This window comes from Pseudonaja textilis, chromosome 14 (genome assembly GCF_049901715.1).
Source record: "Pseudonaja textilis isolate UNSWEBS1 chromosome 14, rPseTex1.2, whole genome shotgun sequence".
In the NCBI taxonomy this organism is placed as follows: Eukaryota; Metazoa; Chordata; class Lepidosauria; order Squamata; family Elapidae; genus Pseudonaja; species Pseudonaja textilis.
Window position 1 is genome coordinate 3,605,993 of NC_142003.1, and position 66,508 is coordinate 3,672,500.

The 66,508-nt window shown below is 46.9% G+C and overlaps 2 protein-coding genes across 3 annotated transcripts; both read right to left on the bottom strand.

The window, feature by feature from the left end:
• Positions 1–25,829: 25,829 nt before the first annotated feature.
• Positions 25,830–50,241, bottom strand: FBXL18 (F-box and leucine rich repeat protein 18). Of its 2 annotated transcripts, XM_087941998.1 has the most exons (6): positions 50,130–50,146; positions 49,411–49,470; positions 48,048–48,251; positions 45,325–46,880; positions 43,529–43,747; positions 25,830–29,442 (listed from the first exon to the last, which is right to left on the bottom strand). In XM_087941998.1, exons 3-6 carry the CDS (start codon positions 48,207–48,209, stop codon positions 29,286–29,288), a joined length of 2,094 nt encoding a protein of 697 aa, XP_087798124.1. In that variant the 5' UTR covers positions 48,210–48,251; positions 49,411–49,470; positions 50,130–50,146; the 3' UTR covers positions 25,830–29,285. The 2 variants fall into 2 exon arrangements, with proteins under 2 accessions (XP_087798124.1, XP_026560127.1); XM_026704342.2 differs by lacking the exon at positions 49,411–49,470 and having other exon boundaries at positions 50,130–50,241.
• Positions 50,242–52,544: 2,303 nt separating this feature from the next.
• Positions 52,545–59,344, bottom strand: ACTB (actin beta). The gene is made up of 6 exons (XM_026704340.2): positions 59,143–59,344; positions 57,028–57,157; positions 55,496–55,735; positions 54,469–54,907; positions 54,156–54,337; positions 52,545–53,584 (listed from the first exon to the last, which is right to left on the bottom strand). The coding sequence occupies exons 2-6, from the start codon at positions 57,148–57,150 to the stop codon at positions 53,441–53,443; spliced, it is 1,128 nt and encodes a 375-aa protein (XP_026560125.1). The 5' UTR covers positions 57,151–57,157; positions 59,143–59,344; the 3' UTR covers positions 52,545–53,440.
• Between the last annotated feature and the right edge of the window lie 7,164 nt (positions 59,345–66,508).

Here is a 66,508-nt window from a genome sequence, read left to right on the forward strand (position 1 = left end):
GAAGAAGAAGAAGAAGAAGAAGAAGAAGAAGAAGAAGAAGAAGAAGAAGAAGAAGAAATAATAATTTAACAGCATCGTCTTCTCCTCACTCGGTGCCTTTTCACAACAAGATGATGATGAGTATTGTGAGAGATTCAAAGTATTTAAATGATTTCACGGTGCTAAATTGGGAGTGGAAGGAGGGAGAGAAAGAGAGAGGGGAGGGGAAGGAAGTCTGTTGTATTAAAGCAAGGAAAGATGAAATTGCCTGAAATTGTACCCAGCTACTTCTCCAAAGATAAGGTCTAGGCCCTGACAAGGACTCTGATAATTAAAGCTGCTCAACAGCTCCTTTCCCGTAGCAGAAACCTTCACCTTCTCAAGCAAACAGCAGCTGATCTTCCTGTCATAACAGGGCCTGTTATTGACATCTGCAGGAGTGTAAAATTGATAGTCAGGTCAGCAGGCACTGCAGTAGAATTTGGGGCCAAAGCAACGGAGAGAGGGAAGAGATCGACACAGAGGTTTCTAACTTGCCTCTTGAGCATCTCCGGGGTTGAACGGGCTCTCGAAGAGATTGCCTTATTTGGCGGTCGCAAGTACACTCAGCCAATAAAGGAGGACCTTGGTCGGATTCAAGAAGAGACACAAGGCTTGTTTTGGCTTTGATATTTGGGGTCCTCTCCAGCTTGGTTGCTCACTGGGTGGGTCAGATCAGATTGAAGTTCCCATCATTGTCAACCAGTGAGGATAGAATCGCGTGTGGATCCTTGGCGCGCTCGAAGCTGGGTGGTTTCCTTGCAGACGTTTCATTATCCAACTAGGTAATACTATCAGCGCTACCATAGAAGAGAGTGGTTTCCAGAGAGGAGGAGGAGGAAGAGGAGGAGGAGGAGGTCCTTAAGGTCCTTGGTTGCTCTTGGAGCTGGGTGGTTTTCTTGCAGATGTTTCGTTATCCAACTAGGTAACACTATCAGTGCTAGAAGGGAGTAGGGTTTGCAAAGAGGAGGAGGAGGAGGAGGAGGAGGAGGAGGAGGAGGAGGAGGAGGAGGAGGAGGAGGAGGAGGAGGAAAAGAATTGGAATTCTTCATGCTGTCAGAGTTTAGTGGTTTTCTTGCAGAGTTTAGTGGTTTTCTTTTCTTTCTTCTCTATCAGAAGAAGGGTTGAAGAAGGAGAAACGAAGGGCAAGATGGAGAGTAGAGTTGGTTAAGGAACCAGGAGCCAGGGATGAAGATTACTTGGGAGTTCAACCAACTCCAGATCCCCAAAAGTAATTGGAAGCCTCTTCTGACCTTTGACGAGGACTTCCCCTGGAATCCAGTTGGATATGACACCACCTATCTCCTATGCCATCCCATAGTGCTTTACAGCCCTCTCTGAACAGTTTACAGAATATTATCCCCCCAAAATTGGCTCTCCAACAACTAGCATTCAAGAGTGGTGGACATCCCCAAACCCGGTGGCAGCGAATCTATAATTCATGCAGCCCTGATGCATCGATTAATGCACTAATGCAGGGGTGTCCAACCTTGGCAACTTTAAGACTTGTGGACTTCAACTCCCAGAATTCCTCAGCCAGCTTTGCTGGCTGAGGAATCGGGAGTTGAAGTCCACAAGTCTAAAGTGCCAAGGTGAACACCTGCACTAATGCGACCTTATTTGCTTTGGACACCAAATCTCCCAAACTCATGGACAGGTTTGTGTTTTACTACTGGGAGTAGGGAAGACAATCTCTCGATTCTTGGGTTTTTTTTATGCAAAGCCTGATTTGATCTGACCTTTGTTCCATCCCTTCTTTATCGTCCTCCTTTCTAAACTTTCCCCAAAAAAAGAAACAACAGCTCAGACGTTGTTGTATTTCCAATGAAGGACGGGTTTCTGTAGCTGTAAGAGGTGGGGGTGGCAGGAATATCAACCCACGTGTGGTGATGGGGAGGGCCAGGCTTGAATGCAGTGGTGGGATTCAAATAATTTAACAACCGGTTCTGTGCCCTAAGGATTTCTTCCAACAATCAGTTCAGCAAACTGCTCAGAAAGTTAACAACCGGTTCTTCCAAACCAGTGAGAACCAGCTGAATACCACCACTACTTGAATGGCTCTTTTGTGTGTGTGTGTGTGTGTGTCCCCGCACCATGGACAAACAGGCAGAAGAAGTGAAAAGACGATACTTCCTCCACAGCTCCTGGACCACTGAAGGTTTCCTAAGTGGGGCTCCCGTGAAGCCACACATCTCCGCAGTGGTACGTGTATCTCTGCATCGTATCCGTTACTAAGGAAGGTTAGCAACGGATCTAACAGTGTGAAAGCTTCACTCAAAGTGAGTTTAAGCACAGCCTAGACAGAAAAGGGTTACTGTCTAAAAATATTCTTAAGTCAAACTTTTCTTCCTTTAGGACAGGGTTGTCAAACTCAAGGCTCAGCGGGGGCCAGATTTGGCCCGCAAGGTGTTTAGATCTGGGCCGCAGAAAGAGCGAAGGACCGGCCCATGGTGCCTCTGCCAGCAAAAAAAATGGGGGCTTGGGGTAGCTGCGTGCAACCTCCCCCCCCTCCCCTGGACTGGCTTTGAAAGGATAGCAATCTTGCCTTTAAAAAAAATTAAGTCTGCAAAGAGCAAGAGGCTCACTTTTGATTTCCCCTTGCAGTATCTTTTTTTATTATTATTATACACCTCTATTTACATGGTTAACAGTATTGTGTCAACAATACATATATTTACATTTATTCCTATACGTTAATCCTTATTCCTATGTTTCGATCCATTTATACCATCTATCCCAAACCACATAATCTTCTGATTCCTCCTTGCCTTTTAGTTCCGCTGTAAGTTTGTCCATCTCAGCACAATCTAGTTATTTTTTTTGTATCAGCATCTCTTCGGAGGGTATCTTTTCTGGATTTCCAGCCCTGCGCAAAAATTATCCTCGCCGCCATTATTGTATGTAATATGACGTATTGGATTTGTTTGCTAAATTATTTAATGTAATTATTTTCCCTTTAATTATTCACAATCAGAATATTTAGGTTCTATTTAGTTCTATTTGGTGCTCTGCAATCTCTTGTAACCACCTTTGCAGTATCTTCAGATACGGCCCAACATCACTCGCTTTCATTAACGTATCTGGAGCAGTAAATAAACAAGTTTTAAAGTTATGTCCCCCCCCCCAAAAAAAAAGACAGTGGGAAAGAGGAAAGAAAAGCCCTACACACACTTCACACACACACACACACGAAATTTAGATGTCCTTCCTTCTATTTTTAACATATTTTTCCATAGGTCAGTGACTAGAAAGGAAGCGTGGACAATTGAAACACTTGGCTGAACTGCCCAGTGGGACAGAGGCAGCAAAAAGCATACGGGGAGGGGGAAGTTGAAGAAGGAGAAATAAGGGGCAAGATGGATTGATAGTAGTAGTAGTAGTAGTAGTAGTAGTAGTAGTAGTAGTAGTAGTACACTACTACTACTTTATCATCATTGCAGTGAAATTAAATGCCATCTTCAGTGTACATCATACATAAGAAAACTATAAACATAAAACACAAACATGCATCCTTCAGACTCCACACATTGAACTGAAAACCCCTGATATTGCATTAATATGCACTAGAATTCAATATAGTTCCTGCCCTGGGATAGAAGCCGTTTTTCAGCCTATTTTGTGCTTGTTTTGATTGTCCTGTTCCGTCTGCCAGATGGTAATAGTTCAATAGTTGATGAACCAAGAGCCAAGGCACCTGGGAGTTCAACCAACTGCAGATCCCAAAAGGTAACTGGAAGCTTCTCCTGACCTTTGAGGCGGACTTCAACTGGATCCAGAAATGGAATCTAGTTAGATGAGCCAGCGGTGTATGACGCAGCTGCCAAAAAAGCCAACACAATCCTGGGCTGCATTAACAGAGAGGTAGAATCAAGATCTCGTGAAGTGTCAATACCACTTTATAAGGTCTTGGTGAGGCCACCCTTGGAATGCTGCATCCAGTTTTGGTTGCCATGATATAAAAAATGACGTTGAGACTCTAGAAAGAGAACAGAGAAGAACAACAAAGGCAATTAGGGGACTGGGAACTAAAACATATAAAGAATGGTTGCAGGAACTGGATATGTCTAGTTTGATGAAAAGAAGGACTAGGGGTGACACGAAAGCAATGTTCCAATATCTCAGGGGCTGCCCCAAAGGAGAGGGAGTCAAGCTATTCTCCAAAGCACCCGAAGGCAGGAGAAGAAGCAACGGATGGAAACTCATCAAGGAGAGAAGCAACCTAGAACTAAGGAGGAAATTTCTAACAGGGAGGACAATTAATCAATGGAACAACTTGCCTTCAGAAGTTGTGGGAGCTTCATCACTGGAGGCTTTCAAGAAGAGACTGGACAACCGCTTGTCTGAAAGGGTATAGGTTCTCTTGCTTGAGCAGGGGGTTGGACTAGAAGACCTCCAAGGTCCCTTCCAACTCTGTTATTCTGTTACACTGTAGACACAATGCCACTTATCTCCTGTTTACAACACAGTCCTTTCACCAAGAAGGTTCCACACCCATTTGCAAACCCTGACTCAGGTGGTTTGGAGGATACAGAGAAACCCCCAAGTGGCCTGAATCACTCTCAGAAAGAATCCAAATGACCAGAGGACTGCAAAAAATATATATAAATCCTTCCATTCCCCACCATTCAATCAGAACCAAAGAAGCTCCTTAGGCGAAGGAAGTGAAATGTCAAGAGCGGGTAAAAATACCCAAGAAAGTCCAGTTGCCTTTTGAAAAAAAATCACCTTTGGGACAATCCAATGACACCCAACTCATTTGTCACTCTGGTTTCACCACCTCCTGAGTGACCAGCCCTCCCTAGGGCCATCCAAGTAAGTTTCCATTACAGAAATTAGACCTGTTGCAAAGGCGAGTGGCCGTATCACCTTCCAAGTGGACTCTAAGACCAGAAATGGAGCTCAACGCAAAAAGATAAGATGTCCTTCTTCAATCTACCGTTGATTATGGGACGTCCTTTTCTTTCTTTCTTTCTTTCTTTCTTTCTTTCTTTCTTTCTTTCTTTCTTTCTTTCTTTCTTTCTTTCTTTCTTTCTTTCTTTCTTTCTTTCTTTCTTTTTAAAAAACTTGGCTTCCCCAGATCCAGTTGGAATGGAAGCAAACCACAGCCTTGCCACCTCCTCCCAAGGAAGCACTTAAAAGCAAAGAGCTTCTATCCCAGGGCAGCCGCTCTTTTGAATTCTGCTGTACAGTGCAGTGTTGGTCCAGTGTCAGGAGGGGGTTTGGGTTCAATGTGTGGAGGGTGAAGGAAGTGTGTTTGTGTTTATTTTCATGGTCACGATGTGCACTGAGGATGGCGTTTGATTTCGTTGTTGTACGAGGTGCAAGGGCAATAAAGTAAAGAAAAGTCAACTGCAAGCCACCGTCAGACCACAAAGATTAAAAATAACGCAGGAAAATGACTTGGTTTCAATTGCACCAAAGTTAAGGTTTGGGTGGGCTCGTGCGTGACTTTCAGCGAGAAGAACGGAAGTTCCTTGTGTATGTCAAGGTGCTAATTTACTACCGAAATAGAAGGAGGATAGAGAGAGCCACACTAATCCGAGGGGGGAATGCAACACGCACTATATGGCCAGAAATTATCTTTTCAAAAATCCATCAAAGATTGTGGATTTGCTCGACTCCAGCTGGGATTAGGACAGGATTCCTCTCTTGATCCGGGGAATATTTCAAAATATCCTTCATGTCCTAGTAGCTTGTCTCCTTCCAGTTCTTTCTTTCTTTCTTTCTTTCTTTCTTTCTTTCTTTCTTTCTTTCTTTCTTTCTTTTTCTTTCTTTCTTTCCTTCTTTTCTTTTTCTTTCCTTTCTTTCCTTCTTTCCTTCCTTCTTTCTTTCTTTCTTTCTTCCTTTGTTCCTTTCCTTTCTTTTTCTTTCTTTCTTTTTTCTCTTTCTTTTTTCTCTTTCTTTCTTTCTTCTTTCTTCCTTTCTTTCTTTCCTTTCTTTCCCTTTCTTTCTTTTTTCTCTTTCTTTTTTTTTTTTCTTTCTTTCTTCTTTCTTTCTTTTCTTTCCCTTTCTTTCTTTTTTTTCTTTTCTTTTTCTTTTCTTTCTTTCTTCTTTCTTTCTTTTCTTTCCTTCCTTCCTTCTTTCTCTTTCTTTCCTTGTTTCTCTTTCTCTTTCTTTCTTTTCTTTCTTTTCTTTCTTTCCTTTCCTTTCTTTCCTTTCCTTTCCTTTCCTTTTTTTCCTTTCTTTCTTTCTTTCTTTCTTTCTTTCTTTCTTTCTTTCTTTCTTTCTTTCTTTCTTTCTTCTATCTTTCTTCTTTTCTTTCTTTCTTTCTTTCTTTCTTTCTTTCTTTCTTTCTTTCTTTCTTTCTTTCTCTTCCTTTCTCTTTCTTTCTTTCCTCTCTTTCTCTTTCTTTCTTTTTTCTCACAAGTCAGTTTTCACTGCCGCTGTAATTTTGAATGGGCACTAAATGAACTGTTGTAAGTCAAGAACAGCTGTCCCATGTTATGGGGACATCTGAATGCTACTTCTCCTTCTTCCCTGAGCCTCCTGTTGATCAATCAGTTCATAAGTTGTGTTGTGTGTGGTGCCTATTTTCGGTCCTTCAAAAATGTTTTCTTTTAAAGGAAGAAACACCACGAGATGAAGAGATAATTAAGAAGATACTAGACTGGGCAGAAATGGACAGACGGACATTGAAAATCAAACAGAAAGAAGACACGAGATAATATCAAATAATGGAATCAATTTTATCAGTGGTTGGGAGAAAAAAGGGGTGGAGAATAAGAAGGCAATCTGTAATCATTCATCAAACTAAATACTCAGACAACACGATGTTTATTAAGCACCAAGAAATGTAATTATTAGAAAATTAATAAAACGTATGTATGTGTATGTGTGTATGTATATATGTATGTATATGTGTATATATGTAGGTAGATAGACAGACAGACAGACAGACAGAGATCGATCTTGCTTGTTTCAATGCTTCAGAGGCAGGGATGACCGTGTAAAAATGCTCCCATACCAGCTGAGGTTTTCTCTCTTCCCTTCCACAGTGTGTGTGTGTGTGTGTGTGTGTGTGTGTGTGTGTGTTTGCGTGTGTGTGTGTGTGTTTAATGCCGTCTATTCAAATTAATCCCACTAATGGAGTCCTCTGGTCGCGTGCTGAGCATTTCAATTAAAGAGCTTGTGATATTTTATAAGCCAACTGCAGAACAGTGGGAGGCAGAAGAGAGAGAGAAAGAGAGAGAGAGAGAAAGGAAGGAAGGAAGGAAGGAAGGAAGGAAGGAAGGACGGACGGAAGGAAGGAAGAAAGGAAGGAAGGAAGGGAGGAAGGAAGGAAAGAAAGAAAGAAAGAAAGAAAGAAAGAAAGAAAGAAAGAAAGAAAGAAAGAAAGAAAGAAAGAAAGAAAGAAAGAAAGAAAGAAAAGGAGGTCCTGTGTTTGGGGTAGGGTGGAGGAAAGTAATGGGAATGAGGAAAGAGAATCTTAATTTAAAAAAAAAAATTACAAGAGGAGAGGAAAAAGAGAGAACTGTTCCCCTGTACGAAATTAGTAATGCAGAGGTATGCAAGGGTTTTAATTTCCATGTAAGGGGAAAGAGACAATTAAGCAAAAATAGCACTGGTTAGGAAAAGTCACTGTATATTTTAAAAGGAAGAATCTATGCTATTAATATCCTGATAGATAGATAGATAGATATATATCCCAAATGCCTCTATCGTTCTTTTATTCTTCCTCAGCTGCCCCAGATGCGGGTGGTCTTATTATCGGAGAGAATTAATTTAGCTCTCTGATGGATCCCTCCCGCTTACTTCCCTGGGAGCAGTTCCTACTGAAATGATCTCTCTCTCTGGAGAAAGGGAAAGTGGGGGTGAGCGAGAGACAGAAAAGGCGAGAAAAACGAGCGGTAGAGAGAAAGGATGAAGCGAAAGAGGGGAGAAAAACGATAGGAAAAAGAGACAATACGGATGGAGAAAAACAATGGAAAGGGAAAAGGAGACAGGAAAGCAAGCAAGGAAACTAAACAAAAGAAATGGAGGGAAAGAATAGCAAGATAAATTGAATAAATTCTGAGTGGGTGAGGGAGATAGAGATAGAGAAGAGAGATGAGAACGAGAGAAAGATAGGTAGGTAGGTAGGTAGGTAGGTAGGTAGGTAGGTAGGTAGGTAGGTAGATAAAGAGAGGGGGGATCGATAGATATGATAGATAGAGATAGGGATAAATGGATGGAGAGATGATAGATAGATAGATAGATAGATAGATAGATAGATAGATAGATAGATAGATGACAGAGATAGATAGATAGATAGATAGATAGATAGAGAGAGAGAGAGAGAGAGAGAGAGAGAGAGGAGAGAGAGAGAGGAGAGAGAAAGAGAAAGAGAGAGGAGTGTAGAGGGAGAGAGAGGAGAGAGAGAGAGAAAGAGAGATGATTGGAGAGAGAGAAAGAGATACAGTAGACGGATGGATGGATGGTCCTTGATGCTCTCTGCGCTTTGTTTTTTGCTTGTAACTTTTCATTACCTGACTAGGTAACAACATCAGTGCCAGCGACTGTGCAGGGTATTTGCTCCCTGTTTATATGCAATAGCTTGCCCTCCCAGTGTTGGTTTAGGTATGGTTTTCTCCTTGCTAGTTCTAGCGTGTGTGCCCATGCACGTAGAGGAATGAATGAACCAACGAGTGAGTGAGTGAATGGGTTGTTTTACATAACAATGGCAGTAAAAGTTACCCATATTTCATTTACTCCTCCACGGGTATTCTGCATCTGTAAGTAACTCATTTATAAGTCACAAGCCACAGTGGGCCTTCAATCCACGGGGTAATTGGAGGCATAAATCTCCCTTTCCGGTGTGAAAGGACCAGTTCTTGGTCATGAATAAAGGCGTGGAGAATCTATTTCCCTCGTCCAAGTATTTCTAAGGATTTCTCTTCTGTAATGCAAGAAGTCTCCGCGGCTGGTAAATTTCTTCTTTTTCCTCTTTTTTTTTTTTAATATAGAATTTGGTTAAAGACTGTTTCCCCCAAAAGGATAAACACTGTCCTTACAGAAATGGCTATATTAAGTATGTACAAGTAAAAATAAAAAGTTGTAATGTTATTTATTCTACTGCATTTAAAAGAGTTGGAAGTCCATATTTTTCTTTCTTTTCTCCTTCTTCCCCCTTCGCTTCTCTTTCCTTTTCCCTTCCCCGTTCCCCCACTATCTTCATTCCCAACCGTATTTTCTATCCTGATAATATTTTAATATTAAAAAAAAAAAAATGAAAAACCAATCTAAGGTAAAAAGAAAAAAGAAAAGAAAAAGAACAAATTCAAAGAGGAAAGCTAAGCAGTCCAGAAAAAGACAAGCACAAAGGAAAGAAAAAAACAACAGAGGTATTAAAAAAACAACAGCTATTATAATCCAATTATTAATTTACCTCTTGCTCTCTGATTACAACATCCCTTCTTCCTGTCATCTGGCTAATCAACCAAACCGTAATTTGTGAGTTCAATTTTTTTTAACCTGTTTCACACACAAAAAAGGTCTATCAGCGTTAGTTGCATTAATAGAGGGATACAATCAAAATCAAATGTACTATGCCACTCTATAAAGCCTTAGTAAGACCACACCTAGAGTACTGCATCCAGTTTTGGTCACCACACTATAGAAAAGATGTTGAGACTCTAGAAAAAGCACAGAGAAGAGCAACCAGGATGATGAGGGGACCGGAGGCTCAAATATACAATGAACGGTTTCAGGAACTGGGCCTGGCTGGTCTAGGGAAGAGAAGGACCAAGGGAGACAGGATAACGGTCTTCCAATATTTGAGGGGCTACCACAGAGAGGAGGAAGGGGGTCAAGCTACTTTCCAAAGCACCCGAAGGCCAGACAAGGAATAATGGATGGAAACTGATCCAGGAGAGATTCAACCTGGAAATAAGGAGAAATTTTCTGACAGTGAGAACAATCAACCCATGGAACAGAAGTTGTCCTTGGAAGTTGTGGCAGCTTCATCCCTGGAAACTTTCAAGAGGAGACTGGACTGTCATTTGTCAGAAATGATGTAGGGTCTCCTGCTTGGGTGGGGGGGTTGGATTAGATGACCTTCAAGGTCCCTTCCAACTCTGTTAATCTGTACGTCATGCCAGTATTTCCTCCACCCTCTGTGGAAAACATCCTTCGTCTAATCTGCTTGTAATTCACAGTACAACTACAAGGGGGGTTTCTCCACTTACAACCATTTCTTTAGTGATAATTCAAAGTTTACAAGGGCGCTGAAAGTCCTACGGACCCTGAACTATCTTGGGGCCTTGGTTTCTAAGCTCCAAAGCAAAAACTGACGGCACCTGTCCGTCAACAAAAAGCATTTTTATTTTTTGCGGGCTGATCAGTCGGGAGACCAATGATTAATTAAACCGAGCTCGATGTGCACCAAACTCTCCCTGTGCGGTAACCTCTACGAGACGCAGATAGAAGCGTAAGATTATTTGCAATTTAATAAACAACATTATCCGTCACTGCTGCAAGCAAAGGTCATCTTCAGTTGTTGTTTTTTTCCCCCTCTTGTCATAAACCACCGTGACACAGACCCAGAAGTTGGAGAGGCTTCCAGAATAAGCCATGGTTTTTAAACTTGCAATCCCCCCAACAGCTATTAAAACTGCTGCAGGATTAACACCGCCCCCAGTGGATTAAGCCAGGAAAACATCTGTTGATTAATCTACCATCCAAAGCGGCTAAAGGTTTAGAATTCAAACTAAAGCCCTCCTCGACGCTTCTCAAGAGGAAAACTAAAAAAAATAAAAGATTCTTCCGTTTCAGCAATGTTCATCGGAGGCAGCATTGAAAACAGTGGGTGCTTCAACCTGTAGCCATCACAGAACACCAGAACACCATCGTGGAGATAGCTCGGTGGGATGAGATCCTGGTTGAAGGATTTTCCTGGGGAAAACGTTCCATAAATGGTGGGGGTGTGTGTGTGTGTGTCCAGATTTGAGTTCAGTTTGTCTTCTGCCAAAGTTCTCAAGATTTATTTTCTTTAAACTACCCAACCCCCTTCCAGATTCTTGGTATCTCCCATCCAAGTGCCAACTCCATCTCATTTCTTTCTCATGGGAAGTTGGCACTAAAACAGGGGTCTCCAAACTTGGCAGCTTTAAGACTCGTGGACTTCAATTCCCAGAATTCCTCCTCCAGTCATGTTAGCTCAGGAATTCTGGGAGTTGAAGTCCACAAGTCTTAAAGCTGTCAAGTTTGAAGACCTTTGATCTATTCTATCTATCTATTCTCTCTATCCATTCATCCCTATCTATTCTATCCTATCCTATCCTATCCTATCCTATCTCTCTCTCTCTCTTTCTATCTATCTATTCAACCTCTCTTTCCCTATCTATCTATTCCAGGGGTCTCCAAACTTGGCAGCTTTAAGACTTGTGGACTTCAATTCCCAGAATTCCTCCTCCAGTCATGTTAGCTCAGGAATTCTGGGAGTTGAAGTCCACAAGTCTTAAAGCTGTCAAGTTTGAAGACCCTTGATCTATTCTATCTATCTATTCTATCTATCTATCCATTCATCCCTATCTATTCTATCCCATCCTATCCTATCTCTCTCTCTCTCTTTCTATCTATCTATTCTACCTCTCTTTCCCTATCTATCTATTCCTATCTACCTGATTCTGTTGTCACCTGCTCAAACCCCCACTCCTTTATGCTCAAACTAACCTCTATTGACCTCACCCCATTCCTAAGAGGTCTGTAAGGGGTGTGCATAAGCGCACCATTGTGCCTACCATCCCTGTCCTATTGTTCCCAATTATTAGTTCCTATTTCTTATATTTAAACTTGTGTTTATTCTTATTTCTATTGTAAGCTTTTGACAAAATAAATAAAAATAATAAATTATTATTGTGCGACAATAATCAATATTACTACCATATTCATTACATTGATATTAGTTCTCCATTGTTATCTTGTTATTAATATACATAATATCTCTTAACACTATAACAATAACATGTTTAGATATTCACTTATTAGTATATATATCTATCATTATAAACAATCTTCTTCCTTATTTCATTATTAGATATTTCTAGCTTTCATGTTTTTTTCTCTCTCTAACCATTGATAAAATAGTTCCCATATCTTATAATATTCAGGTTGCTCCTTGTCTTTAATTGCAAGCGTTACTCTATTCATTTCTGCACATTCTCATATTTTCCTAATCACATTTTCATCAATAGGAATCTCTTCCCTTTTCCAGTTTTGAGCAAATACAATTCTGGTTGCAGTTAGTATATTAACATTGATTAATTGTGGAATTCGTTCGCCTCCAGAAATTGTGGGTGCGCCAACGCTGGAGGTTTTTTTAAGAAGAGATTGGGCAACCATTTATCTGAAGTAGGGTTTCATTTCAAGAGCTGGACTGGATCAAAGGTGCACGTTCTGACTTTAATGGAAGAAAAGCTAACGCGGTCCATCTGATTAACATCAGAAACGGGCTACATCAGCAATCCAGGTGTTATCACGAGAGGCAGAGGTGAGATACCAAAGGCCAACCTTCTCTTATGCCTGAAAAGCAATGATCCTTCTAATCTTTTTGTTTTGAAGGCGGTTTACGGCAATCCATCTCAATGTTTTGAACCAAAATGGTAAATATGTACTAGGACGAGTCTAAAAATAGCTGTTATCCTTTAACTGATCAGGGTACAGCAGGTAATTGCTGAGGTGAACCAACCACATGTCTGAGGTTCAACTTGCTGTCTAGGTGCTCACAACAGGTAGGTAACTTCAGAATACCTTCTTTAAATTTACACTTAATCAGACAGTTCTTGGAGATAGAAAATTCTCTTTTGTAAAGTAGGATCCATGAAGACAAGCTCCATATAAACAACTAGCTCGATACCCATACGAAACTATGTGTTTGGGCTCAGTTTTGGTGGAGGAAAATAAGGGGGAGAAATTGGGCCTCTGCCTACCTGCATCCATCGGTATTCACCTGGCTAGTGTCCTGTCAGCGGGTTAGAGTTGAGGGCTGTTTGGAAACTGAAACAGTATTTGCTGTGTGAGCAAGGAGGAGCCTGGGTGTGGCCAAGAGGAACAGACGTGCCAAATTTCAAGTTTGTAGGCTTTACGGTTCTGGAGATTTTGTGATGATGCGTGAAGGGTATTTCGCTTTTATATATATAGATGACCCACAAGGAGGAAGGACTAGGGAAATTTGGGGTTTGACAGATGTTCTGCTAATTATTTGAGATTGGAAGTAGACATCACAATCCATGGAACACAAGGTTTCCATCCATAATACTTAGATCAGTTTCAACCACATTTTGAAAACAAGTATATATGTAGCTTCCTTTTTATTTTTTCATCTCAAACTAACACCAATTTTTCTGGCTGACTCAGAAAAAAGGAAGGATGACTTCTAAATGAGATCCAGAAGAGTAAAAAAAAAAAAAAACCAGCTCCAGAGATGTAGCACCTCAAATATCTTATCTGCCCTTCCACAGAAAAGGCCAACCTTTCTTGAATCTAGGCGTTTTGTGGCTAGTGGAGCGAGATGAACCAAGAAAAAAAAAACAGATGTAAAACAAGCTAGCTTTAGACCAGGTTAACAGAGTTGGAAGGGACCTTGTAGGTCATCTAGTCCAACCCTCTGCCCAAGCAGGAGACCCTACACTGTTTCTGACAGATGGCAGTTCAGTCTCTTCTTGAAAGCCTCCAGTGATGAAGCTCCCACAACTTCTGAGGGGAACTTCTCTTGCATGGGTTGATTGTTCTGTCTGAAAGTTTCTCCTTATTTCCAGGTTGAATCTCTCCTTGTTCAATTTCCATCTATTATTCCTTGTCTGGCCTTCAGGTGCTTTGGAAAATAGCTTGACCCCCTTCCTCCTCTCTGGGGCAGCCCCTCCCTCAAATATTGGAAGACTGCTATCCTGTCTCCCTTGGTCCTTCTCTTCCCTAGACTAGCCAGGCCCAGTTCCTGCAAGTGTTCTTCATATGTTTTAGTCCACAGTCCCCTAATCATCCTGGTTGGTCTTCTTTGTAGTTTTTATAGAAGAAAGAAGAAGAAGAAGAAGAAGAAGAAGAAGAAGAAGAAGAAGAAGAAGAAGAAGAAGAAGAAGAAGAAGAAGAAGAAGAAGAAGAAGAAGAAGAAGAAGAAGAAGAAGAAGAAGAAGAAGAAGAAGAAGAAGAAGAAGAAGAAGAAGAAGAAGAAGAAGAAGAAGAAGAAGAAGAAGAAGAAGAAGAAGAAGAAGAAGAAGAAGAAGAAGAAGAAGACTAGCCATGCCCAGTTCCTGCAACCGTTCGTTCATCGTATATTCCGTATAACCAGCCAAGAGATTATATCTTTTTTTATACGTCTGTCAGATGCCCTCTCACTCTGCTCCTGGAGAAATGTTGTGTATATTTAATGTGCCTGGCTCAGGAAAGGAGTTTGTTCATTTGGGTGGGCTTTTTTTTTTCAACTTCTCCTCCTAAAGCCAATTCAACTTGTCTTCCTTAGATATTAGTGAGTGAGAGGAAGGAGACCATTTGGTACTTGCTCCAGAGGACCAAAACAAAAGATCTGGAGATGGATCTGACTCAAGTGGTATTTCTCTACTTAATGCGTGGCTCTTAAAGAGAGATGATCCAACAAAGGGGGCTGCCCACCCTCTACCTCCAGAGGAGTGGAAAGGGGGGAGGGGGTCAGGAATCCAAGCCACACATTTTTTGCATAGTTGTGTTTGTGCAAGAGGGGAGTTCCTCACGACACAAAAGCTTTGACAGCCCCAGACCTGTTCAGAATGGGGACTAGTCGAAGCACGTTTTACAGGTCTTTTCTTAGGCCCCTGGGCTTGCAGGATGTCTGAACAGTGAAGAAGGGCTCTGTTTATTTCCCGTTCGAGGAAAAAGAACATAAGGAGAGGATTTTTAGCTGTGAAGAAGGGAGACACAAACTGAGGTTTATGAAATCATGTGCAAGGTGAAAAAAAAATGTGGACAAATAGAAGAACGTTCACCTCTGTGTCTGAGGTTAGAATCCAGGGTGCAAATAACCAGGAGCATTTGTTGAGTTCAAAGCCCAAAAGAGATTATTGCTACCTCTACAATGATCAAGACTAAATGGTATTTAGTAAATGGTATTCTAAATGGTATTTAGAATGGTAAAGATAAAACATTTGCCAGCTAGACCAATACTCGAATACAGCTCATCAGTCTGGAACCCACATTACGTATCTGATATTAACACAGTTGAGAAAGTCCAGAAATATTTCACAAGAAGAGTTCTCCACTCCTTTACTCATTGTAGAATACCTTATGCCACCAGGCTTGAAATTCTAGACCTAGAAAACCTGGAATTACGCCGCCTTCGGTCCGATCTAAGTATAGTACATAAAATCATACATTGCAATGTCCTACCTGCCAATGAAGACTTCAGCTTCAACCATAACAACTCAAGAGCAAACAATAGATACAAACTCAAGGTTAATCGCACCAAACTTGATTGCAGGAAATACGACTTCAGCAACAGAGTGGTCAATGTCTGGAATACTCTACCTGACTCTGTGGTTTCTTCCCCAAACTCCAAAAACTTTAACCTTAGACTGTCTACTATTGACCTCACCCCTTTCCTAAGAGGTCTGTTGGGGGCGTGCATAAGCGCACCAATGTGCCTACTGTCCCTGTCCTATTGTTTCTTTTTATTTTTCTGATATGTATTCATTTCATGTATTCATAACTATGTTTATCCTTATACCTATTGCCTTGTAAGTGATTGACAAATCAAATAAATTAAAAAAATTAATTAAAAAATTAATTAAATTGATGCTAGATTAGGGTCAACAGAATTCGGGGAGGTGAATCTGGGTCTCTTTATGGTGTATAGAGTCTCCAGTTTGGGCAGTGGGTTGGACTGGAGGACCTCTGGGGGTCCCTTCCAGCTCTGTTATTCTGTGATTCTTTCTATGATCAGGTGTATCATGTCCAAAAAAAGTTCAGAATGGTCCAGGAATGGGCAGGGCTAAAAGACCTCCAAGATCTCTTCCAACTGTTATTCTATGTTCTTGTGGCCACGCAATGATTCCAAACTGAGGACACGTTTAGCTCCACCTTCCAGTTCAGCCTAATCTTCTCCTACAGACATCCACCCAAAGAAAACACGATAAAACGGGGAGATCTCCCTCTCTTTATAAATCAGAGTTAAATGATGGTATTCATAGCCACCAAATATGGTGATGTCTATCAATCAAGTTGGTTTTAAGACTAGACAGTTTTGTGGAAATTCAGCTTAGTCCTGCCTAGATGTAGTAAGGAAGTCACGGTGGTTTACGTCCAGACATAATCGGAACACGTCTTTGAGAGGTACCAACTTTCAGAAGACAAAAAATATCCATAGTTCAGGGTTGAACTGTGAAATTCCTGGTGCTCTCTGAGGTTGTTGGTTTGTTTGCAGATGTTTGAATGCCGTGGAACTCAGACGGATAATAAATACCCACCTAGCTGCAGAAAAAAACAAGGACTTTTGTCCCTTGCAGCTTTGAATGGGGTGCGAGACAAAACATGGGGAGCAATTCCCACAGGGCAGAGCAATTAGTCACCACCGGCATTTTTTTTGGGGGGGAAGGCATGTCCCCCAAATGGAAAACACCACCCATCATTACCTTAATTGATCCCCAAAGAGGTAGAATGACTATTCCCAGTCACGGAGCTATTAGAGATTCATTTACCTGGCTTGATAAACAGAGAGAGAGAGAGAGAGAGAAATCCGGGAGGGAGGGAGGGAGGGAGGGGGAGAAAGGAAGGAGGAAGGGAGGAAGGAAGGAGGAAGGAAGGAGGGAGGGAGAGAGGAAGGGAGGAAGGGAGGAGAGAGGAAGAAAGGAAAGAGGGAGGGAGGAAGGAAGGAAAGGAGGGAAGGAGGAAGATAGGAAGGAGGGAGGATGGAAGGAAGGAAGGAGGGAGGAAGGAGGGAAGGAAGGAGGGAACAAAGGAGAAAGGAAGGGAGGGAGGGAAGGAGGGAAGGAGGAAGAAAGGAAGGAAGGAAGGAAGGAAGGAGAGAGAGGAATAAAGGAAAGAGGGAGGGACGGAGGAAGGAAGGAAAGGAGGGAAAGAGGAAGATAGGAAGATAGGAAGGAGGGAGGATGGAAGGAAGGAAGGAGGGAGGAAGGAAGGAGGGAAGGAAGGAAGGAAGGGAGGAGAGAGGAAGGGAGGAAGGAGGGGGAAGGAAGGAAGGAAGGAAAGAAAGAAGGAACAGGGTGAGATGAATAAAGCCGAGTTTTAGATGATAGGCAATCCTTGGTTTATGACCACAATTCTGTCCCGAGTTTTCGTTGCTAAGGGAAAAGTTGATTTTCACCCCCATTTTACGAACTTCCTTGCCGCCGTTGTTAAAGTGAATTCCTGCAGATGTGGAGTTAGTAACAACTGCAGTGAAGAGAGTTTGGCCCCATTTTACGACCATCCTTGCTACCGTTAAGGGAATCCCTGCAGTCGTTAAATGAGTAACCCGGTCGTTAAAGTGAATCTGGATTTCCTCGATTTTGCTTGTCAGAAGAACGCAAAAGGTGATTGCAAGACCCCCACCCCCCACCCCCTGGAACATTGCAACTGTCATAAATGTGAGGGAGTCGCCAATTTTTAATCAGCTGACAGTGAGGATGCCACACTGGTCATAAGTGTGAGGAACAGTCGCAAGTCGCTTTTCTCCATGCTGCTGTGTCTTCTTTGGTCACTAAACGAACAGTTGTAAGTGGAGACTCCTGGTAATTCATCAAGGAAATTATCGGAAGCCTCTCCTTCCTGCTTTCTTTCTTTTCGTTTTCTCTTCCCATTCCCTAAAAACAGACTCATAATAAAACGGTTGAAATTCTGGAAGGATCCACATAAATGAACACAGAGAAAGAGAGAGAGAGAGAGAGAGAGAGAGAGAGAGAGACAACAGACACACACATGAAGCTCCAAGGAGGAGAAACACGGACAGAATCTGGATTATCTCTCGCCAAACCCCGGCCCTTCGGGGAAATTCAGATGACATCTGTGGGGGTTGTGGGATCCATTACCTGTAACTCCATACCGAAAGCTCGCAAGCATTTCTGCTCGCACCTCCAAGTTTCTTCCCCCGGGATTGGGTAGTGTTACAGATTTCCAGCCATCCTGCACAGACCCCAGGAGGATCTTGTCGGCCAGCAAAATCTGATTTTGGACTGCGGTCAGACAGCCCCCGCCCCAAATAATAATATATATATATATATATATATATATAGCAGCTGACATTAATCAGGGAAGAGCGGCGGGAGGGGAAAATCCAACTGGTTGTGCCTCCATGTGAGAAGAAAGAAGGAGAAGAGTTTAAAAGTTTGAGAGCCAGTTGGCTCCGGTGGTTAAGGCACCAGGCTAGAAACCAGGAGACGGTGAATTCTAGTCCCATCTCGGTCATGAAAACTGGCTAGATGACTTTGGGACAATCACCAGGAGACAATGAATTCTAGTACTACCTTAGGGACATAAGCTAACTGGGTGGCTATTGGCAAATCACTTGGAGACAGTGAATTCTAGTACTACCTTAAGGACATAAGCTAACTGGGTGACTATTGGCAAATCACTGGGAACCAGTGAATTCTAGTACTACCTTAAGGACATAAGCTAACTGGGTGACTATTGGCAAATCACCGGGAACCAGTGAATTCTAGTCCTACCTTAAGGACATAAGCTAACTGGGTGACTATTGGCAAATCACTTGGAGACAGTGAATTCTAATCCTGTCTTAAGCAAGAACTGGGTGACTTTGGGCCAGCCTTTCTCTCTCTCAGCCCAATCCACCTCACAGGGTTGTTGTGGGGAAAATGGGAGGAGGAAGAAATATTAGGCTTGTTCACTGCTTTGAGTTATTTATAAAAAATAAGGCAGGGTTTTTTTGTGTAAAATCAAAGAAAAGATCATCTTTCTGAGGGACGGAAGGTGGGAAGAGGAATGGATCAGCTGCAAGAACTACTGGGGAAAAAAACCCGGAGAGGGATATGATTTTAAGAGAGATTTCCTGTTTTCCAGGAACCCATAAAAGCCATTATTGATAAGTAAAGTAAATTTGATCTGCAGTGCAACAGCCATAAACCCAGGGAAACAGTGTGTGTGTGTAATTTTGATTGAGGAGTGGAGAGCCCACCTTGTTGTTCTCCCATCCCTGTATCTGCAATGGGCAAACTTTATCGATTGGCTGATTTGTTTTTTAAATAATTGTTTTGTTTTATTTTATTTTAATACAAACAATCCATCTTCCATTAAACGGTGTGTCGTCTTGTGCAATAACAATTAAAATTTGCAGCCGTGTTCATGACTTGTCTCCTCTTAATACTAATATATATAACATATCTAATCCTTGTCTAAACTTATTCAATTCGATTAACATATTTTGGAAAAGGCCTGAATTTATCTCACAGAACCTCCCAAGGTTTTGATAAGGATTTACAGCTTCCCATGTCTGCCTCTGTTTTTTGCAAACGTTCAGCCTCTACTGACATCTACTGGACTCTGGCTTCATCTGTAAGTTTTGCACCAAAGTACCAGGAAGAAAATCAGTAAAGAGTTTTTTATAGAATAGAATGGAATGGAATGGAATGGAATGGAATGGAATGGAATGGAATTAGAATTAGAATTAGAATGGAATGGAATTAGAATTAGAATTAGAATTAGAATTAGAATCAGAAATAGAATAGAATATAGGAATAGAATAGAATAGAATAGAATAGAATAGAATAGAATAGAATAGAATAGAATAGAATAGAATAGAATAGAATAGAATTCTTTATTGGCCAAGGGTGATTGGGCACATACGGAATTTGTCTTTGGTGCAAATGCTCTCAGTGTGCATAAAAGAAAAGATACATTCGTCAAGAGTCAAGAATAATAAGGTATAACACTTAATAACAGACATAGGGTACAATAAGAATAGAATATAGAATAGAAATAAAATAGAATATAATCTATTAAGAGTAGAATCTATTGAGAATAGAATAGACTATAGAATAGAATAGAATATAGGATAGAATAGAAATAGAAATAAAATTAAAATGGAATAGAATAGAAAGTAGAATAGAATAGAATTCTTTATTGGCCAAGTGTGATTGCTTGTCACCAGAAGTTGTGGGGGCTCCAACACTGGAGGTTTTTAAGAAGAGATCGGGCAACCATTTGTCCGAAATGGTACTATAGGGCTTCCTGCTTGGGCAGGGGGTTGGACTAGAAGACCTCCAAGGTCCTTTCCAGCTGTATCCTGATTGATAATAGACAGAGGAATTCAACTTTTTCCGAATCAAAGCAGAGGGCATGTTTACAAAACCAGCAAGTGCGTTTAACCTAGCTTTGGAAGAGTCCTTTGCCCCCTGCCAGCTTCACCCCACTATGAGGTTTGTGGGGGCGCACACACACACACACACACACACACACACACCATGCTTTTCTCTCTTCTGCAGGAAACCTATTTACATGGATGTTTGGCTCCCCTCTCTAAGCGTTGACTCATGCAACTCTGGGCAAACACCAATGGGAGAAAAATAAACCATGCCTTTTGCAATCCAAACAGATCTGACCTAGATGGATGGGGCCGCTTCTCCACCTCATTTGCTGGCACAACGGCAGGAGTCAATGCCCCTCAACCTTGGCCACTTGAAGGTGGGTGGAACTTCCTCTTCCTCAGGCTGGCACGGGGGGGGGGAGGGGCGGGGGGGATTCTGGGAGTTGGAAGTCCACCCGTCTGAGAAGCGCTCAAGGTGGAGAAGCGCTGCTCCTCCGCCGAGAGAGTCCCAACTCGTCAAAAGGGTGTTGCAAGCTGTGGCATCAATTTAATTCATCACTGGAGGTTTTCATCCCGGTGCGCATAAAAGAAAAGCTGGTCTCGGTGGTCGTAAGACGAGGATTGCGTGCCATTTGAGTTCTAAGTTGCTTCTCTCCTTGATTAGTTTCCATCTGTTGCTTCTTGTCCAGCCCTTAACGGGCTTTGGAGAATAATTAACACACACACACACACACACACACACACACCGCCTCTTCTTTGGGGGCAGCCTCTCCCTTGATGCCCAGTTGAGCATCCCAATTCCGCCTTCCGCATCTCCTGAAGTTGGCCTCCATATTCATCAACCGCCATGACTGCAGCAGGCAGCTGATGGTTATCCTTCACTCCTCTTGGCACCCGCCAAGGCAAGGAGGGGGGGGTGGCTGGGTGGGTGGGAAGCGCCCCCTCCCCCTCCTGCACCAAACACAACATAGGCAATGCCGACGAAGCTTTCGGCTGCCCGTTTCCCCCTCCTCTCCTCCTCAACACGCATTTATGACCTCCCTCCAGAGTCTCCTTTGAACGCTAGGATGGATCGTTAAGTCCAAGCGAGATGCGCCAGGCCAAGCAACTTTTACGGATCCTCGTCGGAAGGCGGAGAGGGAGGGGAATATCTTGATTTTGCCTCCGAGAGTCATTTAACTTCTGGCATTTCCATTCCCTGTGTGTGTGTGTGTGTGTAGGTGTGTGTGTGTGAGAGAGAGAAAGAGATGTGCAATAAACAAACAAACAAGTGGCATCCATTGCCTTGTCACCTACTGATCCAACGTTGGAAATCTTTGGGGCGGGCGGGGAAGGAATGAGAATCGACTCCCATTTTAGATCCTACTCTTTGGAGGCCCGAGTCAGTCTTCATTTCAATCTCAGGTTCTAAGATCTCCTGATTACCTTTTGGAAAGCAAATTTTGCCCTACCCCCCACCCCCCCACCCCCGCGCACACCCCCAGGTTCCAAGGAAATTTGAATTTGGGCCACATTCTGTAAGGGGCGTGCATAAGCGCACTACCGTGCCTACCGTCCCTGTCCGAATGTCCCTTTTTATTCATACCCATTTCATGTAATCAAAATAATGTTCTAATTATATCCGTAATCTAATACATGCTTGACAAATAAGCATTATAATAATATTATTATTATTATTATTATTATTATTATTATTATTATTATTATTATTATTTTGGCCCCCTTGTTCCTGGAGTGGGAAAGCCACTTAGAAAAAGAGGAGAGGGGGGGAAAAAAAGGGAAGGCTTTAAAAAAAAAAAAACGAAGCAAATGAGACTGTATTGCCCCAATCAAATATCTTAGGAAGGAAAAGTTCAATGACTTCCCTCCAGAGCCATCGGCGGTCTTAAGGAGCATCTAACCCAGCTGGATGTTACAAATCCCTCCACTAAATAAATTATTTGATGGCTGCGTGCTGCAGCTTCTCAAGGCTGTTTTTGCTGACGGCAACTGCTTTGTAGCTGCACATTAAAGGCAGGGAGAACTCCACATTCCTATTCCAAGGACCCCTCGTTCAACAAGCCATTTCATCCAGGGGTTCCGTGGGGAAAAGGCTGCAAACACTGTCTTCCACCCCCCCCCAAAGTTGCAGCTGATATATTTGGTTGCACTCCCGCGACTCGACTGCACTAGCAACAGAAAATACATCCTAGGTATTTGCTCCTGGCTCGGTTTAATTTAAAGCATTTGTTGGTGGAAAAACATAATCATCACCATCAAGATTGGTATCTTGACCAAAAGACCAACTCTATGGAATTCTGAACAAAAGACCAACTCTATGGAATCTTGACCATAAAATCAACACTATGGAATCATAAATCGCATGTAGGACTCAAATACATCTTCTTCTTTACAAAGAGGAATTTACAAGCAAGCAATTTTACACCCAGACCTGTTTTCTTTACATATCTCAAAACAATACAAGCCATATTTTGCAGTTTGCACCCAATTTCTTACCGTTAAAATCAGGTAGAACGAAAACAGGTTTGCACCTGGACATGAAGCGGCCTTGCTGAGTGAGCTCAGGTAGAAATGGCTGTTCAAAGGGGCCCCTTCCAAGAGGGGAAATATAGATGTTGCGCCAAGAGAAACAATGGATTCTTCTCTGTTCTTACAACAAACCCAGATTAAACATCTTAGGACACCTGCTTTCCCCAGGTGCTCTGCATTTGCACTTCTGTGCAGTCAACAACTGCTTTCAATGTTTATTACCCAAGTTAAAATTAAACTTAGTGGTTTTAAGATTGGATGAGAAGGAAAAAAAATGAAGGGTGGGTAGATGTTACCCTGGGAAATGCCTTTTTTGTTTGCACCAAAACAAAAGTGAGTTTGACACACTCACTTCTCCTGGTTCGCTGCAGTCTCTTTCCTTTGTGAACACTATAAAAATCGGTATTAGGTGTGGACTTCCCTTTCCAAGTAAGGAGAAGTGAGAAGACAAGAGAAGGACTTCTCTGCTCCCCAGGGCTAGCCTGCAGAAAATTAGATAGGTTAATTTGATTATACATACAAGGTTGGCTGGGGAATTCTGGGAGTTGAAGTCCACAGTCTTAAAGTGGCCAAGGTTGGACATTCCTGAACTAGATAAGGGGGGGGGACAATGACACAACACAAATCCAGTTGAGTTTGAACTTTGATAACTAAACTAAAACTTGTCCAGTCCTGCTACTGTCCCAAATTTCTTGATGCAATTCTCATTCAACTGTTGATTGGGAAGAGGAGGAGGAGGAGGAAGGAGAAGGAGAAGGAGGAGGAGGAGGAGGAGGAGGAGGAGGAGGAGGAGGAAGAAGAAGAAGAAGAAGAAGAAGAAGAAGAAGAAGAAGAAGAAGAAGAAGAAGAAGAAGAAGAAGAAGAAGAAGAAGAAGAAGAAGAAGAAGAAGAAGAAGAAGAAGTTGTTGAAGTTGTTTTGAGTTGCTAATTCTCCTCCCCAGTACGAAAAGGCTCAATTAGCCAGTTTCCTGCATGTTTTTTCCCCATAAAACAAACTGTATTCGTGAACCAATTTGCCAAGCCCCCACCCCACCCCACCCCCAAGAGACCCCTAAATACTTGGCTGTCTTTGCTGCCATTTGAGGTTAATTTGATAACAGTCGCTTAACGGGAAGTCATCTCTTCCTTAGAGAGGCGGTTTCTCCTCCCCTCTACTTCCTTTTATCTGTACTGTGAAAATCACATTATTTTTTTTCCCCTTGTAGCAATAACAAACAGGTAGCTTCCTTCATGAAATGTTCTTTTCCAACCCTCCCCAAAATAATTTATTCTGCAGATGGCAAAGAAGGAACTTTTTCAATCACCGTCTCTTTGTCTTTCTCAGCATAGAACAAAAGGAAATATTAGATAAAGAATGTAAAGGCATCAGTATAGGGAATAGCGGCAGCCCTTAAGCACAAATACATCTGCTTCAAGATGATTTTTTTCTCGGTCTGAAAGGAAAACGTAATATTTAGACTTTTACTGTTTAATTCCATTCATGTCTCTTCAGAAGGAAGCCTCCTAATTAATCTCTTAATAGGGTTATGCCAGTGTAGCCAATGGGAGCCTGCCAAACCATGGTTGGCTTGTTCCTTGTTTACTGAATAAATCTACACATGACTAAATCAACCGTAGCTTGGTACCTGCTGCAAATCCAGTTCGGGAAATGTCGACAAATTTTATTTTGCACTCTCTTTGCTTTAATTTTGGTCCCGGTTCATCTTGAAAAGCGACACAGGGTTGGGTTGAATTCAAACTTAAGATGTGAAATCATCCCAGGACTGTCAGCTGAGACAGAGTGTCAAAAACAGCTCTTAGAAGGGCTTATATATCCGTACTGTGGCGGATAAATTTCCAGAACTCCATCTATCCAGTGAATTAGGAATTGAACCCAACTCAAAAGGAGTTCTCTCTTTAGAACAGCAAACCCCAAATTGCTACGCTCAAAGATTCCTGGCACGCCATTAATTCTAGACTCCTATCTGTTTACTGCCCTGGGATTTGAGTCTTAACACTTAGACTGAGTGCCAGTTTTAGCGTGGCAGATACAGAGAGATATCTATTCCTTTTATGTTGACTCAATAATTCTCTGAAGTATACAGAATATAGAATAAAAGAGTTGCTTGGAGTTCCTCGTATCAACTCCTTATTCTAGCAGGAGGCCCTATGCCATTTCAGTCAAATGGCTGTCCAATCCCTTCTTGAAAGCCTCCACTGATGCAGCATCCACAACTTCTGGAAACAAGTCGTTCCACCGTTTAATTGATCTGGGGTTATAGACTAAAAGTATAACAACATTCAGGTGTTCTGACCCAAACCTTGTTCCAAGGAAGAAAAACACCAAACAGAGGTAACATCAAAACCTTTCAATGATTCTCAAAGAACTCCGTTCCTTCACGGATAAAAGGCTGTTTCAAACTAATTGTCTCCGATAAGAACTAGCTTTGCCAAGGTGGTGCAAGGCTGCCAAGAACATTAGACAAAGTTGCCAAGAAATAGTTCAAACACAAAGAGTCTCCAAACACCAACTAACAGAGTCTGAACGTCCACAAGGCTTGAGTGCAAAAACTTCTTTGCTTCCTGCAAAGAATCCCGGTCTCTCAGGTTGGCTTTTATCCCTTAAGGGAGGGGCCACCACCTTGCAGCCTTACTCCCAAGTCACCCATGCTCCAAAGGCAGCACTCCACTCCCTGGTGGTCCTGGACCCATCCTTGCATCACATGCAGGCCCCTCATCTGAGTCCTTGCTCTCCGAGGCCTCAGCCGTCTGCACTTGCTGCCGGTGAACCACAACAATTGGAAGGGACTTTGGAGGTCTTCTAGTCCAACTCCCTGTCAAGCAAGAAACTCTATACCATTTCACTCAAATGGCTGTCCAATCTTTTCTTGAAAGCCTCCAGTGGTGGAGCACCCACAAATTCTGGAAGCAAGCTGTTCCACGTGCTGGTCGATGGTCCCCGCGAATAGTTTCCAACCCCACATAAAATGGTACGACTTAGAAAAATCCCTGCCACTGCATTACACGTCTTGTACAAACGAACCCGACGCTCTCTCCTTTAAGCATTAGAAGAAGTAAAAATAGAGGGAGATAAAGAGCCACCAACCTAGTTCTTTTATGCTTTTTAATAAGAATTCTCCTTCCATCAAATATCACGTTTCTGAACGGTCGGCACGCCGAATAGAGAAGCATTTCTCTTTTCTTTTTTTTGTTTCCTTTAATGTTTTCAGACAGCCGTTTTTCAAAGTTTTCACAAGAGGGAAGAAAAATCTTTATCTTGCATCTTCGGAGGGAAGCGTTGACTTCAAAGCATTACGGGGAGGAGGAGAATTCACAAATACAGACAGAAAAGCTCAAATCCTGGGCCCCAGTTGCTTCAGTACCACATTATTTAATTATCAAACAGCTAATTAGCAATGCTTAATTTAAGATTCTCTGTACGTTCGGGAAGAAACTATCCTTATGGAAGAGAGCTATTTTAAGGCTAAGGAGACCAGCTTAAAATAAATGACTTAGAAAGTGGCAGCTGAGCATTTTGCCTCGATATGAACAGAGAAGAGCCACACTTGAATCTTTTTTTTTAAAAATGTATATTTATAACTAAATTTGTCTACCTTCTGATCTCATTTATGTCCGCTGAGCTTCATCTGACTTTGTGGGAAACAAATGTCAGTCTGTTGTGGGCTTTTTTTTCTTTTTTCTTTTTGCAGGACAAGAAGCAGGACTGTAAATAACAAATTCTCAATTGTTCCAAAGATGGGAATTCTGTCTTGGCTCCCGAAGCTCTTGGTTTCTGGAGCTTGGAGAATGTGATGGAGGCCTGAGGCTGCTTGTCTTCTGGTAGACCGGTGGCCACGGGCTGTCACAGGCAACAGCAGAGTGGCATCTGCCACTGGCCACCAGCAGATGCTTCCTTGTCCCAACAGATGCTTGCAGGGACCTTGGATCGCACAATGCTCAACTGTTCCAGATTCTTGACACAAGCCAGGCATGAGTGAGAAAATTAAGCCATGAATGAGCGAGAAAATTAAGCCAAGAATGAGCGAGAAAATTAAGCCGGGCATGAGCGAGAAAATTAAGCCAGGAATGAGCAAGAAAATTAAGCCAGGAATGAGCGAGAAAATTAAGCCAGGAATGAGAAAATTAAGCCATGAATGAGCGAGAAAATTAAGCCATGAATGAGCGAGAAAATTAAGCCGGGCATGAGCGAGAAAATTAAGCCAGGCATGAGCGAGAAAATTAAGCCAGGAATGAGTGAGAAAATTAAGCCAGGAATGAGCGAGAAAATTAAGCCAGGAACGAGCGAGAAAATTAAGCCGGGCATGAGTGAGAAAATTAAGCCAGGCATGAGCGAGAAAATTAAGCCAGGAATGAGCGAGAAAATTAAGCCAGGCACGAGCGAGAAAATTAAGCCGGGCATGAGTGAGAAAATTAAGCCAGGAACGAGCGAGAAAATTAAGCCGGGCATGAGTGAGAAAATTAAGCCAGGCATGAGCGAGAAAATTAAGCCAGGAATGAGCGAGAAAATTAAGCCAGGCACGAGCGAGAAAATTAAGCCAGGCATGAGCGAGAAAATTAAGCCAGGCACGAGCGAGAAAATTAAGCCAGGCATGAGCGAGAAAATTAAGCCAGGAATGAGTGAGAAAATTAAGCCAGGAACGAGCGAGAAAATTAAGCCGGGCATGAGTGAGAAAATTAAGCCAGGCATGAGCGAGAAAATTAAGCCAGGAATGAGCGAGAAAATTAAGCCAGGCACGAGCGAGAAAATTAAGCCAGGCATGAGCGAGAAAATTAAGCCAGGAATGAGTGAGAAAATTAAGCCAGGAACGAGCGAGAAAATTAAGCCAGGCATGAGTGAGAAAATTAAGCCAGGAATGAGTGAGAAAATTAAGCCAGGAATGAGCGAGAAAATTAAGCCATGAATGAGCGAGAAAATTAAGCCGGGCATGAGCGAGAAAATTAAGCCAGGCATGAGCGAGAAAATTAAGCCAGGAATGAGTGAGAAAATTAAGCCAGGAATGAGCGAGAAAATTAAGCCAGGCATGAGTGAGAAAATTAAGCCAGGAACGAGCGAGAAAATTAAGCCAGGAATGAGCGAGAAAATTAAGCCAGGCATGAGCGAGAAAATTAAGCCAGGAATGAGCGAGAAAATTAAGCCAGGAATGAGCGAGAAAATTAAGCCAGGCATGAGCGAAAAAACAAATGTAGGCTTGCTGCTTTCGAATGCCTCTCGTTTTCAGATTGCTGCCACCATCAACACCCCCCCCACCCCCCACTCCCCAAAAAAGAGCAAGGAAAGGCTGGCATCTTGTGTCTGACTCTACCTGACATCCTGTTCCCTCCTCAGCACTCTCGGAGCATATGGCACCGTGCTTTACAATTCTCACCCCATCGATCGAGAGACCATTTGGGGCAGGGGTACGCGCGTGTGTGTTTCCTTTTCCCAGAGTCAATGTCGCTGCATATAAATTGTAATTAACACCGATGCCAAAACGGCACTTAGAGAAAATAAGCGGGTTATTAACATCTGCTGAAGCCTGCCTGGAGAGGGACACCCCCGACACACACTAGCTCCTCTTCCCTCATCTCTCCCGAAAGCTCTCTTGCATAATGATGGCTTGCGACCGGCTTGCGACAAGAGCGCAGCAAAAGGCTGGGGCAGGGAAGGGAGGGAGGGCAGGGGAAGGGAAGGGACGTCTCTTCGCCTCCTTACGATTGTGCCCCGGCTGATGGTTTCTGGGCAAACGAAACCCCGAGCGCATGGATTCGCTTAACGGCTGCAGCAACGGCTTAATGACCGCGGCCAAAAGAAGCCATAAACTCCAGTCCCATCATGGGATGAGCTGCTTTAGGACCGTTCATTAATGGAGGCCTACTTGTAAAGTATTGGACCGAGGAAAAAACAGCGATTCTTGGCAAATTAGGACCGCAGCCGATAAGAAGCTAACTTGACCCCTGGGCTTCCTCCAGAAAAGAGGGGGGGGGGAGAAAGAGGCCTATTTTGGCCATGCTGGCTGGCCACGGAAACACACACACACACACAATTATGGATACTCAAGCTGGCTGGTGATTCGACACGACTCTGGGAATTGAAGTCCACAAGCAACCCAGGTTGTGAGAAAAACCCCAAAGAACGAAGAGAGAAATATCAGGTTGCTTCCGCAAACCAGGGACCGATGCGCGACTCGGAAGGAGGGGAAGGGGAAGGACATTCTTTCAAACTGAAATTCTTCTTACCTTGAATCCCACCTCAAGTTCAAACAAGAATTCAGACATTAAATAGGAAGGGAGGGAACCCTAAATGGCGAGGTCCCGTGTCTAGCTCGTTCCCAGCTTCTGCAGAAACAAGGGAGGGCTAGAATTTAATAATAATAATAATAATAATAATGGTTACATTTTTTTCTCCAAGGGCAAATTTTGCCCAAGTGGGATCCTTGGAGCAGCATCGAGAACAGAACAGCGTTCCCACAATGGCCACGAGGCTCCAAAAGCAGCGACTCTCGACTGAGGAGGAGAAAAGCGACCGGCTTCCAGGTCCATAATCCAGGTTGCGCTTCGCCCGTCACCACCACAAATTCGGCGGCTCCTCGGCCACTCGGCTTTTGAACAAGGTGATCTCGTCCAGGTGCATCATGGGGACGTCCCGGATGACCTCGGTGAGGTCTTCGTGAAGGAGAGGGAACACCACCACGTTGAGGGCCGGGCGCTCCGCCTGGAAACTAACCCAGAGACACAAGAAGGGGTTCAGGTCAGAGGTGGAGCGTCAGAGAGGGCGCTAATGTGGGCGGGTATGGTTGCAAACCCAGGTTGCTCCAGTCTCCCCCGTTCAGGGGATCCTCAACTTACGCCCACAATGGGTAACCAGCGTTTTCCGCTGCTGGGTGAGCTGCGGAAGATTTTTGCAACCATTCCACGCCACGGTTGGTAAGTGGAGCGCTGCAGTTGTTAAGCGAATCTGGCTTGGCTCGTTGCAAGCAGGCTGGGAACGCCACGATGGGCAATCACATGACACCACCACCACCCCCAGGGACAACTGTGGCAAATACATTGATTTATTGAATGATATGAAGAGCCGAGGTGGCGCAGTGGTTGGAATGCAGTACTGCAGGCTACTTCTGCTGACTGCCGGCTGCCTGCAATTTGGCAGTTCGAATCCCACCAGGCTCCGTCCTTCCCAGGTGGCTAAAATGAGGACCCAGATTGTTGGGGGCAAAGAGGCTGACTCTGTAAACTGCTTGGAGTGGGCTGTGAAGCACTGTGAAGCGGTATATAAGTCTGCTATTGCGAAGGAAGGAAGGAAGGAAGGAAGGAAGGAAGGAAGGAAGGAAGGAAGGAAGGAAGGAAGGAAGGAAGGAAGGAAGGAAACCATGGGGCAAAATCTCACTTAACCAATGTCTTACTTAACAACATTAGCATTGGGGCTCAACTGTGGTCATTAAACCGAACAACTACCTGTATTTCGCCTCCCTTTTCTGGCTCTTTTAGGCATTAAGTCCGCTTTCCTCTCATCACGCTAGAATCAACTGCCTTTACATTTTCCGCCGTGCCGTTAATTTTTCCCTTATTAAAAAGAGAGGAACCGCCGTCAATTTCTCTCTCATCCACGCACACCCAAGGGCTGCAGGCACTTTAATTAATGCAACAGGAAAAAAAAAAAAGCATTGCAGGCACAGAGGGTGGTTGTACGCCCCGCCGCAGCCAAGGGAGAAGCTGCGGCACTTAAAAATCCACCCACAATCTTTTTCCTTGGAGGAAAATGTCCGCGAAGGTGCAGGAGGGAATGGGACATTTATAGGTTTTGAAAAGTCAGGTGCAGGCAGCCATCTCAGGATATAACGAGGGGTTTAAAATAGGATAGGGTGTGAAAGGTGAACGGGAGGTGTGCCAAGGAAAGGAGCCGACGGTTGGATAGACGCTGCAGACGCACGTGGAGTAAATCAAAATGTTTGGCCTTGGATGCCAGCCGGAGTAAATACGGGTCACATCTCTTTCCTACGGGAGAAAAGAGGCCATTTGTCACACACACACTGGGGTGTTGCTTTCTTTTTGCCTGCCTCTTACTCAAGCGCTATGCCACCCGCGTGGTGGAAGTCAGGACACACTCTTTCTCCCCTCGGAAGGACGGAAGGCTGAGTCAACCTTGAGTCGGTTGGGGTCGAACTCCTGGCAGTGGGCAGACTTAGTCTGCAGTGTTGCATTCTACCCACTGCACACCATGGAAGAAAGGGAAGGGAAGGGAAGGGAAGGGGAAGGGAAGGGAAGGGGAAGGGAATGAAAATAGCAAGAGCCCTTAGACTTACATACCGCTTCTTCCCAGCGCTTTCCAGCCCCCTCTAAGAGCTTGACAGAGTCAGCCTCCTGTCCCCAACAATCTGGCTCCTCATTTTACCCACCTTGGAAGGAGGGACGGTTGAGTTGACTTTGAACCTGGTGTGGGATTCGATCTGCCATAATTGCAGTAGGAGTAGCTTGCAGTCCTGCACTCTAACCGCTGTGCCACTGAGACACTAACATCCGTGCAATTACGCAGGGTGCAAATGGATGGGCGTCCGAAAGCGCCAAAGAGCCAGAAAAGATATGCGTGCGGTTTAAAAACCAATTCTGGGTTTCTAGCCCTCTTGACTGCTGCGCCGGGAAGTTAAAAGGCAACCCTGCCTTAATGACAAGGGCTGAATGATACAGCCGGGACTAGAGGTTAAGAAATTGGCAAAAACTGACCCGAATGGGGAGAAGCGGTAGGAACCTTCCCTGAATTTGGTTAATAAGATTTAGAGCCTATTTTCATGTCTAAGGCGGGACTAGAACTCCCCGTCTCCTGGTGATTGGCCCAAAGTCATCCAGTTGGCTTTCATGCCTAAGGCGGGACTAGAGCTCCCCGTCTCCTGGTGATTGGCCCAAAGTCACCCAGTTGGCTTTCATGTCTAAGGCGGGACTAGAGCTCCCGTCTCCTGGTGATTGGCCCAAAGTCACCCAGTTGGCTTTCATGTCTAAGGCGGGACTAGAGCTCCCCGTCTCCTGGTGATTGGCCCAAAGTCACCCAGTTGGCTTTCATGCCTAAGGCGGGACTAGAGCTCCCCGTCTCCTGGTGATTGGCCCAGAGTCACCCAGTTGGCTTTCATGCCTAAGGCGGGACTAGAGCTCCCCGTCTCCTGGTGATTGGCCCAGAGTCACCCAGTTGGCTTTCATGCCTAAGGCGGGACTAGAGCTCCCCGTCTCCTGGTGATTGGCCCAAAGTCACCCAGATGACTTTGGTGCCTATGGAGGAACCGGAACTCCCATCTCCTAGTCAACTTCCAGCTATGTGGACCAACTCCCATCCTTTCAGCAATGGCCATGCAACCTGGGGAATTCTGGGAATTGCAGCCCACCCATTTGGAAACTGTTGGGAATTGCAGGCCTGGGTTGTTTTGTACCAACCCGCCACAGCTTTTGAGAGTAGGAATTGCCTTCTCGGGGAAAAAACGAAAACCTGGCCAAGCGTTAATCCCAGCTCCACATTAATTGGCATTCAAAGGAGCCGTTGGACTCGGTTTCCATAAATCAGCGAAAAGGGCGCAGCTCAATTGGACGGTTTATTTCATCTGGTTAAACAAGCGCCAAAGCAAAAAAAAAAAAAAAAAAAACTCCTTCCGAGGAGGCCTTCTTTCCAACCGCTTAATCAATGAAATTAAAAAAAAATAAAAATAAATTACATGGGAATCCCTGCCAGTATGAAGGGATGAACGTGAAGGAACCGGTGGCCCAAACCTGCATATTCGACCTCCCTGGGTCATGGCTGGCTTGTTCGCTTCGGCAGCCGAACTTTCCAAGCGGGGCGAGAAAAAATAAATAAATAAAGGCAGCGAAATGGTGGAGTTGGGACAGAGCCGCCAAGGCCCGTTGCCAGGATGATGCCACCCGGAAGAAGAAGAGGCTGCGGGAGTGGCCAGTTTTATCTCCCCTTTGGCTCGGCTGCCCTGCCGTGCCCGGCCATAAAATCCTACGGGGAGCTTTGGAGCCCTGGAATCTACGGCAGCGGGCGAAGTGCCAACGAGAAACCTCCTGCAGAGCCCAAGGAGAGCAGCTGGCATCGGAGGGCAAGGCTGGGCGGAGGCAGAACAGCCCCTTGGGACCCCGGAGGCTCCGGGATCATCGCTACGGCAGGCGGGGCGGAAGGCGGGGAGGAACCACCCCGGGGAAGCTCTTTTTCCAACACCTCTTGCAAATTAAGAAGTTATTTCAATAATTGGGCAATTAAGCCTAATTTATACTTGGGAAACACATTAATGGTTCGAGCCTCTTGTTCTGAGCCCCCCCGGCCCCGCCTCACCACCCGTTCTTGCATCAAGTGGTCCCCGTGTTGCCACAAACAAACCATGACAATGAATGGCTTTCGACCGGGAGGAAACATTTGGGGGGAGGGGAGGAGGAGGAGGAGGAGGAGGAGGAGGAGGAGGAGGAGGAGGAGGAGGAGGAGGAGGAAAAGGAGGAAAAGGAAGAGGAAGAGGAAGAAGAGGAGCTAAAGGAGGAAGAGGAGGAGGAGGAGGAAAGAAGGAAGGGAGGGAGGGAGGGAGGGAAGAAAGAAAGAGAGGAACAAAGGTTAGATTAGATAGATAGATAGATAGATAGATAGATAGATAGATAGATAGATAGATAGATAGATAGATAGATAGATCGATCAGGCAGGCATGGGGTCTGATTTCTCTTCCTGTCCTCTTTCTTCCCTCTCTCCCGCTTTCTCTCTCCCACTTTCTCCCTCTCCCTCTCTTCCTCTTTCTTGCTTTCTCCCCCCACTTTCCCTCCCTTTCTTTCTCTCTCCCTCTCCTCTTTCCCTTTTTCTCTCTCTCATTTTCTCCCCGACTCTTTCTCCCCCACTTTCTCTCTCTCCCTCCTCTCTCCCTTTTTCCCTCCCTCCCACTTTCTCCCTCTCCCTCTCTTCCTCTTTCTCGCTTTCTCTCCCCACTCTTTCTCCCTCCCTTTCTTTCTTTCCCTCCCTCCTCTCTCCTTCTCTATCTCTCCCTCTCTCTCTCCACTTTCTCCCTCTCCCTCCCTTGCTTTCTCTCCCCTCTCTCCCTCCCTCTTTCTCTTTCTCTCCCTCCCTTTCTCTCTCTCTTTCCCTCTTTCTCTCTCCCTTCCTTTCTCTCTCAATCTCTCTCTCTCACACACACACACACATATGCAGGCTCAGTGATGATCACATCACAGCCCAGCACTTCCAGAGCTGCGACACCCCATTTTAATTTTTATTTTTGTATTTTTGCAGAGCTGAGGATGCTACCGGCTTGTGCCTTGGCATGACTGTGCCCCATAGTTCATTTCCATAATCCTTATTCTTCCGGCTATATATTGAGCACTGGAGCATGGTCTTCGGAGTGCGTCAGTTGCAAATCGCAGGGAAGCTGCTGCCGCTTCCTTTTTTTTAAAAGCCACCCTGCAAAGCTTTGACTTCCAGATTGCAAAGCCAGAGTCCCTCTCGGGAAAGAGGGCGGGGGGGGGGAAGAATGGGGGATCCGTGTAGCCTTTCAGAATCCTTCAGAGGGGAAGATGTGATTTTGGGGGCACCCTCTTCTCCATCACAACCCGCAAGGAACGCTCCAGGGGACTTCTCCGCCCCCCCCTTTATCTTCCCAAGTTTGATGGAATCGGGGCCCCAAAGCTATGGAGGGGGGGGAGAGGTAGGAGAATAGGGAAGGACCTGCTCTCCCCCTCCCCAGAGCAGACTCACGCTGCTGCCCTCCAGGAACGCACAGGCGGCCAAGAAAGCAGCCTGGCCATTGATTATTCCTTCACTCAGCTGGCAGGCCGAGTCCAGAGAAGCCAAACAGACAATGAGCCCTGGGAGGAGGAGACCTTCGGGGATTCACTGCATTAAGCCCTCCGTGGAATGTGCATCGGAGGTGGGCGGCCCAGCCAGCAGACATGCTTAGGCAAGCAAAGCGGGCTTGGCAGCTCACCTACCCACAGGGGCTCACCTCATCGCCAGCGGCACAGCCTTTTCAAGGTCAGCAGGAGGAGGAGGAGGAGGAGGAGGAGGAATAAGAAAGAGGAGGAGAGGAAGAGGAGGAATAAGAAAGAGGAGGAGAGGAAGAAGAGGAATAAGGAGGAGGAGAGGAAGAGGGGGAATAAGGAGGAGGAGGAGGAATAAGAAAGAGGAGAGGAAGAGGAGGAATGAGGAGGGGGAGGAGACAAAGAGGAGGAGGAAGGAGGAGGAGGAATAAGGAAGAGGAGGAGAGGAAGAGGAGGAATAAGAAGGAGGAGGAGAAGAGGAAGAATAAGAAGGAGGAGGAGGAATAAGAAAGAGGAGGAGGAATAAGGAGGAGGAGGAGGAGGAAGAGGAGGAGGAGGAGAGGAAGAATAAGGAGGAGGAGGAGGAGAGGAGGAGGAATAAGAAAGAGGAGGAGAGGAAGAATAAGAAAGAGGAGACAAAGAGGAGGAAGAAGGAAGAGGAGGAGGAGAGGAGGAATAAGGAAGAGGAGGAGAGGAAGAGGAGGAATAAGAAGGAGGAGGAGAAGGATGAATAAGAAAGAGGAGGAGGAGACAAAGAGGAGGAGGAATAAGAAAGAGGAGGAGAGGAAGAAGAGGAATAAGGAGGAGGAGAGGAAGAGGAGGAATAAGGAGGAGGAGAGGAAGAGGGGGAATAAGGAGGAGGAGGAGGAGGAGGAATAAGAAAGAGGAGAGGAAGAGGAGGAATGAGGAGGGGAGGAGACAAAGAGGAGGAGGAAGGAGGAGGAGGAATAAGGAAGAGGAGGAGAGGAAGAGGAGGAATAAGAAGGAGGAGGAGAAGAGGAAGAATAAGAAGGAGGAGGAATAAGGAGGAGGAGGAGGAGGAAGAGGAGGAGGAGGAGAGGAAGAATAAGAAGGAGGAGGAGGAGAGGAGGAGGAATAAGAAAGAGGAGGAGAGGAAGAATAAGAAAGAGGAGACAAAGAGGAGGAAGAAGGAAGAGGAGGAGGAGAGGAGGAATAAGGAAGAGGAGGAGAGGAAGAGGAGGAATAAGAAGGAGGAGGAGAAGGATGAATAAGAAAGAGGAGGAGGAGACAAAGAGGAGGAGGAATAAGAAGGAGGAGGAGGAGGAAGAAAGAGGAGGAAGGAGAAGGAAGAGGTAAACTAGAAGAACGAAGAGGAGAAAGAGAAGGAGTAGGAAAGAAGGAGGAGAAAGGAGAAGGAGGCAAAATAGAAGAAAATAGAAGAAGAAAAAGAGAAGGAATAGGAAACAGGAGAAGCGGTGGGAGTAGGAAGGAACAGAGAAGGAAAAATTTAAAAAAGAAGAAAGAGACAGAATAGGAAGCAGGAGGAGGAGGAGGAGGAGGAAGGCTGAAGAAGGGGAAGATGGGACCTGCTTGGGGGGTGGGGGGGTTACTATTTTCAAGACAAGCTCCACCCCGAGGCCCAATGCTTTTCCTCCCATGATGCCCTAGGCAACTTTTACCTGTAGCCCTGAGTAAAAAAAAAAAAACCCTCCTGACTTCACTTCATCAGCACCTGTGGACCTGCAGGTTTCTGCAAATTTAGAATCTGCACACTTCTAACTATTGGTTTATTTTACCTATTTATCAAACTGTGGCCACTGGCAGAAGACACTTTACTCTTTGGGCTCGGGGATGCATTCATTCGAGAATGCAAAGGGGGTCCTGGATATTATAATTATTCACACAGAGACACATTCAAAAATAATAATAACCAAAGCAACTGAATCTCAGTGGAGGTTCTCAGGCAGCTTCTCGACTGAAGAAGCTTCTTGGATGAGAAGCGAAAGCAAAAAAAAGGAAAGGGGAAAAAACCAAGAAAGCCCAGTTGCCTTTTGGGGGGAAAAAGGCACCTTTGGGACCAAGCAACTGATGGTAAAAGCTGCTAAAGATGCTGGCTCTTGTCTTTCCCTCTCCCCCAGACCCATTAAAGACACCCACCCCGCTCTCCTAAAAGCATTCAAAACACCCAGGACTTGCTTTCCATTGATCTGTTTTTAAACTGTAGTGATTTTATATTTTGGTGTTTTATCGACAGCTGGTCAAATGTTTTTGGTTGAATTGTTAGGGAAGAGAGAATAGAATAAAATAGAATACAACAGAACGCAGAATAAATAGAATAGAGAATAGAACAGAATGCAGAATAAGTAGAATAGAGAATATGGAATGGGTGTTGGAAGGGACCTTTTGAGGTCTCCTAGTCCGAGAAAGAGAAGCACTCCAGAGCAGCGTGCTTCCTTTTTCAACAAGAATTCCTAAAGAAGAATTCTTTAGGCACATGCATTTGTCACCAACTGGCAAGGCATTAAAAAAAAAAAAACAACGGTCCTATTAATAAAAACCTAAAAATAACACTTATTCCTGTTCCCAATCTCACTTGAGTTCTGGAGACAAGCAAGTTCCGGCCATTAATAATACCTGGACGCCCAGCCTTGGTCCCCAGAGGTGCGAGTCCTACCTGTGACCCAGAATTTGAGGCTGAAACCCACCCACCCCCACCCAGGATTAAAAAGCCGAGGGTTGCTTGAGGGTCTCGCTGGAAGGAGGCTGCCAAACCAGAGGGAGGCCGTTGCGGAGAAGAGGCACTGATGGCGATTAATGAGCTGGAGGAACCAGCTCTAAGTAGAAAGGGAGAAGAAGAAAAGGAGAGCGGAATTAAATATTTAAGCTTGACTAAACGACAATTAAAGGGAGTGGATGGGGGTTGGGGGTAGGGGAAGAAGGAAGATAAATATTTCAAGGGTGTGATGGCTGCTCTGGGCATGGGTGTGTGTGTGTGTGTGTGTGTGTGTGAAGGGAGAAAACTGGAGGAACTGCTTACGACAACGACAGGAGTGGAGGAACTTTGAGAAGGGATAAGGAAAAATCCCTCTGATACGTAACAATTGGGGAAACAATTGCAGAGAAGAGCAACTAAGGTGATTAAAGGCTCGGAGACTAAAACATACGAAGAACGGCTGCAGGAACTGGGCCTGGCCAGTCTAGAGAAAAGGAGAACTAGGGGAGACAGGAGAGCAGCCTTCCCATATTTGAGGGGCTGCCCCAGAGAGGAGGAAGGGGGGTCAAGCTATTTTCTAAAGCACCCGAAGGCCAGACAAGGAATAATGGACGGAAACTGAACAAGGGAGAGAGATTCAACCTGGAATTAAGGAGAAAGTTTCTAACAGGGAAGACAATTAACCAGTGGAACCAGTTCAGAAGCTGTGGGAGCTCGTCACTGGAGGTTTTCAAGGAAAGACCGAACAGCCGCCTATCTGTAATGGCATAGGGTCTCCTGTGTGAGCAGGGGGGAGGGGGGGTTGGACTAGAAGACCTCCAAGATCCCTTACACCTCTATTCTGATGCTGTACGTATCATTAAGTCACTGTCAAGTCTTAGCAATCGCATAGATCAGTGTTTCTGAACCCTGGCAGCTTGAAGATGTGTGGATTTCAAGATGAGAAAGAGAGAGAGAGAGAGAGGGAGGGAGGGAGAAAGGGGGAGGAGAGGAGAAAGGGAGAGAGGAGAGAAGTAGAGAGAGAGGGAGGGAGGAGAGGAGAGAGATGGAGAGAGAGGAGAGGACAGGGAGGGAGGGTAGAGGAGAGGAGAAAGAGGGAGAGAGAGAGAGGGGAGAGGGAGAGGGAGGGAGGGAGAGAAGAGAGAGGGAGAAAGAGGGAGGAGAGGAGAAAGGGAGAGAGAAGTAGAGAGAGAGGGAGGGAGGAGAGGGAGAGAGAGGGAAGAGGAGAGGACAGGGAGGAAGGTAGAGGAGAGGAGAGGAGAAAGAGGGAGAGGGAGGAGAGGAGAAAGGGAGAGAGAAGTAGAGAGAGAGGGAGGGAGGAGAGGAGAGAGAGGGAAGAGGAGAGGACAGGGAGGGAAGGTAGAGGAGAGGAGAGGAGAAAGAGGGAGAGAGGAACAGGGAGGGAGGGAGAGAGAAAGAGGGAGAGGGAGGAGAGGAGAAAGGGAGAGAGAAGTAGAGAGAGAGGAGGAGAGAGAGAGAGAGGGAAAGAGAGGGAGGGAGGGAGGAGAGGAGACAGATGGAGAGAGAGGAGAGGACAGGGAGGGAAGGTAGAGGAAGAGGGAGAGGGAGGAGAGGAGAAAGGGAGAGAGAAGTAGAGAGAGAGGGAGGAGAGAGAGGGAGGAGAGGAGAGAGAGGGAAAGAGAGGGAGGGAGGGAGGAGAGGAGATGGAGAGAGAGGAGAGGACAAGGAGGGAGGGAGGGTAGAGGAGAGGAGAAAGAGGGAGGGAAGAGAGAGGGAGAAAGAGGGAGGAGAGGAGAGAGAGGAACAGGGAGGGAGGGAGAGAGAAAGAGGGAGAGGGAGGAGAGGAAAGAGAGAGGGAGGGAGGATTTGCTCCTCAAAATCCTCTCTCCGTTCTCCCATCCTCCCGTCCTTGGAAAGACTAGCATTTCAGGAGCAAGACAAACGCTCGATATAAATTTCCTAAATAAATATATAACCAGGGGTTGGGGGAGGGGAGGAGGAATGCACCATGAAGGTCCAAAGAGAGATCAACCGTGTTCTTTTAAACGTTGCGTTGTTTTTCCCCACCTCCTTCGATAATGAGCAGAAAGCTGGGCGTGTGTGTGTGTGTGTGTGTGTTGTTGTTGTTTTAAGCTTTTGCACCTAGTGGTAGTAGCTCAGTTGTTGAAATTCTTTGCTTGGTGTTGCTGGGGGGAGGGAGAGAAGGGGAGGGGGGAAGGACCCAAGGTGATAACCACTTTTCCTGCAGAATGGGGAGGGAGGGAGGGAGGGAGGGAGGAGGCAGGATCTGTACGGACAGGATGGCGGGGGGGACGTTGTAAGGAACGTGGCCACAGCTCCACCTAGGGGGAAAACTCAAGGCAGCCTTGGCTCTCTTACGAGGAAGAAGAAGCAGCAGCTACAGGTGTGGCACAGAACAGGACCTCGTCACCTGCCTGGGAGGGAGCCACAGGGAGGGGTTTGCCAAGCCCCGCCCTTCATTCAAGGAAAAACACTTTTCGAATCAGCGCAAAGGCTCGACGGTTAAGGGAGGGAAGCAAATTAAAAACCCGCTGGGTATCCAGCGGGTGGAGAAACCCTGGTTCGTTTAGAACATGGTTTGGCGATGCAGCCATGGGGAGAACGGTGTAACCTTAAGGAAGAGACGCCCAGTTTATGGTTGGTGCTGAGAAGCAGCAATTTGACATTGCATTATCCCGTGCACCTCTCAGGCGTCATATTCATATTCCATTACTTGCTCGATACCCATGATTCGCTACAAAACTATGTGGTGGGGCTTAGTTTTGGGGGGAAGAAAATAAGGGGAAGGGGAAAAATTCTGCCTCTGCCTACCAGCATCCATCGGTATTCACCTGGCTAGCGTCCTGTCAGTGTGTGAGAGAGTTGATGGCTGTTTGGAAACTGAAAGAATATTTGCTGCGTGAGCAGGAAGGAGACAGCAAGGAGCCTGGGCGTGGCTTAGCTCAACTGTTCTGGACTAAAGCTGCTTGGTGCTCTGAAAGTGAAACTCCTCTCCTCTGCTTGAGTTTTGCCTTTGGAAGAGATTTCTTTCCATGTGGGGAGGGGGAGTAGTACTCCTTAGCATCAGAGCGTGTTAATAATAATAATAATAATATAGGAAATACTAATACTCTGATGGTGATTTCGAACAATCCTTCCTTAGTGAGCCCCTAGGAGCCAAGACGAACAAACGGGCCAAATTTCAAGTTTGTAGGCTTTACAGTCCTGGAGATTTTGTGATGATGCATGAGGGGCATTTCATTTTTATATAGGGAGATTATTACTCATCTCATCTGCTTTGTGGAAATAAAACTTTCAATGGATTAAGACCGTGCCAAATTTAAGGGTACATTTTAGAAGAACACAAACAAGTTAAAAACGGTGAGAAGACCTTTACCTGCGCGAGTGACTGCCCGAGCTTTTGACAAGAATGTAGTTGGCTGTTCATCTGTACAAAGGCTCACCATAAGCCAGGATTCACAAACCAAGAACCAATCCCCCGGGGGGGGGGGCTGAGGCTGAGAAACAGGGATATAGATCAAACCGACCCTCCCTCGAAGAGCCCGTAACAACCTCGGCCCTGTTCAGGTAAGGCTGGGGAAGGCCTTCACAGGAACCCCGGAAGACCACGGTCAGGTAGCATCAAGACCAGCTCTGGAGGCTAGCCAAAAAATAATGGGTTTCTCTTGGGCCCGGCTGCTGCGGAATATAGTCGTGAGGATTAGCCGCCTCTGACAGCCTCTTTCCTAATCTCCCTTTTTACACAACCTAAATCCACCGCCACACAAAAGGACCCACAGGCAAAGCCCCCCACCCCCATGGAGGTTTTCATTTAACTCCAGCCCCTCCTGGCTGAGAAAAGTGGAAAAACCGCATTCTGCCCTCTTTCTGCTTTGTGCTTTTCAAACGGGGCCTCGGGAAAATGGCTCGGGTGGCTCTTTTAAAGAAACACGGGAAAAGCCTGCCGTGACTGTTGCTTCTGGCAGGGACGCTGCATACAATATCTCTGCGTACAGCATTGTTCCAGCTGTCATCTGTCACCCCACTGAAAGCACTTAGCTGCATACAACTTTTCTTTTCTTTTTTTTGTTCCAAAGAGCTACTGGGAGAAAATATCTCTAAGCCTCTCTGTGTGTGTGTGTGTGTGTGTGTGTGTGTGTGTGTGTGTGTATTTTTATCTCTCTCTCTCTCTCTCTCTCTCTCTCTCTCTCTCTCTCTATATATATATATATATATATATATATATATATATATATATATATATGCACACACACACACATATACACACACATGCTTAGAGACAAACCCAGTCTATTGAATTCTGCTCTCCTGTGTATCTCTTAAGCGTTTGTGTATGTGTGTGTGTGTGTATGTATGTATGTATATATGTATACATACATACATACATACACACACACATACACACTTAAGAGATACACAGGAGAGCAGAATTCTATAGATATATATAGACATATATAGATATATATATAGACATATATATATATATATATATATATATATGTCTCTAAGTGTGTGTGTGTATGTATATGTATATACATACACACACGTACACACACGCTTAGAGACAAACCCAATCTATTGAATTCTGCTGTGGACGTTAAGGGAGTCCTGCCCAATTTTATACACTTTTTTTAAAGTGAATCATACGATTAAGAGAACCCAGCTTTCCCCGCGGACCTTCCCAACTGTTGTAAACACAGGTAGTCCTCGCCTTATGACCACAATTGAGCTCAAAATTCCTGTTGTTCAGTGAGAGACGTTTGTTAAGTGAGTTTTGCACCGTTTTACGACCTCCATTGCTAAGCCAATCGGCGCAGCGGATAAATTAGTAACCCGGCTGTTAAGTGAAACCGGCTTTTCCCCGTTGACTTTGCTTGTTAAAAGGGACCCTGCGACCGTCATAAATATGAACCAATTGCGAAGCTTTACCAATGACCAAATTCTTGGCACAGCTGTGGAAACCAAATGCCTTGAGGTATTAAGAGCGAGAAAGTAGATGTCCATTAGGGAAGGCAATTTCGTATTCGTTGACGAGTCTCAGCTACAGGAGAGGTTATTAATTTTTAATCTAAAGTTTGTGCATAATAGCACAAACAAAGAACCACAGCGAAGAATCAAAGGCAAAGAATGATGCATTATATTGTTCACAGCTTGCACTGGTTATACATATTACATACATACATATATATATATATTTAATATATATATATTTAATATATATTATACACACACACACACACACACACATATATATTAAAAGATCAGAATTAGGAACGCAGAAGAGAACAGCTACAGACCTGGTGGCTACAGAGAGGATAACACAACATGGGAAGGAGATTCCAATTCAGACCAGTGCCCTTACGAGACGTTGGGCAGGTGAAGGAATGAATATAGTCCCCGACTTACGGACACAATTGAGCCCAAAATTTATGTGGCTAAGTGAAACGTTTAGCAATTGCACTTAAGACTTATATACCGCTTCCCAGCCTCTCTAAGCAGTTTACAGAGTCAGTTTACAGAGTCAGCCAACAATCTGGGTCCCCATTTTACCCACCTCGGAAGGACAGAAGGCTGAGTCCACCTTGAGCCGGTCAGCATCAAACTGGGCAGTGGACAGAGTTAGTCTGCAACACTGCATTCTAATCGCTGTGCATTATGGATGGATGGATGGATGGATGGATGGATGGCAACAGCAATTGCCCTTAGACTTATGTGCCGCTTCACGGTGCTTTTACAGCCCGTTCTAAGTGGTTTACAGAGTCGGCCTCTTTCCCCCAACAATCTGAGTCTCCTCCTTTTACCCACCTCGGAAGGACGGAAGGCTGAGTCAACCTGGAGCCAGTCAGGATTGAATTCTGGGCAGTGGGCAGTGTTAACCTCACTGCCTACTGCCCAGAGTTCAATCCTGACCGGCTCAAGGCTGACTCAGCCTTCCCTCCTTCCAGGGTGGGTAAAACGAGGATCCAGATTGTTGGGGGGGCAATAAGGCTGACTCTGTAAACCGCTTAGAGCGGGCTGTAAAGCACTGGGAAGCAGTATATAAGTCCAAGTGCTGTGGCTGTGGCTGTGGCTTTCTTTCTTGGATTTTGAACGGAGCCACACCTAACATTACCGCTCACTAGGCGAGGCCGACTGGGTGGGCATCGCCAGCTTGAGACCGCTCCCCAAACTGCTGGCATGTTTGTTCTTTGCGCTGCGTAGACCGGGTCAGAACGGGTCAGATCCGGCCTAGGGGCCTGGAGTTGGGACCCCCGAGTTAAGGCAAACGAAGAAGGAACTGTTTGGGAAGAATGTCGGCCTATCAAAAACGACGCCGTCCTGGTTAACGACGCCAACGAGAACATGCAAGGGAGGAAAACCTGGTTAAGATTCCTGGCACTCACCTCCGGATGAGGGTCTGCTGCAGGCTTTTGCAGAGGGTGAGCGACTCCCCTACGAAGATGTGACACATGATCACTTTGCGGCAGGCGGCCATGAAGGACGTCACGGCGTCGGGCTGCAGCGTCCCGCTCCGGGAGATGACGCAGAGCCGCTGCAGGGAAGAGCAGAAGCTCAGGGCGTGGAAGAACTGGGCGTTGGCGTGGAAGTAGGGCTGTTCGAGCCTGCGGGGGAGGAGGTGAGAGCGTGAGCAGAGCCTCCCGGAAATTGGAGAAGCGGTAGGCCGGCCTTAACTGAATTCATCCACGGGGAGCTTCCCCCACCCCAAAAAAGGATCCAGAAGTTGAGCCTCCATTACAGGTAGTCCTCGACTTACAACAGTTCATTGAGCAACCGTTCAGAAGGGAGGAGACCCTGGGCAGGATGGAGCAGGCGGCCATCCATCCCGGTTGCAACTCAAAGAGTTATCGTTCGCGTGCCATCTATATTAAACGTGCAGGTTGGCGCTTCCATCTGCCATTCTCTCTAAAAGTGGAGTTTCTCCTCCTTGGGCCGCTGGAAGGTGGGTGGACTTCGACTCCCAGAATTCCCTGGCCGCCCATGAATGAGAGAGTGGGAAGGGACCAGACGGACCGCCTCGTTCAGGGGTTCCCAACCTTGTCAACTTTAAGCCTGGCGGACTTCAACTTCCGGAATCCTAGGAGTTGAACTCTGCCGAGCTTAAAAGTTGCCGAGGTTGGAGACCCCTAACCTGGTTTAGTGTTTCTCAACCTTGATAACTCTGGTATTTGGGGGGGGTGGAAATCAATTGAGGGGGGCTTGGCAGCCATTGTCTTCAACAAGGGAGCAGGCCTGGGGAAATAAAAAATCCCATCTTGTAATTTCCTGCTCGATCCACCAGATCGTCTGAAGAATCCCGATTAAAATGACCTTTTCCCAAGGTTTCCTCGGAAGCCAGGTAAACGTTTATAGAGGTGGAAGAGAGAGAGGAAAACAGCTCAGAGGATCCCCAGGTGGCCGCGTCAGACACACTGCCCCGTTTTGCATGGGGGGGGATCCCCCCATCCTTAGGACAGAACCCTACCCTCAGCAAGGAGGGCAAGCGCTTTAAGGGGGAGGAGGCTTTCTGCCTATCCTGGACCACACCTATTCCACACCTCGAGACCGCAGGGGTGGGCTCTTGAGGGTTCAGGAGAGCCCCTAGCTAAGATTCTGTGCCATTTGGAAAGCCCCCCCAATCCCACGCCTGGCTGGCCCCGCCCAGCCCTCCCCACAGTCCCCACCTGACCCATTTTGGATGCAGGTAAGGGCAGGGAGCGCATGGAGGCTCATGGAGGGTGAACAACGGGCCTCCTGGGAGTTCGAGGAGGCCAGAAATGGGCCGGTTTCCGGCTTCCACTGCACCTCATGCGATGAAATTAAATCACCATCTTCAGTGCACACGACGACTACGAAAATAAACACAGACACACACCCTTCGCATTCTAGACGTTGAATTGAAAAGCCCTGATGTTGGCATGAATGTTGCCCTATACAGTGGGATTCAAGAGAGCTACTGCCCTGGGATAGAAGCTGGTTTTTCAACTTTGGAGAACAATTTGGACCCCCTCCTCTTTGGGGCGGCCTCTCAAATACTGGAATAATGCCATCGTGTCGTCCCGCCGCTAGTCCTTCTTTTCTCTAGACCGGCTAAACCCAAATCCTGCAACCGTTCTTCATATAATTTTAGCCTCCTTTGGGACAATGACCCAGAAGGACCCCTGGGGGGTAAAACGGGGGGGAAGCTGCTGGGCTCTCTCACCTGAGATCTTGCAGGCACCTGCAGTGCTTCAGCATGTCCACCAGAGCCGAGACGTACATCACTTTCCCCATCAGGCCCAGGTTGGCCAAGGAGAGCACCCGCAGGCGCTGGCACTGCACCCCAATGTTTACGAGCCCGTAGCCCGTGAGCATATTGGGCAACTGGGCCAAGGTGAGGCTTTGCAGGAAGGCCAGCTGGCCAATGGCAGCCACCTCAGCGTCCCCGATATGCTGCGCCCGGCTGCAGGGAGGCAGGGAGTTCCGGATGGCCGGCTCGTTGCGGGGCATGGCGGAGGAAAAACTGGAGCCGATCAGCTCCAGCTTTTCCAGAAACGGGAGGTTCTCCAAGAGAGTCCAAAAGACGGAGGCGGGCGGCCTGGGGACGCTCTGCTCCAAGCAGTTCCTGGGATACGCCTGCACTCCGATCCGGACCTTCTTCCCAAGGCCTTGAGAGACCGAGTGAGCCACGGGCTGCACCGAAGGCTTGTCGGCCGTCAGCAGGGCGGCGGCTCCATCGGCCACAGCGCAAACCGGCAACGCCAGCGAGAGGAGGCCCCTCAGGCGCGCCAGGACCTGGCACAGGTGCTTCCCCAGGCCTTCCGGGCTGTGGTGGTGAGCGGCGGAGAGGTTGAGATGCTTCAGGTTGCGGCAGGTGTCCACCAAGGTTTCGGCGATCCCGCTGTCGATGTCGTCCTCCGCTTTCCGCAGCAGGGAATCGGGGGACAGGCAGTGGACGCAGCCACTCAGGTTCAAGCCCACCAAGCCCCCCAAGTCCCTGCCGCTGTTCAGCACCCGCTGGACCAGCTGCCCGCCGGACAAACTGCAGCGGCTGAAGCTGAAGTAGAAAGGGTTGCTGAACTTCAGGTGCTGCAGGAGGCTGGAGCCGTTCATCCAGGAGCGAGGCAGCTGAAGGGCGTCCAGCGTCACGTTCCTGGCCATGGAATCCAAGAGGTTTTTAACGGCGCAGCTCTGAGCAAAGCCACCCGGGGCAGAGATGAGGAAAGCGTGGAGCTTTTCGGGCGTCCGGTCACTCAGCACGGCCAAGTACAGCCTCACCACTTCCTGGTTGACCGGGCCAGGCGCTAACCTGGCGTAAAAGACCCGTAGGTTCTGGTAATGGGGCACGTTGCTCTCCCCTACCATCAGCTGTCCGGAGATGATCAGCCCCTCCCGGGACCGATCGAGGATCTCAAAGTATAGCAGCAGCTTCTCCAGGCTGGTGCAGCAGGGGACCACCCCGTAGGAGGGCGTGTAGAGGGTCTGCTTCAACTCCAGCACTCGGCTCAGGGTGGCCTTACACTCGCTGCTCAGGTGGGAGGCGTCGAACCCGGGGTTCACGTCGATGGCCAACGAGCGGAGGTGCTGCAGGGCCGAGAGCATCCTCGAAAGGCGGAGGGAGGTGAGGTGGCAGCCGGAGAGGTTCAGCTTCACCAGGTTCTTGCAGCGGGTCACCTGATCGACGGTCGAGCCAGGCAACCAGTAACAGCCGGTCATGTCCAGCTCGTGAATCTCTTTTCCAATCTCCTTCATCAGCTGTTTCACTTTGTCTTTGTCCACCTGCGTGGAAACGGAGTTCAAGAGATCAAAGGATCCTGGTTAGGCCAGGCTTAGCTTTACTGACAACTCATGCACGCCTTTTCAAGGACCGAAGACTGAAACGACGAAATTTACGATCGTGGGCAAGTCCTGGAGAAGCTATACGGAAGGGAATGCCAAATAACCGCCTGGTGGAAGGAAAACACCTTAATCTTCCCTACCCAAAGGCCACCTGTGATGTTAAGAGGCGGCTGGAAATCTCCTCAAAGCAAACAAGGTGCGTTTGTTCTATAGATTCATTTATTTATACCCCACCTTTATTATCTTTGTAAATAAATTAAGGTGATCCCACATTGTTCTCCTTCCTCCTGTTTTCTTCCCCACAATAAGAGGGGCTGAAACCGAGAGACTGGCCCAAAGACATTCGGCTGGCTTTCATGCCTATGGCAGTACTAGAACTCAGAGCCTCCTGGTTTCTCACTTAATGCCTTAACAGATACCACAGGAGTTTCCTTTAAGCCTGAAAAGGGAAATAAGACACAGACCAGTTTCTCACAGCCAGCTTTGACCAACTAATCTTCTCTGGATAAGTCTGGATTGCAACCTTTTAAGGATCCTGGGCAGCTCCATCGCAACAGGACCAACAGGTTGGCAAAAACCTACTTTTTCAAGCAGGGAAAATGGCTTTAGACTGGGGGGGCGGGGGCAAGGGGGGGGGGCTACGTCATCCTGCGAAGGACAAGATTCCAATCTGTGGCATGGTCGTGGGATGGTGGTCTCCAAGTAACTGGATCAAAGAATAGCTTGGCCACCAAACTGAACAGAACTAAGAGACAGTATAAAGAGACAAAAGGATTACATTAACGTTGAATTACGAATTTAGGACAACTCGAAAGAAAATCGATCAGTATTTTTCCTTATATCCTTCTAAAGTAGGGTGTGCCTCCCTTATTATTATTTTTTCCCTTATATCCTTCTTAAAGAAAAGGAAAGGATAATTCCCCCATCCTAAGGCCATAATAAAGCTCAAAGGAAGATCTTTTTTAAAGTGACATCTTCGGTCTCTTCTTGCTACAAAATTCCTGGCATGTCCCCAAGAGATCCACTGAGTAAAACTCAAGTTTTTAAAGTACCCAATTCATCCAGCGCCCTCCTAATTCTGGATCGTCTTCGACAGCCCCTGCTCACCTGGTAATCTTTATGCAGGATCACGGTGTGAGTGAGGCTTTTGTCAAGACTAAGGGCGGAAAGTTTCCGACAGACGCTTCGGACGTTCAAGACAAGATCCGACACGGGAGTGTATCGCAAGATGTGCAAGAGGATTTCATCCGAAAACTCCATCAAGTTCATGCCGATATTCTCCTCCCGGTTCTCCTTGCTGGTTATTACGTCCTGCAAGAAGAAAACAAGGACTCGGAAAAGTCACAAAAGTAGAAACGAAAAGCTGGGGAAGGAATCCGTCCGATCCCTCACGGGACTCAATCAACTGAGAAGTGTTGCAGTATCATTTTTACACTGAAAAGACAGCTTGGGGGATGATTTAATGACACAACTGGTCAAGGAACAGAGACAACACTATTTTAGGAGCCATTGAAACAGCACAGAAAGAAACTGTTTCAAAATTCAGCACCAAAGGCTGAAGGCTGCCTACACTAGAGAGTAATGGACATATAGGAACCCCAAGTATTGTGCCTGCATCTTATACCGAAGGCTGCCGAAATAATCATTCATTAAACTTGCATGCTGGCCAAGGCTCAATGACTTAGAACGGCTAAACAACCAAGTCATGAAATTACAACAAAATCAATTAAAAATAAACGATGGCAGGGGTATTGAAGCAAGGGGGAGGCCATCACTACACTACCCTTTCAGTTAACTGTCCACTTCCAAGGTGGCTGCTTCCTTTTCTCCTAAGGTGCTATCTGTGTAAAGATATTACACATATTATGCTTTTCTGTGGGGCTTTTGTGTTGACTCCTGATGACCACCTCGACTAGCCCTGCAGTGTCCTTGGCAAGATTTAGAAAGTGATTTGCCATTGCCTCCTTCTTACGACTAAGAGTGAGTGACTGGCCCAAGGTCAACCAGATGGCTTTGTGTCTGTGGAGATTCTCAATCCTCCAGCTCCTGGTTGTCGTAAAGATGCTGTGTGTGTGTGTGTGTGTGTGTGCGTGTGTGCGCGCGCGCACGCAAGAGGATGGTTTTTGTTTGAAGACGTTTCGCTTCTCATCCAAGAAGCTCCTTCAGCTCTGACTTTGTGCCTAAAGTGAGACTAGAACTCATGGTCTCTTGGCTTCCAGCCTTCACCACTACTACAACCAAACTGGATCACCAAGGTTAATACCCTTTTCTTTCAACAACAACAACAACAATAATAATAAAAGTTCCTAGGTCCTTGGTTAAGACTCGAGCTATACTAGTAATAATAATAATAAAAAAAAAAAACCACTTCCTAGGTCCTTGGTTAAGACTCGAGCTGTTGAGCTATCAACCGGCGCCAAAGGCTGTGAATGTCACTAAAGATTAACCAATAATAATAATAATAATCTACCTTAACAGTTCTTAGGTCCTTGGTTAGGACTCAAACTGTTAAGTTTTTACCAGGTCCAGACTGTGAATCAAATGAAAAAATTAACCAATAAAATAACAGCAGTAGTAGTAATGGTAATAATAGTCATAGTCATCCTCATCATCTCTTGTATGTTTGCCTGACTCTCCAGTCCTTCCTTGCAGTGTATTTCCTCTCTTTCATTTGCCCACCTTCAGCAACTTGGACGAGGAAGGCAAGGCAAGACCTGCTGTCCAGGCAGGCTGTGGATGATGGGGGAGAGAGTCCCCTTAAGGCTGCCTTGAAAGCCCTGCCCGTTAAAATGCAAGACCCAAAGAGCTGGTGGGAGGTTATGGGGGTGGGTGGGTGTTTCCAGCACATCTGGAAGGGGGCCAGACTGTCACTCAACCTCCACGGACGTGCAAAAACCACGAGCCCCCGAAGCCCCCCCCTCCGCCGTTCATGGCAATCCAAGGCCACAGGGCCCCTTGCCAGAAATAAGACCCCCCGACGTCAGGCCCAGCCAAAATCGGGTCTTCGGCTGCCAAAGGAAACCACCACCACCCCCGGGCGAGGCACCTCCTGCCCTGACACGCGTCTTCCCGGGTCCAGACGTGCCCTGCGAGTCAGGGGTTGCCATGGAGACGCCGAGGCTCGCGGGGAAGGCGAGGCCCTCGGTCGGAAGGGAGAAGAGCGAGGCCTCTTCGGAGAGCCGGGCTTACCTCACCGGTGGAGGAGGAGGCCATGGTCTGGAAAAGACCCCCGTCCAAGCCAACTGAGACGCTCGCCCTCCTCCGCCTCCTTGCCTCATACGGCTTTCCCTTCAGCCGGCACACCGAACGACGCTGGACTTCCGGCGCGCTCGTGACGTCACGTCCGCTTCCCCCCCCAGGGAGAGCTTTAAGGCCGCCATCTTGGATGAGGCGCCACCATGATGGGCGTGGCCTCCTATGCAAGCAGAATTGTTCCCATCACACAACGCAGCAACCTGGAGGGGACCCTCCCTATAAACTCGTGCATTTGAATGGGAGGGGGCGTGTTTCCCCCTGCACTTATGGGTCAGAAGGGGCGGGGGGGTCTGCACAAATCCTGACCTCAAGCTTGGGGGGTCTCCAAGCTTGTGCAATTGCCATTTTAAAGCCTTTTGTGTTGCTCCCACATCTGTCCACGGAGGTTGTCCAGTCATCCATATAGAAGGCATAGAATTACAGTGTTGGAAGGGATCTTGTAGCTCATCTAATCCAGGGGGGTCTCCAGCCTGGGCAACTTTTAAGACTTGTGCACTTCAACTCCCAGAATTCCTCAGCCAGCTTTGTTTGGCTGAGGAATTCTGGGAGTTGAAGTCCACAAGTCTTAAAATTGCCAAGGTTGGAGACCCCTGATTTCTAGTCCAACCCCTTTGCTCAAGCGGAGACCCTACACCATTTCAGACAAATGGCGGTCCAATCTCTTCTTGGAAGCCTCCAGGGATGAAGCTCCCACAACTTTCGAGGGCAACTTCTGTTCCACTGGTTGATTGCTCTCACTGTCAGAAAGTTTCTTCTTATTTCCAGATTGAATCTCTCCTTGATCAGTTTCCATCCATTATTCCTTGTCTGGCCTTCAGGTGCCTTGGAAAATAGCTTGACCCCCTCCTCCTCTCTGGGGCAGCCCCTCAAATATTGGAAGGCTGCTATCCTGTCTCCCCTGGTCCTTCTCTTCACTAGACTAGCCAGGCCCAGTTCCTGTAACTGTTCCTCATGTGTTTTAGTCTCTAGTCCCCTAATCATCCTGGTTGCTCTTCTCTGCACACTTTAAGAGTCTCAACATCTTTTTTATAGTGTGGTGACCAACATCCAGGTCATAGTTGTCCCAAAGGTTCTTTTTCAAGAGGCAACTGGACTTCCAAACAAAGTCCTGTTTCCTCTTGAAAAAGCACCTTTGGGACTCCCACATGTTTTTCAAAGTTGAGAACTTGAAGGTGGGTGAACTCCCAACTCCCCGGAGTCCGTCCCCTCCCTCCAACATACATGGGCCTCAACTCCCTCCTCCAGCATCCAGACTGCAACTCAGAATTTCTCCATCAGTGCCTTGCATGAGTTTCCCAGAATTCTGGCAAGGAGAATTCTGGGAGTTTATGCCCATCCATCTTCAATTGCAAAGTTTGAAAAACATGGCTTAGGATCCTATTGGTTCTAAACATGTAGAAGATGCTTTCATCCCGTAGTAGATAAGAATGGCTAAAATAATTGATATTGTATTGGACACCATGCATTGTGAGGATGCCACCAATGGCTCTTGCAAGCTATGGTTTTTTTTTTAATCATCTGTGAAAATTCTGTCCTGATCCGTTTGATGGAATAACTCCCTTAGGTCTGCTACAGAACATTTTGCATAGAGAATAATCTGTATATTGCTTAGGAGATAAGCAATTGAAACTGTAATAAACACAGGAATTGCTGATTTTCCTCTATCCTCATGCTTCTAGAAGTGTTTTATCCACTTTTAAGATGTTCTTTATCTACAATTTCCCAGCCTGCCATACATGGATTTCAACTTCCAGGATTATTGGAGGAGGAATTCTGAGGAGTTGAAGTCCACCCATCTTCAAATCACCAGGCTTCAAACTCAGTTTTCAGTTTGCTGCCTTGAGTTATACTTACAAAATAATTAGAGGGCTAAAAACCAGTAATATTCCATTCTCAGGCCATCTTAAAAAGAAAGCAAGAGCCAAGATGACAAGCTGTTGGTAGTCCGAATCGGGGTTTTGGCTTCCTTGTAAACATGAAGGTCTTCTCTAGGTCCCCATCTATTTGGAGTAAATGCATCCTTGAAAGCTGGGTTCTCCCACCTTGGCAACTTTTAAGACTTGTGGACTTTTTATTTAAACTCCCATAATTTCCTAACCACGTTGGTGTTTGGGAAATTCTGGGAATTGAAGTCCACCAAAGTTGACAAGGCTGAACACACCACCTGCTAAATAAAAGGGAGCTTTGGAAAGCGGTCTTGATGTAAGGAAAGAGATTCTCAAAAGGACCTGGGTAGAGTCTAACTTGTGCCAACTTTCCAACCTCACCAACCTCTCGGTCCACCAATTCAAAGTGTTCAACGATACCCTTCCTTGCTGACTTGATAAAAACCAACAAAACAATCCAGAGTTATGGTTGTGCATCTTTATTTGAAACTGGGATTTTTCTTTTTCGAGTCAGTGTATACAGTTTTGCCTGCCCCTCCCCCCTCTTGCCCTGGTAACCCCTTACACATACTGGCATTAAAAGGGTGCAATGGTGCTTTCCCTCTCGGAAGTTGGGAAGGGGACACAAAAGGAGGGGAGACTGTAACCCTAACCCTTCATGTGTTTCATTGGGACGAAGAGAAACACCCGCAGCCCGTTCAATTTTATATATTTTTTTGGACCTGACCCAAAATAATCTAAAAAAAGACCCCCAAAAGATGACGATCAAGTGTGGCTATTTTTTTTTCTTTTAAAGTTTTGTTTTAAGGCGCAAGAGACAAGAGACACTTGAATCATGATTCACAGACAAAGCTAATACTTTCTATATTAAAAAAAAGAATTAATCAACCTTGGCAATCTTGTTTTCTGCTCTTCGGAAAGAGCTGGGCTGCTGCCTTCACAGAGGCCGGTTTAACTTCCTCTCAATGCAATTTTTATACGATTATTTGGAATGACTATTGTTTTCAAAAAAAGAAACAACAACACACATACAATCGAAGTCTTCAGATGCACCGCAGAACTGGGGGGGGGGGGAGATCGGTGGGGAGGGAAGGGGTTGGAGAGAGGGAGGTGTTCGCTCCAAAACTTTTTTTTTTTTTGCATTTTTGTTTTTAATAAAGGCTTCCGCCGTCAAAACCTTTTTCTCACCGTTCCAGTTTTGATATCCTGAGTCAAGCGCCAAATAAACAAATAAGCCATGCCAAATCTCAAAACTTTTTCGCTTATGCGCAAGTTATGGGGAGGAGGGGGGGAGAATTATTATTTTTTTTTGTCAAAAAAAAGAGGAAAAAAATGCTATTCTGGTAACTGAGTCCTGCTTTAGAAGCATTTGCGGTGGACGATGGACGGTCCGGATTCATCATATTCCTGCTTGCTGATCCACATTTGCTGGAAGGTGGACAAAGAGGCCAGAATGGAGCCTCCGATCCAGACAGAGTATTTACGCTCAGGTGGGGCAATGATCTGGAAGAAGGTAAGAGGAAGCAATTAGAACTAAAGCTGAATCAAGTTACTGGTCCCTCAAGATCCAATCACTTTTTTTCCCTCCTTTTAATGACCCTTGTGGGGTGGAGGTCTGGGCAACTGAATGGAGCAGAGTGATTACTGGCCAGATGCCCTTCCTGTCACCAATGCAGAGTAATATTCAGCAGATATACTGTCATTTTACCCAGAGAGAGAAATATCTGCTTCTACTTAGGATCGAACTCACAGCCTCTGGATTATGAGGCGAGAACTCCACCTCTAGGTCACCGCACCATCCAATGCATCACATGCTCCTAGTTAAGGGGAGTGGGCAAACCATCACCCCCGCTCTCAATTCTTGACCCAAACCTACCAACCAGCTTGAGGCCATCCAATGGGGACCATGCAAGGTTTTCCCCAGTTAAGAGGGACACGCAAAAGTTGTGGTTGCTAACCCAAGCTTGTCACTTGGGGCATATATCCACAACGTTCCAAAGCTTATAGAAGGACCAACCATACTCAACTTGCCCCACCCCCCCATCGCCAAGTTGTTCAAGCTCCAAAGTCTCACCTTGATTTTCATTGTGCTGGGTGCCAGCGCGGTGATTTCCTTCTGCATCCGGTCGGCGATGCCAGGGTACATGGTGGTGCCCCCAGAGAGGACGGTGTTGGCATAGAGATCCTTACGGATGTCAACGTCACACTTCATGATGGAGTTAAAGGTGGTTTCATGGATGCCACAAGACTCCATGCCTGCCAAGAGAAGATGCCCGCTATGAAGATAAAAACTGGGACACCCCAAAAACCACCTCACCCACCTTCCCTTCAAGAGGCTCTCCCCAACCCAAGTTCTACTTGAAGATAAGTGGTCCTTCAGGACTTACCCAAGAAAGAAGGCTGGAAGAGGGCTTCTGGGCACCTGAACCGCTCATTGCCAATGGTGATGACTTGCCCGTCGGGCAGCTCGTAGCTCTTCTCCAGAGAGGAACTGGACGCGGCAGTGGCCATCTCTTGCTCAAAGTCCAGGGCAACGTAGCAGAGCTTCTCCTTGATGTCACGCACAATTTCCCGCTCAGCTGTGGTGGTGAAGCTGTAGCCTCTCTCGGTCAAGATCTTCATGAGGTAGTCGGTCAAGTCGCGGCCAGCCAGGTCCAGACGGAGGATGGCGTGGGGCAAGGCGTAACCTTCATAGATGGGCACAGTGTGGGTGACACCATCACCAGAGTCCATCACAATGCCGGTGGTACGGCCAGAGGCGTACAGGGAGAGCACAGCCTGGATGGCAACGTACATGGCTGGGGTGTTGAAGGTCTCAAACATGATCTAGGTTGGAGGGCAAAAAAAGAGACGGCCGGGATGAAGACCTTGGCCAACAGAAGGCCCCATTCAACGTCATGCGCAGAACACACACCCGGAGAATTCAACGCATGCTCGGGACACATACAAACCTTCCTCCCAGGTGTTAAGGCAAGTCACACCCCTTCCTCCTCCTCCTCCTCCTCCCTTATTTGCGCATTTCAAAATTTTGCAAAATTTCACCAGGTGAGAGAAACAGGACAGAAATCACTCAAGAGCAAGTTAGTTTGGGAAGGGAGACACAGAAAAGAGAGCGAGTGAGAAAGAAGAAGCGGTGTTGCTCACAAGACAAACTAGGAGAGAGAAAACTTAAAATTTTATTTTGAAAAGAGCAGATAAAAACCTTTCGAAATCCAGCAAGAGACACTCAAGATCAGAAAAGAAAATCCTGCAGAGCTGGGAGGGTAAAAAAAAAAGAGAGAGAGAAAAATAAAAGATGAACAAAGAGAATGAAAAGATTGCCAAGTATTTCCTGTAGGCAGGAGAAAAAAAACATAATTATAGAAGGCTAGGCAGATTTTGCGAGGGACCAGGCAGCACTGACAAATTACACACCTGGGTCATCTTCTCTCTGTTGGCCTTGGGGTTCAGGGGAGCTTCTGTCAACAGCACAGGATGTTCTTCCGGGGCGACTCTGAGCTCATTGTAGAAGGTGTGATGCCAAATCTTCTCCATGTCATCCCAGTTGGTGACAATGCCATGTTCGATGGGGTACTTGAGAGTCAGGATGCCCCTCTTGCTCTGAGCCTCGTCTCCAACATAGCTGTCTTTCTGGCCCATCCCGACCATCACACCCTGGGAGAGAGAGAACATAACAAGACTTTGAAATCAAATCAAGACTTTGAACCGTACGGCCTGTCGATGAAAGCCCTTGGCAGACGGGCCAGCTCAAGCCAATATGGCCGTCAACTAAAAACTTTGTGGTCGTTTTAGCTGCCAGAAAAAGGGAGTGAGGGGAAACGGTGCATTCCTTAAGTGCCTAGATAATCCCCCTGGCAGCCCAAAGTTGCGGAGTGCAAGGATATTACTGATTGAAGTAATCAGTAATATTGTGATTGGCATGATTGAAGACTCTTGGCTATGGGTGTGTCCCATTGGAGAATATACATCCAGAGGTGGGGAGAAGGCCAGGGTCAAGGGGGAAATGAATGGTGTATTTTAGCATCGGCTGCACCCAGCTAACGCTTCTAATAAACCAATTTTATTTTCTCTGAGATGCAGCTGGACGCTTAGGATTTGAACGGGGGTGGATTTGTTGGGAGTCCTGACAACGGCTTGTGCTCAAAAGTTGGTCTGGGTTTAAACACACAACATTTAGATGGACAAGCATTAAGGCACCTTGTCTAATTATGGAGATTATTCATCATCCAAGTCATGCTCGTCCCCCCTCCCAAAAAGCAACTGGACTTTCTAGGTTTTTTTTTCTTTGGAAATCATTAGAAGTGAAGCAAAACATCTTTTTTGGGGAAAAAAAAAGCATTTCAGTTGCATTTTGGGGGAAAAAAAGCATACTTGGGACCTTGTATCCCTCAAGGTTTAGAATTCCAACTCCCAAAATTATGACAGGAGGAATTCTGGGAGTCGAAGTTCACCCATCTTCAGTTTGGGCAGGGAAGAGCTGGCCTCTTTGTGGTATCACAGTAATAAGCCCACAAAGTAGTTTGTTCAAAGTTTGGCTCTGAAGCTACAGTATGAACCCTGCCTGTATCAAATGCAAACCTTGGTTTAGAGGGTGGCAATGCCGTACCAATCGTGGCTTGGGCAAGAAACCTTGCTGAAAAACAGGCTTTGATAAGTGAGCCTGCTTGGATTTTCCTTACATTTCTTTCCTGGATTCCAAGCTGGTCAAGGAAAAAAACAAGGGGAGATGTGCTAAGAACAGGCAGCCCCCCACCGCCCACCAAGCAGGCTAACATTCAGGGACCAAACCAGGATAAAACCTAGGTTCCACCTGCAAGGCTGTGAACCTGCTCTCCCCAAACAGCCTTAGAAAGCTGACCTTGAGGTCTAGCAACTTGTCAGGTCTTCAATTTCCATACTCCCCTGGCTCGGAATGAGCTGCAAACGGAAGGAAGCAGGGGGCGTACCTGATGCCTGGGGCGACCCACGATGGAGGGGAAGACGGCCCTGGGCGCATCGTCTCCCGCGAAGCCGGCTTTGCACATGCCGGAGCCGTTGTCGACCACGAGCGCTGCAATATCATCATCCATGGCAGATCTGGGCATTGGGGGAAGGGGAGAGGGGGAGAAAGACCCATTGAAGGAACAGCCAACAAAACAGCCACAACCCAGCTGGCAGGGCCCCACCCACTTCCGCTTTGCTGCCTTCTTCCCCCATGCGGCCGCTAGAGGGCGAGGCTGGCGCTCTCCAGGGCAGCCTTCGGAAGCGGAGCGGCCGCTGCCTGCCGGCTCCCACTATTACCATAAAAGGCAATCGCGAAGATGCAGCCCGCAGCCAGCTCTCTTCCCTCCCGGCGCTTGGCCACGCCTACCAGCCAGGTCCCCCTCCTCCTCCTCCTCCTCTGCTGCCCCCACCCGGCAAGGAAGGGGCCGTGGCCACGCCCAAAGGCCAGCTCCTCAACCCCCCTCCAAGCCCAGCCTAATCCCCAACCCTCCGTCCAGCTAAGCAGGAGGAGAGACCCCCCCTCCCCAAGTCTGCACGCTCACCAGCTTTGGGTGGGTGGGAGGCTTCCAAGGCATTGCAACCCACCCACCCACCCAGGGCTGGGTTGCCTCTTGCAAAAGCTGAGCCAGGACGAGGCACGCCCACGCCCAAGTGCACGAGGCGGTCCTGCCCCCCCTCACTCACTCACAAGACCCTTCTTTTCTCTCTCTCTTCCCCACCCTCCACGCCTCCCCGGCCCAAAATGAGAGAGAGGGGGGGCACCATCTGGGTTAGCATCAACAGGCTATGCGTTCCGTTTGCAAGGTCCAGATGAACAACCCCCCCACAAGAAAAGCATTAATTTCCAGGCCCAAAGCGGGCGCAGGGTGGGGAAGGGCGGGTGGGAGATTAAAAGCCCGGAAAGCAGGTTGTCCCCGGCCCAAAAGGGATGCTGGAATTGAATTTCATCATCCCCTCCAACCGGTATCATCCCCTAAGAGGTTCCTTCCTCCCCTGGCCTTGAATGAGGACTAGCCGCTTTGCTGGTTTTTTTTGATACCTTCCAAGCGTGCAATTGGGAGCGTTGGGTCGAGAGAGGAAAAAAAATATTGAAAAGTGGGGCGTCCCGGGGTGGGGGAATTCTGCAGCATTTCCTGGTGGGGGAGGGGGGAAAGAGAGGGAGGAAATCCCCTCAAGGGAGTTCAGCCCTTCCCCCAACCCGCCCCCTCCAGCCAACAGACCCAGGAAACAAAGAGACCCTCCCCTCAAGGCTCGCCCTTCTCCACCCACGTGCTCTGAACGCCCCCACCTCCCCTCCCCAGAAACCCCCTTCCGTCCAGGCGGGGCTGGGAGTGGGAGAAGCCCTCCGGCTTGTGACTCAAGGGGGGATGCGACCTCCAAGTCCCCCCACCTTCCCTTTCGTGTCTACCCCCCGCCCGCCCCACCTTAAGCCGTTAAGCTGCGGGGCCCCGCCAAGCCGCCTCGCCCTGCGCCTTCCACTTCCAACTCCGCACTTGGCTGAATAACCCTTCCCCCAAAAAAACCCCCACTTCCAAACGCCCAACCCCTTCCCGACAAGCCAGCATTGCGAGGCCGCCCCCAAGCCTCCCCACCCCCTCCTGGGTCCAGCTCAAGACCGGCCGGCCGGCGCGCCCCCTAAAACCACCAAAGCGTTTTAAGGGAAGGGAAGGGTCCCCCCTTGCGAGCCCTCACACCTTTGCGCCTCTTTCCTTTCCCCGGCCGGACCCCTCTTCCCCCCACCTCAGTATCCAGCAAGAGCCCCCCGCCTCCCCATAGGCCCTCCTGGCTGGGCAGGGGCCCCACCCCACCAGGGCACCCCCAAAACCCATCCGCGGAGTCTCCAAAACCCCTGGCGCCGCTCTCCAAGAAGCCCTCGGAGCGCTGAGCATCTTCCCCCGACACCCCAAAAAAACTGGGGAAAAAGGGTGCGTGGGACAAAAGGCGCAGCCCCCCAAACCAGCCTCTTCCCCCCAGCATTGCAACGCGTCCCCCGCAACCTTTGCAACCCTAGCCAGGTGCGCGCCTTCCTCCTCCTCCTCCTCCTCGCCCTCCTTTGCACCCCCGGTCCCGGGGCTTACCTTTTGGGTGGCGGCGGCGGCTGCTGCTTCGGAAGAAGGCGCTCGGCGGTGCTTCAAACGCGGAGACCTTTGGGGCTCGGAGACAGGCTTGGGGAGGGCGCAAAAGCGATCCAACCGGGGACACCCCCAAAAATTAAAAATGTTTAAAAAAAAAAGGGCAGGTGAGCAAAGAGGACCGTGTGGGGGGCGCCTTGACGACTGCGCGCTCCGCCGCCGCGCGCCGGGTTTTATACGGCCCGGCCGCCGCGGCTCTCGCCATAAAAGGCAAACTTCGGAACGGCCCGTCCGGATTGGTTGCGCCGCTCGCTCGCCGTCTGGCTGCTGCAGTTCTTTCCCTCCCCCTCCCCTCCCCTCCCCTCCCCGATTCCTTCCTCCTTCTCGCCTTTGAAAGAGAGAGAGAGAGAGAGAGAAAAGCAGAGAAGCGTGGATGGATGGATAGATTAGATGGATGGGTGGGAAAGGAGGAAAGGACCCCTTTGCGAAGAGGCTGCTGGGGGACGGACACACACACACACACACACACACACCCCAAAAAAACTGGTACCCTGCTTTGGATGAGAGACCCAAAGAAAAGATGCTTTTGGGAAGCATCTTTGGGGTCCCAGCAAGGGATGTTTGGTGCAAACAGCCAGTTTCTTCCTGGTTTATTTGTTTCTTTTCAGCCTTTCTCTCTCTCTCTGTGAGGTGGGATCACCTGGGATCCAAGAAAGGAGAATATTTGGGGCTGGGGGCGGAGGGTTGACATGAAGGGGTCCTTGGTGCCCCCACGAGATGGGCTCGGGGTTTTTTTTGTGTGACCTAGGTATCTTCATGGATGCTAGAAGGGAGTTGGGTTTGGGAGAGAGGAGGAGCAGGAGGAGGAGGAGGAGAATTATGGGGTGCTTGGAGGGGTGTCTCTGAGCTTGGGTGCTTTCTTGTAGATGTTGCATGACTCAGAATAGCTCCCGATGATGTTCCCTAGTTTGGGCATTGAAACGTCTCTGCAAGAAAACAAGCCGGCTTAGGAAGCACCCAGGGCCCCGACAGGTTCCCCCCACCTTCTCTCCACCCCCCCTCCTCCTCTCCCCATTCACCTCCTCTTCCTCCTTGCAAACCCCCCCACACACACACTCCCTTCCAGCACTGATGATGTTCCCTAGTTTGGCGCAAGAAACGTCTCTGCAAGAAAACAAGGCAGCTCAGACGGCACCCGGGACGCTTCATTGTGTGGAGTAATTTGCAAAGAGGAAGGAAGTTGGGGTTTTGGCTTTCCCCCCCCCTCCCCAATTGCTGGGAATAAAGGGGAGGAGGGAGGGGGAGGAGGAGCTCTCACCTCACAATCAGGAGGCTGTGAGTTCGATCCTAGGTAGGGCCTAATAATTTGGAATAGACACTCCTGCTCCAGCGGGGGGTTGGACTAGATGACCTCCAAGTGCCCTTCCAACTCTTATTATTCTATGTAAAACAGGCTGAGAGGAAGCCCCCTCAAAGTAGGCCTGAGGGACTCTGGGGTGCCATGAGCAACAGAAGCAAAGTTGGCCAGGTGCTGCCTGCCTGTAGTCCATCGATGGACATTCCTTCCCCGCTCCTTGCAGAAAAAGCTGGATTTGAACCCCGGACCCAACTAAGCCTGAGCAATCTACCCCAAGAGGGAAAGACATTCCCCCCCCCCACATGTCTAGATGTGGTGGGCTTCCATCAATGGTTATGTGATCGAGATGGCGAGCGCTGTTGTTCCTTTCTCATGAAAACAGCCGTGGCAGTCACGCCGGGATGAAATGCAACCGTCCGGAATCTCCCTGCAAAAGAGGCCTCTGGTTTTCCACTTTATGCTTCGAGTTGCTTGTGAATTCCTTTCCGATTTGTCTTAGGTGGTCATTTTTAGCGGACTGCTAGCTCTATGCCTGTGCCTCACTACGAAACTACGTGGTCGGGCTTAGTTTTTGGGGGGAGGAAAATAAGGGGGGGAAATTCTGCCTCTTGTCTACCCAGCATCCATTGGTATTCATCTGGCTAGCATCCTGTCAGTGTGTGAGAGAGTTGAGGGCTATTTGGAAACTGAAAGAATATTTTGTGTGAGCAAGAAGGAGACAGCAAGGAGCCTGGGTGTGGCTTAGCTCAACTGTTCTGTATTAAAGCTGCTTGGCGCTCTGAAACTGAAACTCCTCTGCTTGTTTTTTTGCATTTGGAAGAGATTTCTTTTTTTCAGTTGGGGAGGAGGAGTGGAACTCCTTAGCATCAGAGCGTAATAATAATAATAATAATAATAATAATAATAATAATAATAATAATAATAGTATAGGAAATGCTAATGCTCTGATGGTCATTTTGAAAAATCCTTTCTTAGCGAGCACCTAGAAGCCAAGAAGAAGATACAGGCCAAATTTCAAGTTTGTAGGCTTTACAGTTTTGGAGATTTTGTGATGATGCGTGAGTGGCCTTTCGCTTAGAGAGAGAGAGAGAGAGATTGGAAATGATAGAAAGAGGGTTTGCTTTCTTCAAAGGCTTCCTCTCTTTCCACGCTTCCCTATCTGGAAACCTCTCCAGATAGGGAAAAAAAGAGCCTAGTGAAAAAAAACTCTAAAGAGACTCTGTGTAAGCTCAGGAGCGCCAGTCTAGAGGTCAGGAATAATCTCTGGCTTCATTCTGCTCAGATGGAAAGGAGCAAATGGCTACGGATCCCGGAGAATTTAATCTCCAGCAATAAATTCAGTTATCACAGTAGAAGCAAAGTCTAGCGAAGAGAAGGACCAGACTTCCAATATTTGAGGGAGGGGCTGCCCCAGAGAGGCAGAAGGCATCAAGGTATTTTCCAAGACACCTGAAAGCCAGACAAGGAATAATGGATGGAACCTGAACAAGGAGAGATTTAACCTGGAAATAAGGAGGAACTTTCTGACAGACAGAACAATCAACCCATGGAACAGAAGTTGCCTTTGGAAGTTGTGGGAGCTTCATCACTTGAGACTTTCAAGAAGAGACTGGACTCCCATCTGTCAGAAATAGTGTAGGATCTCCCGCTTGGGCGGGGGTGGGGTTGGACTAGATGACCTACAAGGTCCCTTCCAACTCTATTCTATTCTAATTTCCCCCTCCCTCTCTTCCTCTCTGTGCCTAGAAGATCCCAAACAGGGATCTTTTGGAGTTCTCCAGAGATTCTTCCATTCTGCAACCAGGAAGTCTGGCCAAAAACTCAGCCATGCTTAAAAGAAGCTCGTTTGCAGAATCCTCTTCGGTGCATCTCAACAAAAACGATCTGTTAGATCAGTTGCGGCCTGCAAACAATGCAGAGTTGATAACACTGAGTAATGCATGAGTAAAATCCCTGGCATAAATTTGGCTGCGTTCAACAGGCCTCTTCCTTTCCAGCAGAGCCTTCCCTGAGGACAGTGACTTGCAGATACATCACTCTGCACAGTTGGGAATTGGATTTCCAGCCAGTATTCTAGAAATGATCGGAACTGGAGTAATTCCTTTGAAAAGAAGCTGGTTGCGGGAAATGGACACACAATATCACATTTGCGCTACTCTGACCTTCAGCCAGCTTGGTCTAGCGCAGGGGGTCTCCAAATTTGGCAACTTTTAAGACTTGTGGACTTCAACTCCCAGAATCCCCCAAGATTGTAGAATTGGAACTGGAAAGGGAATAGGAAAAGGAATAGAAATAGAAATAGAAAAACAGAGTTGGAAGGGACCTTGTAGGTCATCTAGTCCAACCCCCTGCCCAAGCAGGAGACCCTACACCATTTCTGACAGAGGGAAGTCCAATCTCTTCTTGAAAGTCTCAAGTGATGGCGCTCCCACAACTTCCAAGGGCAACTTCTGTTCCATGGGTTGATTGTTCTCATTGTCAGAAAGTTTCTCCTTATTTCCAGGTTGAATCTCTCCTTGATCAGTTTCTATCCATTATTCCTTGTCTGGCCTTCAGGTGCTCTAGAAAATAGCTTGACCCCTTCCTCCTCTCTGGGGCAGCCTCTCAAATATTGGAAGGCTGCTCTCCTGTCTCCCCTGGTCCTTCACCTAACGTTCGCCACTTTTGAGTTATTTGTAAAAATAATAAAAGGCGGGATATCAAATAATAAGTGGTCCTTTGGGCTCACTCCCCTTGATGCTACTCTACCCGAGAGCCTAAAACTCTGCTCAAAATCACCCAAAACACATTTAGGGAATTCCAGCCCGCCCCCTCACAACTGAAAATTATATCAACGGGGTTCTCCCTTTTCTAAACCAAAGAACAGGTGATTCTGTAAAAAGCTGGCCTTTGGGGGTAGAGGGAGGAGATCCAGCTGGGCCCACTTTACCAGCTGGGAAACCAAACCAACGGACTTGTGGGGCGACCAACACAAATCCTGAGTGACTCTGTGTACTTTTCTTCTCCTTTGCTTGAACCTCACGGGAGCAGAATTGGGAAGGATGCACGAGGGCTGAGCTGGGACATCTGTGTCATCTCTAAACTGGCTTGTGGGAAGCGGAGCCGGTCTCCCCTAATGCCAAGTCATAAAGGTTCTGGGTATAAAGTTCACCAGCTTCAGCCTTCTCCTTCCATCACATACTTGTTAAGGAAAATGCAGAGCCGTTTTTGGCTTCTCCGGATACTTTGGGGCAGCCCCCGCGTTTCCTTCAACTGCAAGGTGAATTCCCTCGGAGTCAAACTCAACTCAGAACCTGAAAGTGAAGCTTTCGCGTAAATGATGCAGAAAAGGTTTGCCCAGATCCTTGTTTGGCCGAGAGTTTCTTCCCCGCCCCCCCTTTTTTTTTACTTCCCAATTTCACCTTCTGCTCATCGCCAGTTGCAACCCAGCTTAGTTTTGCCAAGTTCAACCCATGTCAGCTAAATGCAGCAGTTGACCTTATGTAGGATGAACTATGTAGGATGGAAGGTGGGTTTTTAAAAGGGGGGGGGGGCAGGCAACAGAGGGTTGGTTCTGAGAGTGGGACTGGCCCACCCAGCTGGCTTTCATGCCTAAGGCGGGACTAGAACTCCCCGTCTCCTGGTGATTGGCCCAAAGTCACCCAGTTGGCTTTCATGCCTACAGCGGGACTAGAACTCCCCGTCTCCTGGTGATTGGCCCAAAGTCACCCAGTTGGCTTTCATGCCTAAGGCGGGACTAGAACTCCCCGTCTCCTGGTGATTGGCCCAAAGTCACCCAGTTGGCTTTCATGCCTAAGGCGGGACTAGAACTCCCCGTCTCCTGGTGATTGGCCCAAAGTCACCCAGTTGGCTTTTTGGGCTAAGACAGAAACTAGAACTCACAGTCTCCTAGTGAACTAGAACTCACCATCTCCTGGCGATTGGTCCAAAGTCACACAGTTGGCTTTTTTTGGCTAAGACAGGAACTAGAACTCACAGTCTCCTAGTGATTGACCCAAAGTCACCCACCTCAATTTCATGGCTAAGGCACAACGAGAACTCACCGGCTCCTGGCGATTGGTCCAAGAGGTCCTTCTTAGCACATCATGCACAAAGCATGCCTGACACCCACACTGGCAAAAATTGCAGACTCTTGCTTTGCCCTGCTTAGAGGGCCACCAAGCCCACTGGTCATGTGGCCCCCAGACCACCAGAGGGAAACCCCCCCCCCACCCTGAAAAGGCCACCCTAGCCTTGCCCCATTTCCCAGCCCACCCAGAGGACAGCTAGAAGCAGAGGTCCCCAAACTTGGCAACTTTTAAGACCTGTGGACTTCCACTCCCAGAATTGCTGGCTGGAGAATTCTGGGAGTTGAAGTCCACAAGCCTTGAAGTTGCCAAGTTTCAATTTTCTTGCACTTAGGCGAGAAAAACCCAAAGTACACCTATGGACTGGGTGAAACCAGGCTCAATAGCAGTAACTGTGAGAGGGATCTTGGAGTCTTAGTAGACAACCAGCGAAATAGGAGCCAGCCATGTGCAGCAGCAGCCAAAAAAGCCAACACAGTCTTAAGTTGCATTAACACACAATCAAGATGAAGGGAGGTACTAATACCACTCTAGGAAGCCTTGGTAAGACAACACCTAGAGTCCTGCATCCAGTTTTGGTTACTACACTATAAAAAATATGTTGAGACTCTAGAAAGAGTGCAAAGAAGAGCAACCAGAATGATTTAGGGGACTGAAGGCTAAAACATATGATGGATGGTTGCAGGAAGAGAAAGACCAGGGGAGACAGAATAGCAGTTTTTCAATATTTGAGGGGCTGCCCCAGAGAGGAAGAAGGGGTCAAGCTATTTTCCAAGACCTTCAAAGGCCAGACAAGGAATAATGGATGGAAACTGATCCAGGAGAGATTCAACCTGGAAATAAAGAAAAACTTTCTGACAGGGAGAACAATCAACCCATGGAACAAAAGTTGCCTTCGGAAGTTGTGGGAGCTTCATCCCTGGAGGCTTTCAAGAAGAGACTGGACTGCCACCTGTCAGAAATGGTGTAGGGTCTCCTGCTTGGGTGGTGGGTTGGACTAGATGACCTACAAGGTCCCTTCCAACTCTGATTATCTGTTATCTGTTCCTTGGCTAAAAGGATTCTCCATCCAATCAACCAGGGGATGAACAGAAGACGTGATGTTGTCTAGCTACGAGGGAAGCAATCTAAACACCATCTAATCCTGTGTCAAGGAACCCATAAAAGGGTGTGATTGCAGAGAAACCTCCCATGGGTGTAATGGCCATTAAACTCTCCCATCTGGACCTTGGAGCGAATGGAGGCCTTTTGCCCCAGAGAAGTACGGCTGCGGCGGCTTCTTTTTTTATGACTTCCCAGTATGCAGGCGGGGTGAAGATTTGCATCCCCGGATCATCGTGGCTTGTTCTTCTCCTCCCTGTCTCGCTCAAGGCTAAATCGTGGGGGAGAGAGAGGAGAGTCCTGTGCCGTGCTGGGGATGATACGGCTGGGCTCCCAGGCGTGGTCGTTTGGAAGCTTCACGGCCTCAATTTTATCACCTTCCCTTTCTCTCCCCCACCCTCTCTCTCTCCCTCTCTTTCTACAGAAGAGGGAAAAGTCAGCCAGGAGTGCCCAGATTCCAAAAAGCTTAAGCTAAAACTAAACTAAACCCAAACGAAATAAAATATAAACTAAAATGAATTAAACTGTTCATTTTAAGATATTGACTCTAGAAAAAGTGCAGAGAAGAGCAACCAGGATGATGAGGGGACTGGAGACTAAAACTTACGATGAACAGTTGCAGGAACTGGGCCTGGCTAGTCCAGGGAAGAGAAGGACCAGGGGAGACAGGAGAGCAGCCTCCCAATATTTGAGGGGCTGCCCCAGAGAGGAGGAGGAAGGGGTCAAGCTATTCTCCAAGGTACCTGAAGGCCAGACAAGGAATAATGGATGGAAACTGATCAAGGAGAAATTCATCCTGGAAATAAGGAGAAACTTTCTGACAGTGAGAACAATCCACCCATGGAAC

What these genes read in the sequence shown, in the direction of transcription:
- FBXL18 (XM_026704342.2), bottom strand. Translation starts at nt 50,153, where the DNA reads ATGGCCTCCTCCTCCACCGGTGAG. An exon ending in CCTCCTCCTCCACCGGTGAG is followed by an intron (nt 48,252 to 50,129) that starts GTAAGCCCGGCT and finishes TTCTTCTTGCAG; the next exon opens with GACGTAATAACCAGCAAGGA. An exon ending in TCCTGCATAAAGATTACCAG is followed by an intron (nt 46,881 to 48,047) that starts GTGAGCAGGGGC and finishes GTTTCCACGCAG; the next exon opens with GTGGACAAAGACAAAGTGAA.
- ACTB (XM_026704340.2), bottom strand. Translation starts at nt 57,150, where the DNA reads ATGGATGATGATATTGCAGCGCTCGTGGTCGACAACGGCTCCGGCATG. An exon ending in ACAGAGAGAAGATGACCCAG is followed by an intron (nt 54,908 to 55,495) that starts GTGTGTAATTTG and finishes CCTCCAACCTAG; the next exon opens with ATCATGTTTGAGACCTTCAA. An exon ending in CTTCCAGCCTTCTTTCTTGG is followed by an intron (nt 54,338 to 54,468) that starts GTAAGTCCTGAA and finishes TTCTCTTGGCAG; the next exon opens with GCATGGAGTCTTGTGGCATC.